This window comes from Heterocephalus glaber, unplaced genomic scaffold, assembly GCF_053883595.1.
Source record: "Heterocephalus glaber isolate CG9 unplaced genomic scaffold, H.glaber_assembly_v1.0 deba00001662, whole genome shotgun sequence".
Taxonomy (NCBI): Eukaryota; Metazoa; Chordata; class Mammalia; order Rodentia; family Bathyergidae; genus Heterocephalus; species Heterocephalus glaber.
Genome location: NW_028258403.1, coordinates 760,389 through 832,477, shown reverse-complemented (window position 1 = coordinate 832,477; position 72,089 = coordinate 760,389). Strand labels below are relative to the sequence as shown.

Below are 72,089 nucleotides of genomic sequence, written 5' to 3'. Positions count from 1 at the left end.
ATAGATGTGTTGCTACTACCACTTTCCAGTAGGGTGCCTTTTTAATTTTTTCTTAATTAATTATTGTAACTAGAATCTCATGCTGAATAAAATGGCATGTAAGTAAGGACCAAGAGGTATAATAGATAATGTGAAATAGGAAGAAAAGGGTCAAAGGGGAAGGGGAAGTGAAAGGGGTAGGAGAAAGGAAAGGAGGGAATGGAATAAATATGAGAAAATGAAAAAATGGAAACAAAGTCTTTTTAAATGGGGAGGGATGGAGGGGTTGAAGGGAGAGCAGAGAAAGGAGGAAAATAAGAACTAAGAGAGATTAGGTAAGGTGCACATTTCCAATGTTGAATGTCATTATATTGTATACCTAAAATGTATCAATAAAATAAAAATTTAAAAAGAAGAAATAGCATGGGTGGTTGTCCTTGTTTTGTTCCAGATGTTTGTGGGGAATCATTCAATTAGTCTTAATTATATATATGTACATACATATACATACATGATGCTAACTTTGACTTTTTATTGCACATATTTAAGGTGTACAGAATGATGTTTTGATATATATATACATAATGAATTGATTTTATCATCAAGACAATTGACATATTCACCATATCAAGTCATTACCATTTCTGTGAAGAGCACCAAGATCTAGTTTCTCAGAAAATGTCCATTACTCATAACAATATTACTAACTAAAGACCTCTTGTTGTACTTTAGATCCCTAGACTTATTCATGTTACAAAACTTCAACTTCTGTGCATTTTGGCCTACATGTCTTCCCTTTTCTTCTCACTTCTAGTAATGATTATTCTAATTTGTTCCTATGTATTTTGTATTTTGTTTTCTTTCCTTTTTAGAGTCCACATATTAACAACACTAAGAAGTATTTTCTGTGTGGATGATTTCTGAGTGTGGATGATTGCAGTTAGCATAATGTTTCTTTTGACTCACCCATGTTGTCACAAATGGCAAAATCTTCTTCACTTTTGACTCTTGCATAGCCTCTTCACCAGACTGGAGGTAATCCTTCCTGTTTCTGAATGTTTGAGTGCTTCTATCATAAAAGAGTTATGAATTTTATGAAAAGATTTTTCTATATCTACCATGAAGATATTTTGGTATTTCATCTTTTATTAACATGGTGAATCTATTAATTGCCTTTCATATATTAAAGTAATCATATCTGAAAAATTTCCCACTTTGAATTACTGCATAATTGTTTTTATATGTGGCTACATCCAACAGCTAGTATTTTGTTGGGTATTTTTGCATTTGTACTCATAAAAATTTCAAAATGTACTTTTCTTTCTATGTGAAGTCTGTCTGGTTTTGGCATAGAGATAATGCCAATCAAATAGAATGAGTTAGCAAGTATTTTATCTTCTCCTTTTGGGGTGATTTTATGAAGTATTGATATTAATTCTTCTCTAAACATTTGGTAGAATTCACAAGGGAACTTATTTGTCCTGGGCTTTTATTTGTGAACTTCATTCAGTGTCCTTTCTATTGATTACTTTTTGTTATTCTATTTATGAGCTTATTTTTCTACTTCCTTAAATTTCTTATAATATTTTTAAAAATGTGAACTTTTAAAACAATATTTGGAAACTTTAGATATTATGTATACCCTTTCCTGTGTTTGTAGTGTTTGGAGTTTTGATCTTATTGTTGCTTATTTTTGTAGTTTCTTTTTGGACTAATTCTGTGTAACTTTGCCTTCTGTAGTTTGGAGTTACCGAGGTCTCTGTTTGATTCATGGTCAACTAATGGTTAAGCAGATATTTACATAAATGGCTTCAAACAGTATAATTCTTTGTGGCCTGTTGAAACATACTTTCAATAAGCATATAGTTTACAGGGCCTAGGTAAACCATAATCAAGAGCCTCTTGTGTGACTCACCTGGTACTGTTCCCTTACAGCTGTCATGTCCAACAATTTTCATAAAAATTTTTTCAAACAGTGCCTGGAGTACAGTACCTTTCTCACTCACATAGGGAGCTCCAGAAAGGTGAAATAATGATAGTCATGTACTGGATGTATTCCAGGGAGATGTAAGAGTGTTAATATAGTACAACACTCAGGAGAAGGGATTTTTTGAGGAATGCCATATGCATACTCTGCTTGCCTCTCTGAAATTCTCTTCATAGTTTTTCAAATCTTTAATTGTTTTTTGACTACTGGTTATTTAGCAATATGATATTTAATTTCCAGATATATGTGAATTTTTGAGTCTTTGTCCTCTTATCAATCCGAAGTTTTGAAGTTTCACATTAGTCTGCTCAGCAATGATACTTGATATGCTTTCAACTTTCATGAATACTTAAGACTTGGTTTGTGTCTTATTTACTTTTCTTGTTGTTCAGAGAGAATACTTGACACCCAAAGTGAAGTGCGGAAAGGTTTATTTTGGATCACACTTTGGAGAGGTTTCAGTCCGTAATCATATGACTCCAGGGCAGGTTGACATGGCAGAGGTGTATTACAGAGCAGGCAGAAGACAGCAAAAGCAGCAAGCAGAGAGTGACACGTAGTGAATCACTTTATGTCCCATATATCCTATCCTGGATGGTGCACACCCATCCCACACCCAGGATGGGGCAGCCTTAATCCTACTATGGGGCCATGAATCAATCTCAGTATCACATCCTTGATCCCACCTTCACACACTCAAGATCCAGCCACCTCAGAAAAGCCCCACCTATGACTGCATGAGGCCTTGGGGGGACATCTAGATACAAGCCATAACAGTTTGTGGCCTAACATACTAACTGTCTTATAGAGTGCTCTGTGTATACCTCAGAAGAATGACTTCCTTTCTTTCTTGTTTCCATTTTGACTTAAAGCCTGTTTTATCTAATACAAGTATTCCCACTGCTGCTATCTTTTGGTTTAGATTTCTATGAATTGTTATTTTTTTCCCTCTTATTTCAACCTATGTGTTTCTTTAAAGCTAATGTGAGTCACTTGAGGACAATGTATCATTGGAGTATTAGTCAGTGCCTACTACAGAAACAGATTTAATACAACATATACAAATATATAAGAATTTGCAAGATTGGCTTACAGTGGCTCTCCACAGAATCAGATGTGGAGGAGTGCAAAAAGTCTATCCGCATACTGGAGATCCAAAGGATTTAGTCAAAAGCCTGGAGCCTACTGTAGTGTTCACGCGATTCCATATCAAGAAGTTGAAGGTCTATCATAGAAAGCTGAAGAATCTGCACTGGAAGACTGAAGATCTATGCTGGAAGCACCGATAAGTCCAAAGTGAAGGTGAAGACCAGAAATCCTCCAAAGAAACAGAAGCAAGGCTTTCTTCTTCATTTTCATTTTCTACCATTCTGGTAACAATTCTTCCTAGGATGAGTCTTCCATACCTTGAATTATGTTGATCCAAATTAGTTGGACATTTCTTACCCAAGTTAACACAATCAGTCAACTATCACAATTAGAGTATGCTTCTTAATACATTTGACGACCTTCCTGTTCAATGACTGGACGTATGACCTGCTCAGACTTTAAACTCTCCTTTTTTTGTACAGTTCTGTACATTTTTGTAGAGGCTCAATGTCTTTTTTGTTCAGTATACCTTGTTTATACTGTACTGTAATTTTTGCTGGTTGTATGGTACAGTACTATAGTTTTATGTTCTGTTATATACATTGCAGTACTGCATGTATGAGTTACCCAAATAAAAGCAAAGTCATCAAGTTGAAGGTTCCTTTGACTATTTCTTTGTTCTTAATATTGTAGTGTACATACTATGGATAATTCCTCACTTAGAGACCAATTCATTTAATGAGTTAGTCACAGGAACATAGCTCAATCATTAACCCATGTATGTCTATATACTCAGCCACTCTCTTTAAATTGTAGAATTTACACCATCATAGTTAAGCAATTATCAATAAACTGAAACTGTATTACCTTTTGATTAAATGATTATTTCGTAAGGTTTTTTGTTGTTCATTTTTTTCCTTTCTGTCTTCCTTTGAGATTTGATTTTTGATTATGATATGTTTAAATTCCTATTTATCTGCTTTTTGTATGTTTACTACACTATACATTTGTATATTTGTAATTGTCATGAGGCATACCTAAAACTCTTATACTTGTAAAAAATCTATTTTAGGGTGGAAACTTTGACTTCATGCTTTCTCCACATGTGCATTTTTGGTGTCATATTTTATTTCATTTTTACTTTGTATACATTAACAAATAATTGTTCTCAATACAAATTAAAAATTATTTCCCACCATTACACTATTGAAGTATTCTGAATTTTACAATATACTTATTATTATCAGGGACGTTTTGATTCTAAGTTTAATTACTCTCCTTAGCTGGACTTCTGATTCCATATACTAAGTATGATACTCTAAATGTGATATAAACAATACAGAGCACAAAAAAAGATAGGAGAATATCTGAGAAAGGAAAGGAGTTTCAATAAGTAGAATTCATGATTAGAAAATAACACGATTATCTTCTGTATTACTTCTGTGGAATTATTAGGAGGGATTTATTTTCCATTTACCAAATATTTATTTTTGATATTATACGAAGAGAAATTTTATGAGGTTAAGAAAATATTTGAAAAATTACTTGTGATTGTCCCATGAAGTCATCTGCATAATTGTATATTTTCAGAGTACACATTTCTTATTGGGAAAGTTAACAGAATTATAAATATTAAAATACATGTACATATATGTGTATATATATTAAGATGTAATTTATATATTTCTGTTAGCTCTAATATATTTTCAGAAATATTCTTCATCTTCACATTCACAAACCATCATACTAACCATTTATATTGATAAACCAATTCATACTCTATTCTATGATCAGGAAATAAGTATTTGGATGTGTTGCACATATCTGAACCATATAGAATTTAAAAAGTCACCACAATAAATCCTGTTCTTCCAATAATCAGCATAGTACTATAATCTGGTAGATACTAAATGCGTAAATTTAGATATCAATTAATACTCTGAGGTAGACTACCATTATGATCTCTATACAACTTCATCTTTTAACCATAAAATTAAGATGTAAAAATTTTGGATTATCCAATTAAGTCCTTTGGTACAGGTTAAGTTTAGCAGGTCCAAGGAATAATTCTCTTGCATTAGTTTCATAGTTCAATTCTTTCTACAACCAACCCTGCTTAATTTCCTCCTATTCCTCAGTATATACCAGTGGATACATAGGGATTTTCTTGATATCAATGGAGTGATAATTATAAACTTAGGCTTGAATTCAGATTTTTTCTGATAGCATAATAAGAGCAGCAATTAGAAACAAATAAAAGCAAAAGTTTGTAGCTTTACAATACAATATAGTACAGCTCTAATGTACAGAACAGTAGGAGAAATAGTAAGGTAAGGAATTAATTATAGTTGGCATTATAGTTGTGCGCCTGAAGGACAATGATGTGGAGAAATTTTCCCATGTTTACAGTACATAGTCATTACATTCACCATGGCATACACATGGCATATTCACCATGGCATTACATTCACCATAACATGCCCCTTACTTCCTTTTACCCTCCTCTCCTCTGGCTTCATTCCATTTAGAGATGTAGATTTACCTTTTAAAGACATACAGAGATATAAAACTAGTCAATTTTTTTAATGGAAATATGCTGCTTAAAACAAAATGATTTCAATGATGTGTTTTTGAATTGTGTGTCATAAGTTTGTACTGAAGCTACAGGCTAAGGTAAAAGCAACTAGCTGATGAGTGGTTCTTTAATAATATCTATGTGCAGTGATGTGTTAGGTTCGCAGTTGACACTGCATGTCATAGTTGTTGGCAATTAACACTGCATGATCAAATCATTGCGATTTCACCATTTCCAACATCCTTTTAAAAATTTTGTTAGATTAATAGAATTGTTCTACAATTTTATGTATGTATGAGTTATTTGTACATAATCTTTATTGGTAAATAAACTGTATATATTAATATAGTTGTATTGTTTCAGGATATTTAATTCACATTTCTGAGGTGGATTTTCTCATTCTCAATTTGTGGATAATAAGTGTATGTAAGTTAATACATATAGGAAGATGCCAGGAATTGGAAAGTAAGGATTATAACTATATAACTACATAAATTCATATTAATCTACCATTTTGCTCCAATATTAAGAGAAATTAAAATGATGCATAAGAAATAATTTTTATATTTTATGATTTTAATTGCTGATTTGGCTACATTTCCAATGCACTCATAATTCTAAAAGAAATAAAATAAACATTATTTATGATTTAAAGAGTTGGGCAATATTTTTAAATTTCAAAAGAGCACACGTAAGTAGGTCAAAACCAATTATGCTATGAATATTTGAACAGAACAATTGAACACTAATGATTCATTAAAATTTATTTGCTCAGTGCATATTTTTTATCTTAACATCTTAACTAGTAGTGTGATCTCTAGAATTCAACAGGAAAGGAATGATTCCTGCCCTAATGAAGATTTCTTTTGTAAATATGTCATATCACTGATAATAAACTAAATACTACATTTTAATGTTTGAGTGTCAAGTGACCAAGGGGACTAGAATTAGCTCACTTGTTCTTAAAATATTTTCAAGTTAGTGAAGTCCACATATGAGTGATTTCCACTATTTTCTATATGTTTTATGTCACCCCTATCTGCTGCTCATTTTTTCTCTTCCTTTATTCCATTCATGATAGCAAAATATTTTAGTTAAGACAAAAAATAAAAATTCAAAAATTTTTATCAAACTAAGTGAAATTTGGGGGAGGGGGGTGTCAATGTTATGAATTTTTTTTTCTGGTACTGGAGATTGAACTCAGGACCTTGCATTTATGAGGTAGGCATGGTGCCACTGAGCTAAATCTCTGGCCCCTTATGATACTTTTTGCAAAATTACATAAGAAAAACTTTAAGAGAAGTTTTTAAAATGAAATCCAACAAGCAGGAATCATGCCTTTGCAAAATATATTGTATATGTTTATTTAACAAGTTAAAAATATAGAACAGTAGAATGAATTAACTCCCCTGAAAGATCAATAATTAGACTGGGAACTAGGAGATATAATACATAGTTTTCTACTTACTGGACCATAACTGCTGAATGTGCCTGTTTCTAATAAACCTATTGCTGTTCTGTGAGACATGAGGCATATGTATTAAGCCAATGATGACTAAACTTTTAGAGCTTTCAATGATAGACTGTGGCAAGTGTGCTATAGGTTCACCACTACTGTATTAAGTGATATGAATTTAAAACTACTTACCAAGTCAACATATTATCAATATGAAGTGTCCATGACATTTCTGGGCATTAACGGTTTCCTTTGGGATGAATATAGTAGTTTCTAAATCTCTGCATAGCACTTTTCATCTCCTTATTTCGCAGGGTATAAATGGCTGGATTTAGGAGAGGAGTAATAACAGAGTAAAAGACAGCAAGAAATTTGTCCAGCCAGGTGATGTTTAGTGGCCACACATAGATGAAGATGCAGGGCACAAAGAAGATCATCACCACTGTGATGTGGGCAGTGCAGGTGGACAGTGCCTTGGAAGCACCTGTTTTGGAGCTTTGGCGGACAGTGAGAAGAATGTATGTGTAGGATATCAGCAAAAGAATAAAGCAGGTTACAGCCACAACTCCATTGTTAGCATTCATTAATGTTCCCAAGTCAGAAGATTCCATGCAGGCTAGCTTGATTACCAGTGGTATATCACAGAAGAAGCTATCCATTTCCCTGGGGCCACAGAATGGCAGTTGCATAATCACAACCATTTGACTCATGCCATGCACAAAGCCAGCTGTCCAGGATGTCAACACTAGTCCAATGCATCTCTTCAAGTTCATAAATGTGGAGTAGTGCAGTGGTTTGCAGATGGCCACATAACGGTCATAGGCCATTGCCACCAGAAGCACCATCTCACTCCCTGCAATGAAATGGGCAAAGAGGATCTGGCACATGCAGCCTCCGAAGGAAATGGTCTTGTTCTCATGGAGAAAGTCTGTGATCATCTTAGGAGTTGTCACTGAGGATAGCCACATGTCAACAAAGGACAAGTTGGCCAAAAAGAAGTACATGGGGGAATGAAGATGAGGGTCGCTGATTATTAAGATCAAGATAACAGTGTTTCCAGATACAATGATCAGGTAAAGCATCAAAAATATCACAAAGAGCAAGACTTGCATATTCCATGAGTGGCAAAGTCCCAGAAGAACAAATTCTGACACTACAGATTGATTTCTTGCCTCCATTCTTTGAAGTATGTGCTTTTAATTAGTCTAGAAATGATAGATTACCAGTTAACGGGATGAGGAAATTATCACATCATGAGTGAGCACTTGCTTTAGTTTCTTTTCAATATTTATACAGATCTAGAATAAGGGTGGAAAGAGAAAAATTTTTCTAAATACATTACTAAGTAACAGATACATTTACTGTCAAAAGAAAAATGTAACATACAAATGAACATATCTTCTATAATAGATGTACTGAATTTCTAAAGAAAAATCCTGTTTTGAGCAATGACAAATATAAATAATCTAGCATTTATCTTTTACCTTAATTTTTTATCAATACAAAATTTTCTACGATAGTGTTTGAAAAGTACTTTGTAGTTTTGATAGAAAAAACCTTGAAAAAGGATATGATCAATGATGATTCTATTGATTCCTGTGGCATAATGTACCAATAAAAATCATACTGTTTTCTAAATGAATTTTGAAATTTTGAATATTTCTTATTAGGATCTAGTTATATTATTCTACTATTATCAATCAATATGAAGAAGAATTTGTAGAATAAAATAATCATAGACTTGTGTTAGTCAGACCTGGTCTGAAATCTAACTATTTCTTTCTGATCAATGAACTTAAACTTAATGATATTCTTTTTTCATTTCCTCATTTTTAAAAAGAATACATTCAGTCTACCTTATGTGTCCTGAAGATAACCTGGAAAATGTAGAAAAACTCTTCAATTTCTTCAGTACTCAGTTAATGTTAATAAATATTACTTGATTTTCATCTCTATTAATTAGGATGAATCTTAAAGCAGTACACTTTCTAGAGTGTGTTGTCAATAATTTCACTGTACATCTTTAATTCTATATTACTTCATGATTCTTTTCATTTAATTATAGATATTTATGGTACTTTCTTTAAGCAAACTATACATGATGACATTTCTTTAAAATACTTCTTACATTTTCTCTATATTCATATCTTTATATTGTCAGCAATCTTATAAGATAAAAAGATAAAATAAATTGTCACACATATTTGTTATATCCAGGGTTTAGTAGTTTTATCTTATGCTTTATCCTTCCTTGAAGGGGTTATTAATACTATAAAAGATCCTGTAAAAGTAAAGGGGGCGTTCTAGTAAAGCACCTTTGGAATTCTCTAAAATCTCCTAAAATAGGTAATGCCAACTCCAGGTCTGGTGAAATTGAAAAATTAGAGAAAATAGCATATTCTGTATTCTCATAGAAGTAGTAAATCACACATTTTCATCCATTTTTTTCTGTGTAATCTTATTCCAAAAAGATAATATGTATGATAATAACCATGTAACTGTGAGATTGTCAGTGTTTATATTTTTACAGGGAGAAAGTTGCAATCAGGCTATTTGACAAATACCTAAGATATACACTAAGGTACAACAGCAGGAAAGTCCCAAGTTAATTCTATTTGCTCCTGCTGATTTTCTGTTTTCTTTAGTTGGGAGTTTTGCTTTTATTTCTGTAGTAATATTATTTCATATTTGATATAAAAACATATTAACTTCTATCTCTTTGCTTAAAACAATCTTACATTTAATACTTATCTCTTATAGAAAAAAAATTCTCCCTGAAACAAGAGAGGCCACGCAAACTAGCATAGCTGGAAGATATTGAGTAGCCATCAAGAAATTGATCTCCCTCTGACAGCAGCCCTGAGTACTTCTGTGAAGCATGGTGCTGTGGTGGTGTGTGCCCTGTGCTGAACAAGACCACAGAAATCCCAGGAGGAATAGGAATAGGATAGAGCAAGAAAATATAAATTGTCTCCTAAAAAGTTTAGAAGTCATTCTCAAGTCAGAGTATAATTGGCCTTCATAAAACATAATTAGAAATATTCTTAGAATGATTGTAAAGAAAATGATAGAGATGAGACGACTTACTAAGCACATTTTTCTCTTACATAAGATTATTTTATAGTCTTCTCTTCTGATGTGCACTTGGAATAATATCCATTGTTGGTGCAGAGAGTGTGTATAGATTCCTATCTCTCAATCTGTCATATATTCATCCCCAGAGAAGGTCCCTTGGGTGGCAGTGCCTATTACATGTTTAGAACTGAATAAGCATCATGGAAATTATTTATTTGTCATATCTGTGGGGAATTCTTCATTATGATTGCTATCAACTATTGCATACTCTATAAATTAGACTAAGAAAAAAGGAACTTCCTATAAATCAGCCCAAGGTTAAATGTTAGTGAATTTTAAAATATTAGAATTATATTTATTTTATCAGACACAGTAAGACAAGTATTACCTCTTGTCTCTCATATGTGGAAGGTAAAAATTTGATTTGAATGTAGGATAGTGATTCAGAAATATCAAAATATGTGTGAGAGTAGATAAAGGAAAATTATATTTCAAGAGTGCAAGCTGTAAGCATTTAGGGAGAGGTGACACTGAACTTTATTAATATATAATATTAATATGTTAATCAAAACTGAAAAAGAAAGAAAATAAAAATTTTCATACAAATGGAGTAATATGGTGCTTTGATATTCATATTTATTAGGTAATGCTTGCAAATCCTCCATCTCTTTGGATTCATTGCTTGCATTATTAATGCTATTTTAAATGAGACAGTTTCTTAATTACTGTAGTGGATAGTTCCTTGATAGTACATAAAAGATAGTACATATTTTATACTTACATTGCATCCTGCAACTTTATTGAATTTATTAGTTCAAATAGACTTTTAGTGCAATATCTAGGGTATTTACGAACTGCATATCTAAAAAGAGGTTAATATCCCAAATAAATAAGGATACTATAAAAATTGATGAGGGATGTATGTAGCTCAGTAGCAGAGTACTTGCCTAACATAAGTAAGATCCTGGGTATGATCCCTAACATCATACACAGAAAATAAAAATTATTGATAAATTTGAAAAAACGTGTCAAAAGAAACATACAAGTGGCGACATTTTTTGAAAAAAATGCTCACTATCACTATCAGTGAAGTTTAAATTAAAACACAATCAAGACATCACCTCGCCCCAATAAGAAAAGCTATTTTCAGTAAAATTACAGATTTCAAGTGTCAGAGAGGATGGAAAAAATGGAACCTCACACCTTGTTAGGGGAACAATATATTAGTGTGGTCATTATAGTAATTGTATTGAGATCCCTCAACAACTCAAAATAGAATTATCATACAATCCAGAAATATCTGGGTATATATCCAAAACAATTCAAATCAGCATATGAATGTAATATCTACTTTCTGATTTTCATTGCATCATTTTTTCATAATAGCCCAATTATGGAATCAACTAAAGTGCTTATGAAAGGATGAATGGATAAAGAAAAACTGGTGTACAGTATGTTAAAAATGGAGTACTACTTATCTCTTAAAATGCAGGAAATACTGTTATCTGCAACAACATGGACTAACTTGAGAGATGTTATGCTAAGTGAAATAAGCAAGGAACAAATTGACAAATGCTGCATCATAAAATGCGACATAATATTTATTATAGGTAAAGTATAAATGAGGTTTTTAGTGAAATAGAGACTGGAGTGGTGGTCTTCAGAGACTGGAGAATTGGATTGTAGAAAAGTGGTATTTGCTGACCAAAGGATGCACTGCCCCTAGCCTAAGGACATGCCAGGCAACAGCTACATAAGGGGATAGACCCAAGCCAGAGACGTGGCTAAATACCATCCCAAGTTGTACAAGTGTGAACAATTGCACTTGGCATAATGTTTCTTTTGACTCACCCATGTTGTCAAAAATGACAAAATCTTCTTCACTTTTGACTCTTGCATAGCCTCTTCACCAGACTGGAGATAATCCTTCCTGTTTCGGAATGTTTGAGTGCTTCTATCATAAAAGAGTTATGAATTTTATGAAAAGATTTTTCTATATCTACCATGAAGATATTTTGGTATTTCATCTTTTATTAACATGGTGAATCTATTAATTACATTTCATATATTAAAGTAATCATATCTGAAAAATTTCCCACTTTGAATTACTGCATAATTGTTTTTATATGTGACTATATCCAACAGCTAGTATTTTGTTGGGTAATTTTGCATTCGTACTCTTAAAAATTTCAAAATATACTTTTCTTTCTATGTGAAGTCTGTCTGGTTTTGGCATAGAGATAATACCATCCAAATAGAAAGAATTAGTAAGTATTTTATCATCTCCTTTTGGGGTGATTTTATTTCATTTTATTTTATTTTATTTTTATTTTTTTCCCATTAAGTTTATTGGTACATTTTAGGTATAAAATACAGTTACATTCATCATTGGGATCGTCCACCTTTACATGAGTGTCTTGCTTCTTTTTTCTTCCCCCTTACCCTGCCCTCCCTTCACCCCCTCCACCCTTCCCTATTTGCAAAGACTTTGTTTCCCTTGTTTTCCTTTTCTCATATTTTTTCTTTTCCCTTTTTTCCTTTCCCCTACCCCTCCCACTTCCCCTGCACCTTTAGACCTTTTCTTCCTGTTACACAATATCAATTATACATTTTTACAATTACAATATCAAGATCTAGGAGACATTACCACAGATTTTACAGAATTTACAAGGATATAGAAAGCATATTTCAAAAATCTGTTTTGAAATAAATTTGACAACTTCTAAGAAGTGCCTTGGCAGACAAATTAATATAACTCACTCTGGAGGAAATATAAAATTGGAATAGCACCTATTAAAGAAAGTATATTCCTAGCTTGAAAACCTACCTATATGACAACAGCAGGCTCATAAACATTTTAACTGATAAATTATATCAAGCAATTAAAGAAGAAAAGAGAAGGAACACTTCTCCCCTCATTTTAGGATCTCAACATTGTGCTAATCCTAAAACTGGGTAAAGATAATAGAAGAAAAAAGTATGAACATAGACAGAAATTTGTTTAACAAAACAAATTCCTAGAAGTCAGATCTGGCAGTATGTAGAAAGTGGTTTTGTTATAGGGATGGCAGTGTTGGTTCAGCATTGGAAGATCCACCCCCCAAAAGTCATCATTTTAACAGAGGAAAGGAAAAAGCCATATGATCCTGTCAGTAGTTAGAGAAAACATATTGGACCAAATTCTACAGCTGTTCATGGTAAAAGCTACCAGGAAACTAGAAGTAGAACGGAAACCTTCTCAACAGATTAAAGACATGCACTGCATACTTCCAGTGAGAACACCTTATATGAATGGAGAAGATACAATGCTTTCTCCTTAAGGTGGAGAACAAGGGAAGATATGCTTACTCTTTATATGTCCATTAAACTTTGAAACCTAGGCCCCACCAAAATAGTCTGGCAATAAAATGACACAATTAGATAGCACTGGCAAGGTAGAAGCAAAATCTTTAGATGTAGATGAAATGATCATCTACAGAGAAAATACTAAGAAATCTCTAGGAGCCCCTAGAACTTGTATTTGAATTTAGCAGGATTAGAAAACACAAGGTATATATAAAAATTCAGGTCTGTGTATACTTGCTATAAATGAAGAAGTGGATATTGAAATTTAAAAGTCATGTAGGAGTACAAAGGACCTAGAAAAACCAAAAACAAAAACAGTGTTGGAAGATGTTTAGAACCTAATTTTAAGACTTCTTCTAAAGCTACAGTAATCAAGGCAGTGTTGGTGTAAGGAAAAATATATAGATCATTGGAATAAAACAGAGAATCTAGAAATGGAACCACACATATATAGTCCACTGAGTTGTGAAAGATTATTTAACATTAGCAATTTATAAAATATAAACTCAATTCAAGAGCCCAGGAAGAGATAGCAAATGGCCCTAAAACACCTGGTATCCATATATAAAAAATTAACCTCTATCCTTTATTTCCATACATGAAAATAACTTGAGGGATCTATGAACCTAAATATGAAAGCCTACAAGTATAAAACTTTAAGAAGAAATTATAAGGGAAAAAGTTTATGAATTCAGGGTAGGCAAGAACTACCTAGGATACAAAAGACATGATGTATAAAAGAAATTTGATAAATGAGATTCCATCAAAATTTAAACTTTAAATGACATCATTAAAATGAAAAGTAGTCCTTAAACAGACCGTATTTACAATGCATATAACCTCTGACCTGAATATATAAAGAATTTTTAGAGCTCCTTAATAGACAACTCAATTAAAAAGTAGACATAAGAACATGATAAATAGCCAGTACAGCACAAGGAATGGTGTGCAACTCTAGAATCAGAAAAATACTAATCAGTACAATAAAAAGATTGAATTATACACTCATTAGGGAGATAAAGTTAAAAGTTTTAAAAGCCTTGTCATGACTTTTTCTTTTTGTTGCATTCTTCCCCTTTGCGTTTAATTTGTCATGCCCAATGGATTCATTCTGCTAGGTTTCCTGGGGTTGTGATCCTCATTGTCTTTTCCTAGGGTATTGTCTAAAATTTTTTGGAGTGCCAGTTTGATATTCATGAAGTTCCTGATGTGCTCTTTATCATGAAAGCATCTTATTTCTCCATCAATGTTGAAAGATAGTTTTGCAGGGTACATCAATCTGGGTTGGAGGCTGTTTTCCTTTAGGGCTTGAAATACATCACTCCAAGCTCTTCTTGCCTTGAGGGTTTGCATTGAGAAGTCTGCTGTGATTCTGATGGGCTTTCCTTTGTATGTGATTTGTTTCTTTTCTCTCATTGCTTGTAGAATTTTGTTCTTCTGTTGGATTTCTGGAATCCTAACTATTATATGTCTATGTGTACTTTTTTTTGTGTGTTTGATCAAGGCTTGCTGGAGTCCTATATGCCTCACTTATCTGTGTGTCAAGTTCTTTGCCCCTCCTTGGGAAGTTTTCTGTCATCACTTCTCTGAAGAATTTTTTTCTGTCATCTGCACTCTCTCCTCTTTCTTCATTGACTCCAATCAGTGTTATGTTATTCTTCTTTGCATCGTCTAGCAGCTTCTGGATTGATTTCTCATGTTCTTTTACAATTTTAAAGCAATTTTTCTTTTCCTCCTCACTAATTGCAATCTTTTCTTCTATATCTGAAATTTTATCCTCACATTGGTTCATTCTGCTGCGCAGACTTTCGATGGAGTTTTTAATCTTCTGGAAATCTGTTTGTATGTGTTTTATGGATTCCATTTGTTTCCTATGTTGGGATTCCATCATGTTCCTCAGATCCTCTATTTTTTTTTTATCTGTGTCCTCTCTAGATTTATTAGTGATGTCTTGCACCATGAGCAAAATCTTTCCTGTTATCTGAGTAATTATTTCTGATTTCATTTTTTCCAGATCCTCTTTTGTTGCCAGTTCAGAGAGTCCAGGTGTTTGAGTATCAGAGTGTTCCATTTTGTTTCCCTTTGGGGTTGCTGTAGGTGATCCAGAAGTCTGTTCTTGAGGCTTGTTTTCATGTCTGCTCATTTCCACAGGCGGCTGGGGGGGTTGCTTCTGACGCCCACACTGCTCACTTTCTCTGCCCTGGGAGCTTGAGATGGCGGCGGGGGAGCTTCCTTTGGGTTTCTGGGACCAGCTCACCTTCCCCACCCTAGGAGCTTGGAATGGCGGCAGGGGAGCTTCCTTCTGGGTTCTGGGACCAGCTCACCTTCTCCCCCCTGGGAGCTTGGGATGGTGGCAGGGGAGCTTCCTTCCGGATTCTGGGACCAGCTCACCTTCTCTGCCCTAGGAGCTTGGGATGGCAGTGGGGAAGCTTCCTTCCGGGTCTCAGTCGAACTCTTGAACAAATGAACTGAACAGATGTTTACAGAGTGTTCCACCCAGCTTTAGGATAGAGGCATGCATCCATATCTGGTGCACACACTATGGGAACGGTGCAGTTTTGATTGTGGGAAGCACACTCATAGCAAGTCAGGCTGAAACCTGTGCAACACAGAGCAGCGAGGACGAGCAGGAGCCTGAGCAGGGTGATGCCTCCTTGACTTCTCATTGTGATATCCACAGAGTCTGGGAGTGCCTTGGTCTGCTCCAGCCCGGCCTGCTTCTGCTTAGGCCTGATGTTCTCTTGGGGTAATTTTACGAAGCATTGATATTAATTCTTCTCTAAACATTTGGTAGAATTCACAAGGGAATTTATTTGTCCTGGGCTTTTATTTGTGGACTTCATTAGGAGTCCTTTCTATTGATTACTTTCTGTTATTCTATTTATGAGGTTATTTTTCTACTTCCTTGAATTTCTTGTAATAGTTTTTAAAATGTGAACTTTTAAAACAATATTTGGAAACTTTAGATATTATGTATACCCTTTCCTGTGTTTGTAGTGTTTGGAGTTTTGATCTTATTGTTCCTTATTTTTGTAGTTTCTTTTTGGACTAATTCTGTGTAACTTTACCTTCTGTAGTTTGGAGTCACAGAAGTCTCTTCAATTCATGGTCAACTAATGATTAAGCAGATATCTACATAAATGGCTTCAAACAGTATATTTCTTTGTGGGCTGTTGAAACATACTTTCAATGGGCAGATAGTTTACAGGGCCTAGGTAAACCATAGTCAAGAGCCTCTTGTGTTACTGATCTTGTAATGTACCCTTACAGCTGTCATGTCCAACAATTTTCACAAAAATTTTTTTAAAGTGCCTGGAATACAGTATCTTTCTCACCCACCTAGGGAGCTCCAGACAGGTGAAATGATAGTCATGTACTAGATGTCTCCCAGGGAGATGTAAGAGTGTTAATATAGTTCAACACTCAGGAGAAGGGATTTTTTGAGGAATGCTATACGCATACTCTGCATGCCTCTCTGAAATTCTCTTCATAGTTTTTCAAATTTTTAATTCTTTTTTAACTACTGGTTATTTAGCAATATGGTATTTAATTTCCAGACATATGTGAATTTTTGAGCCTTTGTCCTCTTATCAATCTGAAATTTTGAAGTTTCATATTAGTCTGCTCAGCAATGATACTTGATATGCTTTCAACTTTCATGAATACTTAAAACTTGGTTTGTGTCTTAATTACTTTTCTTGTTGTTGAGACACAATATCTGACACCCAAAGTGAAATGCGGAAAGGTTTATTTTGGCTTACAGTTTGGAGAGGTTTCAGTCCACAATTATTTGGCTCCAAGGTAAGGCATGAGGAACACGTAAAACCCTTACATTTGTAAAAAATCTATTTTAAGGTGGAAACTTTGAAACCATGCTTTCTCCAAATATACGTTCTTGGTGTCATATTTTATTTCAATTTTACTTTGTACACATTAACAAGTGATTGTTCCAAGTATGAATTAAAACTGATTTATTGTCCACCATTATAGAGTATTGTGAATTATACAATATACATATTATTAGTAGTGAAGATTTGATTCTAAGTTCAATTCCTCTTCCTTTGCTGGACTTCAGATGCCATTTACTAAGTATGATGCTCTAAATGTGATATAAAGAATACAGATTCCCTCAAACGATGGGGGCTATTGAGAAAGGAAAGAAGAAGTTTCAATAAACATAGAATTCATGATGTAGAAAATAATAACACAATTTACCTTCTACATTTCTTCTGGGGAATTAATTAGGAGAGATTTATTTTTTATATTATACGTAGAGAAGTTTTATGAAATTAAGATAATAATTTGAAAAATTACTTGTGATTGTCTAATGAAGTCATCTGCATACTTTTATATTTTCAGAGTACACATATCTTATTGAGAAAGTTAACAGAATTATAAACATCAAAATACGTGTACATATGTGTGCATATATAACTGATGTAATTTATGTATCATAATATATTTCTGTTTATTATAATGTATTTTCAGAACTATTTATCATCTTGATAAACCATCTTCATAAACCATCATATTGACCATTTTTATTGATAAACCAATTCTTATTGTATCCAATGATCAGGAAATAAGTATTTGGATGTGTTGCACATATATGAACCATGGAGGGTGTAAAACGCCACCTCAATAACTTCTCTTCTTCCAATAATCAGCATAGTACTAGTATGTGGTAGATACTAAATGCATAAACTTAGTCATCCATTAATTGTTTGAGGTAGGCTACCATTATGATCTCTATACAATCTCATTTTTTAACCAGAAAACAAAGATGCAAAACCAATATTGTATTATTGTTAAATTATTTGGTACAGGTTAAATTTAGCAAGCCCAAGGAATAAGTCTCTTCATTAGTTTTATGGTTCAACTCTTTCTACAAACAACCCTGCTTAATTTCTTCCTATTCCTCAATATATACCAATGGATACATAATGACTTTCTTGATATCATTGGAGTGCTCATTATAAACTTAGGCTCGAATGCAGATTTTTTTCTGATAGCATAATAAGATCAGCAATTAGAAGCAAATAGAAGCAAAAGTTTGTAGCTTTACAGCACAATATAGTACAGCTCTAATGTACAGAACAGTAGGAGAAATAGTAAGGTAAGGAATTAATTACAGTTGGCATTATAGTTGTGTGCCTGAGGGACAGTGATGTGGAGAAATTTTCCCATATTTACAGTACATAATCACTGCATTCACCATGGTGAGTTGGTACATGTACATAACATGCCCCTTACTTCCCTTTACCCTCCTCTCCTCTGGCTTCACTCCATTTAGAGATGTAGATTTACCTTTTAAAGACATACAGAGTTATAAAACTAGTCAATTTCTTGAATGGAAATATATTGCTTAAAACAAAATGATTGCAATGATGTGCTTTTTTGTGTCCATAAGGTTGTACTGAAGCTACAGGGTAAGGTAGACAAAAGCAACTAGCTGATGAGTGGTTCTTTTAATAATATCCATGTGCTGTGATGTGTTAGTTTCACAGTTGACACTGCATGTCATAGTTGTTGACAGTTAACATTGCATGATCAAATCATTGCAATTTCACCATTTCCAGCATCCTTTTAAAATTTTTGTTAGATTAATAGAATTGTTCTACAATTTTAGCTATGCATGAGTTATCTGTACGCTATCTTTGTTGGTAAATCAATTTTGTATATTGCTTTGTACAGTATCATTCAATAAAATTTGCAGTTGCATTATTTCAGGAAATTTAATTCTCATTTCTGAGGTGGATTTTCTGATCTCAATTTGGGGATGATAAGAGTATGTAAGTTTATATATATAGTGTAATGCCCAGAATTGCCAAGTAAGGATTATATCTACATAATATTATTCTACTATTTTTGTATTTTTCCATATAAAAAGAAATAAAATTAATGCATGTGAAATGTTTATTTTTGTTGTATGACTGTAACTGTTGATTTAGCTGCATTTCCACTGCACTCATAATTCTGGAAGAAATAAAATGAACATTATTTATGATTTAAAGAGCTGGACAATATTTTTAAATTTCAAAAGAGTACGCTTAAGTATGTCAAAAACAATAATCCTATCAATATTTGAATGGAGCATTTGAACACTAATGATTCATTAAAATTTATTTGCTCAGTGTGTATTTTATCTTGACATCTGAAGTGGTGGTGTGATCTCAAGAATTAAACAGCTAAGGAATGATTCCTGCCCTAATGGAGATTTCTTTTGCAAATATTTCATAATCACCGATAATAAATTAAATACTAAATTTTAATCTGAGAATGAAACGACTCAGGGGAATAGCATTAGTTTCCTTTTCTTTTCTTTTTTAATGTTTTCAAGTTAATGGTGTCCACAAAGGAATGATTTACGTTTTTGTTTCATTGTTTATCAGTACAATTTAAGTATAAAATATGATGGCATTCATTGTTGAGTGTTTGTTCACTTTTATTTGCTGTTCTTTTTCTTTTCTTCCTTTATTCCTTTCATTTTACTTGTGAAATATTTTACTTAAGACAAAAATAATAATTCAAAAATTTTCCAAAAAATGAGTGATATTTTGGAGGGGAAGTGTCAATGTTATGAAATACTTTTTCCAAAATTACTTAAGAAAATCTTTAAGAGAAGTTTTTAAAATGCAATCCACCAAGCAGGAAGCATACCTTTACAAAACACACTGTACATACTTTTTTAAAGGGTTAAAAGTATAGAATAATAGAATTAATAAACTCCCATTAATTAAAATCAATAATTAGATTTGAAATTTAGACATGTGATACATAGTTTTCGACTTACTGGATCATAACTGCTGAATGTGCCTGCTTCTAATAAACCTATTGCTGTTCCATGAGACATGAGGCATATGTATTAAGCCAATGATGACTAAACTTTTAGAGCTTTCAATGATAGACTGTGGCAAGTGTGCTATAGGTTCACCACCACTGAATTAAGTGATATGATTTTAAAACTACTTGCAAAGTCAATGTATTATCAATCTGAAGTGTCCATGACTTTTCTGGGCATTAATGGTTCCCTTTGGGATGCATATAGTAGTTTCTAAATCTCTGCATAGCACTTTTCATCTCCTTATTTCGCAGGGTATAAATGGCTGGATTTAGGAGAGGAGTAATAACAGAGTAAAAGACAGCAAGAAATTTGTCCAGCCAGGTGATGTTTAGTGGCCACACATAGATGAAGATGCAGGGCACAAAGAAAATCACCACCACTGTGATGTGGGCAGTGCAGGTGGACAGTGCCTTGGAAGCACCTGTTTTGGAGCTTTGGCGGACAGTGAGAAGAATGTATGTGTAGGATATCAGCAAAAGAATAAAGGAGGTTACAGCCACAACTCCAGTGTCAGCATTCATTAATGTTCCCAAGTCAGAAGATTCCATGCAGGCTAGCTTGATTATCAGTGGTATATCACAAAAGAAGCTATCCATTTCCCTGGGGCCACAGAATGGCAGCTGCATAATCACAACCATTTGACTCATGGCATGCACAAAGCCAGCTGTCCAGGATGTCAACACTAGTCCAATGCATCTCTTCAAGTTCATAAAGATGGAGTAGTGCAATGGTTTGCAGATGGCCACATAGCGGTCATAGGCCATTGCCACCAGAAGCACCATCTCACTCCCTGCGATGAAATGGACAAAGAGGATCTGGCACATGCAGCCCCCGAAGGAAATGGTCTTGTTCTCATGGAGAAAGTCTGTGATCATCTTAGGAGTTGTCACTGAGGAAAGCCACATGTCAACAAAGGACAAGTTGGCCAAAAAGAAGTACATGGGGGAATGAAGATGAGGGTCGCTGATTATTAAGATCAAGATAACAGTGTTTCCAGATACAATGATCAGGTAAAGCATCAAAAATATCACAAAGAGCAAGACTTGAATATCCCATGAGTGGCAAAGTCCCAGAAGCACAAATTCTGATACTACAGATTGATTTCCTGAATCCATTCTTTGAAGTATGTGCTTTTAATTAGTCTAGAAGTGATAGATTACCAGTTAACGGGATGAGAAAAGGAACTTAAATTTTGGAATTTGATATTCACATTGATATTCAGCATCAATATTTGTAATTGAAAAGCAAATTTTGACATGAATTATTAGTCAAATGTACATGGGATTGTGCCCAAATTAGAAGATAAAGGTTTTCTAAAAATGACTTTTTCTGGAAGAAGTCTGAGATGCAATTCTAATCCAAAGGATTTAGTGAGTGTTCTCACAAGAAGAAAATCGAGAAGCAGGACAGATAAAAGACTAAGAGGATGATTGTGATTCTGTCCAGTATTCCAATAGAAGTAACACTAATTAGGCCAAATATTTAGGAGTATGGTGGTTTAGTGATATTCAAATGCAGTACCACTGACATGATGCAACATAAGTTTCTCTGTATTATATGTAATGACTCCTTCAAACTTTGATTGAACTTTTCAAACTAGAAATCCTATTTTACTTTAATATTATCCTTTTCAAACATACCCATACATTGAGGAAACCTTTGAAAGAAGCTACACAAATCAATATATACTAGTCATAGTGGTATAACTGTTTGGATGCAAAGCTAGTACATAATTTATCATTAAGTGAAGCTTAAACTCTAATGGCATTCATTTAGCAGGGTATTTGGACCAAAAACACATTGAAGTACAGAAAATGTAGAAAGAGATTAGCCAAAGCTGTGTGTGATTGTGTCTCAGACTCTGACTTCTTTAACTCTGAATGCAAGTTTATTAATTAAAGCTTCTCAATAATTAATATTTACCTTCAATTTTACAACTAGATTTTAGGAATCTATTGGCTTTGGAATATTGCAATCCTCAGGTAATCAGAGATGAAAATGTTTTCACCTATTTATTCTATTTTTGCAAGTAAAAAATTACATATACCTGTAAGGTATGTCTTTGATTATTAGAACTAAGGGAAGGTGAAGTTCAATGTACAGTGAATTTCTAAATATATTAGTGATATTGATTACCTTGATTTCTAAGTAAATACTGAAGGAAATTAAAAAATTAAGAATTAAGAAATCCTTGATTTCTAAGGAAATACTTAAGAAATTCCTAAGTATATACTGGAAGTAAAATAGTCTCTTTCTTTCCCTTGGGTATTTTTTTATGCTGAGCATTGAATCATTTTTTCTATATTTCTTGGTTGTGTTTCATTTTTCTTTTCTTTACTTTCTTTTTTTGGACAGTTTTGTATATTATTTGGAATTCATGTGTGTACCCAAGAAAGTAGATGAAAATGCAAATTGCTACATTATGGTGAGAATTGGATTTAGTTTCCTTTCAATATTTATAGAGCTATAGAGTAATGATGGAAAGAGAAAATTTTCCTAAATACATTACTAAATAGCACATACATTTACTATGAAAAGGGAAACATACCATACAAATGAACATATCTTCTATGATAGATTTACTCAATTTCTAATGAAAAATTCTGGTTTTGAGCACTGACAAATTTGAATAATCTAGCATTTATCTTTAACCTTAATTTCTTATCAATACAAAATTTTCTAGAATAATGTTTGAAAAGTACTTCTGTATTTTTGGTACAAAAAGCATTGAGAAATGATATGATCAATGATAATTGTATAGACTTTTATGGCATAATGTACCGATAAAAATCATAATACCAAATAATTTCCCTGGTGTGAAAAACTTAAAGTACAAATAAGGATCAAAATGTATAATTGATATTGTGAAATAGAAAGAAAATGTCTAAAGGAGTAGAGAAATGGGAGGGGTAAGGGAAAGGAAAGAAGGGAAAAGAAAAAATATGAGAAAAGGAAAAAAAAAATGGAAACAACACCTTTGTAAATAGGGAAGGGTGGAGGGTGTGAAGGGAGGGCAGGGGAATGGGGAAAAAATAAGAGCCAAGATACAACGGTAAAGATACAAGATCTTAATGATAAATGTAACTATAATGTTTACCTACAAATGTACCAAGAAATTTAATGGAAAAAAATCATACTGCTTTCTAAATGAGTTTTGAAATTTTGAATATTTCATATTAGGAACTAATTATACTATTCCATTATTATTAATCAATCTTAAGATGAATTTGTGGAATAAAATAATCATAGACTTGTTTTAGTCAGACCTGGTCTGAAATCTATATCTTTCTGACCAATGAATTTAAACTTAATGAAGTTCTTTTTTCATTTCCTCATTTTTAAAAAGAATACATTTAGTCTACCTTATGTCTCCTGAAGAAAACTTGGAAAATGGAGAAAAACTCTTCAATTTCTTCAGTACTCAGTTAATGTTAATAAATATTACTTGATTTTCATCTCTATTCATTAGGGTAAATATTAAAGCAGTACATTTTCCAGAGCCTGTTGTGAATAATATCACTGTATATCTTTAATTCTTTATTACTTCATTATTCTTTTTATTTAATTATGGATATTTATGGTACTTTCTTTAAGCAAAATATACATGACGACATTTCTTTAAAATACTTCTTACATTTTCTCTATATTCATATCTTTATATTGTCAGCAATCTTATAAGATAAAAAGATAAAATAAATTATCACACATATTTGTTATATCCAGGGTTTAGTAGTTTTATCTTATGCTTTACCCTTCCTTGGAAAGGTTATTAATACTATAAGAAATTCTGTAAAAGTAAAGGGGGTGTTCTAGTAAAACACCTTTGGAATTCTTACCTGTGACAAAATATAAAATCTCCTAAAATAGGTAATGCTAACTCTGGGATTGGTGAAATTGAAAAATTAGGAGAAGTAGCATATTCTGCATTCTCATAGAAGTAGTAAATCACACATTTTCATCCATTTTTTTCTGTGTAATCTTATTCCAAAAAAGATAATATATACGATAATAACCATGTAACTGTGAGATTGTCAGTATTTATATTTTTACAGGGAGAAAGTTGGAGTCAGGCTATTTAACAAATACCTAAGATATACACTAAGGTACACCAGCAGGAAAGTCCAAAGTTATTTCTATTTGCTCCTGATAATTTTCTGTTTTCTTCAGTTGTGAGTTTTAATTTATTATCTGTAGTAATATTATTTCATACTTGATATAAAAACATATTAACTTCTATCTCTTTGCTGAAAAACATCTTACATTTAATGCTTATCTCATAAGAAAATAAAATTCTCCCTAAAACTGGAGAGGCCACTCAAAGATGATCATATGAGTAGCCATCAAGAAACTGACCTCCCTCTGCAGCCCTGTGTACTTCTGTGAAGCATGGTGCTATGGTGGTGTGTGCCCTGTACTTAGCAAGACCACAGAAATCCCAGTAAGAATAGGAATAGGATAGAGCAAGAAAATATAAATTGTCTCCTAAAAATGTTAGAAGCCATTCTCAAGTCAGAGTATAATTGACCTCCATAAAACATAATTAGAAATATTCTTTGAATGATTGTAAAGAAAATGATAGAGATGAGACGACTTACTAAGCACATTTTTTCTCTTACATAAGATTATTTTATAGTCTTCTCTTCTGATGTGCACTTGGAATAATATCCATTGTTGGTGCAGAGAGTGTGTATGGATTCCTATCCCTCAATCTGTCATATATTCATCCCCAGAGAAGATCCCTTGGGTGGCAGTGCCTATTACATGTTTAGAACTGAATAAGCATCATGGAAATTATTTATTTGGAATATCTGTGGGGAATTCTTCATCATGATTGCTATCAACTATTGCATACTCTATAAATTAGACTAAGAAAAAAGGAACTTCCTATAAATCAGCCCAAGGTTAAATGAGAGTGAATTTTTAAAAATTTGAATTATATTTATTTTATCAGACACAGTAAGACAAGTATTACCTCTTGTCTCTCATATGTGGAAGGTAAAAATTTGATTTGAATGTAGGATAGTGATTCAGAAATATCAAAATATGTGTGAGAGTAGATAAAGGAAAATTATATTTCAAGAGTGCAAGCTGTAAGCATTTAGGGAGAGGCTACACTGAACTTTATTAATATATAATATTAATATGTTAATCAAAACTGAAAAAGAAAGAAAATAAAAATTTTCATACAAATGGAGTAATATGGTGCTTTGATATTCATATTTATTAGGTAATGCTTGCAAATCCTCCATCTCTTTGGATTCATTGCTTGCATTATTAATGCTATTTTAAATGAGACAGTTTCTTAATTACTGTAGTGGATAGTTCCTTGATAGTACATAAAAGATAGTACATATTTTATACTTACATTGCATCCTGCAACTTTATTGAATTTATTAGTTCAAATAGACTTTTAGTGCAATATCTAGGGTATTTACGAACTGCATATCTAAAAAGAGGTTAATATCCCAAATAAATAAGGATACTATAAAAATTGATGAGGGATGTATGTAGCTCAGTAGCAGAGTACTTGCCTAACATAAGTAAGATCCTGGGTATGATCCCTAACATCATACACAGAAAATAAAAATTATTGATAAATTTGAACAGATGTGTCAAAAGAAACATACAAGCGGTGAAATTTTTTGAAAAAAATGCTCACTATCACTATCAGTGAAGTTTAAATTAAAACACAATCAAGACTTCACCTTGCCCCAATAAGAACAGCTATTTTCAGTAAAATTATAGATTTCAAGTGTCAGAGAGGATGGAAAAAATGGAACCTCACACCTTGTTAGGGGAACAATATATTAGTGTGGTCATTATAGTAATTGTATTGAGATCCCTCAACAACTCAAAATAGAATTATCATACAATCCAGAAATATCTGGGTATATATCCAAAACAATTCAAATCAGCATATGAATGTAATATCTACATTCTGATTTTCATTGCATCATTTTTTCATAATAGCCCAATTATGGAATCAACTAAAGTGCTTATGAAAGGATGAATGGATAAAGAAAAACTGGTGTACAGTATGTTAAAAATGGAGTACTACTTATCTCTTAAAAAGCAGGAAAAACTGTTATCTGCAACAACATGGACTAACTTGAGAGATGTTATGCTAAGTGAAATAAGCAAGGAACAAATTGACAAATGCTGCATCATAAAATGCGACATAATATTTATTATAGGTAAAGTATAAATGAGGATTTTAGTGAAATAGAGACTGGAGTGGTGGTCTTCAGAAACTGGAGAATTGGATTGTAGAAAAGTGGTATTTGCTGACCAAAGGATGCACTGCCCCTAGCCTAAGGACATGCCAGGCAACAGCTACATAAGGAGGTAGACTCAAGCCAGAGACGTGGCTAAATACCATCCCAAGTTGTACAAGTGTGAACAATTGCACTTGGCATAATGTTTCTTTTGACTCACCCATGTTGTCAAAAATGACAAAATCTTCTTCACTTTTGACTCTTGCATAGCCTCTTCACCAGACTGGAGATAATCCTTCCTGTTTCGGAATGTTTGAGTGCTTCTATCATAAAAGAGTTATGAATTTTATGAAAAGATTTTTCTATATCTACCATGAAGATATTTTGGTATTTCATCTTTTATCAACATGGGGAATCTATTAATTACATTTCATATATTAAAGTAATCATATCTGAAAAATTTCCCACTTTGAATTACTGCATAATTGTTTTTATATGTGACTATATCCAACAGCTAGTATTTTGTTGGGTAATTTTGCATTCGTACTCTTAAAAATTTCAAAATATACTTTTCTTTCTATGTGAAGTCTGTCTGGTTTTGGCATAGAGATAATACCATCCAAATAGAATGAATTAGTAAGTATTTTATCTTCTCCTTTTGGGGTGATTTTATTTCATTTTATTTTACTTTTTATTTTTTTCCCATTGAGTTTATTGGTACATTTTAGGTATAAAATACAGTTACATGCATCATGGGGATCTTCCACCTTTACATGAGTGTCTTGCTTCTTTTTTCTTCCCCCTTACCCTGCCCTCGCTTCACCCCCTCCACCCTTCCCTATTTGCAAAGACTTTGTTTCCCTTGTTTTCCTTTTCTCATATTTTTTCTTTTCCCTTTTTTCCTTTCCCCTACCCCTCCCACTTCCCCTGCACCTTTAGACCTTTTCTTCCTGTTACACAATATCAATTATACATTTTTACAATTACAATATCAAGATCTAGGAGACATTACCACAGATTTTACAGAATTTACAAGGATATAGAAAGCATATTTCAAAAATCTGTTTTGAAATAAATTTGACAACTTCTAAGAAGTGCCTTGGCAGACAAATTAATATAACTAACTCTGGAGGAAATATAAAATTGGAATAGCACCTATTAAAGAAAGTATATTCCTAGCTTGAAAACCTACCTATATGACAACAGCAGGCTCATAAACATTTTAACTGATAAATTATATCAAGCAATTAAAGAAGAAAAGAGAAGGAACACTTCTCCCCTCATTTTAGGATCTCAACATTGTGCTAATCCTAAAACTGGGTAAAGATAATAGAAGAAAAAAGTATGAACATAGACAGAAATTTGTTTAACAAAACAAATTCCTAGAAGTCAGATCTGGCAGTATGTGGAAAGTGGTTTTGTTATAGGGATGGCAGTGTTGGTTCAGCATTGGAAGATCCACCCCCAGAAGTCATCATTTTAACAGAGGAAAGGAAAATGCCATATGATCCTGTCACTAGTTGGAGAAAAAGTATTGGACCAAATTCTACAGCTGTTCATGGTAAAAGCTATCAGGAGACTAGAAGTAAAACAGAACCTTCTCAACAGATTAAAGACATTCACTGCATACTTCCAGCAAGAACACCTTATATGAGTGGAGAAAATACAATGCTTTCTCCCTAAGGTGGAGAACAAGGGAAGATATGCTTACTCTTTATATGTCCATTAAACTTTGAAACCTAGGCCCCACCAAAGTAGTCTGGCAATAAAATGACACAATTAGATAGCACTGGCAATGTAGAAGCAAACTCTTTATATGTAGATGAAATGATCTACAGAGAAAATACTAAGAAATCTCTAGGAGCCCCTAGAACTTGTATTTGAATTTAGCAGGATTAGAAAACACAAGGTATATATACAAATTCAGGTCTGTGTATACTTGCTATAAATGAAGAACTGGATATTGAAATTTAAAAGTTATGTAGGAGTACAAAGGACCTAGAAAAACCAAAAACAAAAACAGTGTTGGAAGATGTTTAGTACCTAATTTTAAGACTTCTTCGAATGCTACAGTAATCAAGGCAGTGTTGGTGTAAGGAAAGACATATAGATCATTAGAATAAAACAGAGAATCTAGAAAGAGAACCACACATATATGGTCCCCTGAGTTTTGAAAGATTATTTAACATTAGCATTTTATAGAATATAAACTCAATTCAAGAACCCAGGAAGAGATAGCAAATGGCCCTAGAATAGCTGGTATCCATATATAAAAAATTAACCTCTATCCTTTATTTCCATACATGAAAATAACTTGAGGGATCTATGAACCTAAATATGAAAGCCTAAAAGTATAAAACTTTAAGAAGAAGTTATAAGGGAAAATGTTTATGAATTCAGGGTAGGCAAGAACTACCTAGGATACAAAAGACATGATGTATAAAAGAAAAAATTGATAAATGAGATTCCATCAAAATTTAAACTTTAAATGACATCATTAAAATGAAAAGTAGTCCTTAAACAGACCGTATTTACAATGCATATAACCTCTGATCTGAATATATAAAGAATTCTTAGAGCTCCTTAATAGACAACTCAATTAAAAAGTAGACATAAGAAGATGATAAATAGCCAGTACAGCACAAGGAAATGTGTGTAACTCTAGAATCAGATAAATACTAATCAGTACAATAAAAAGATTGAATTATACACTCATTAGGGAGATGAAGTTAAAGTTTTAAAAGCCTTGTCATGACTTTTTCTTTTTGTTGCATTCTTCCCCTTTGCGTTTAATTTGTCATGCCCAATGGATTCATTCTGCTAGGTTTCCTGGGGTTGTGATCCTCATTGTCTTTTCCTAGGGTATTGTCTAAAATTTTTTGGAGTGCCAGTTTGATATTCATGAAGTTCCTGATGTGCTCTTTATCATGAAAGCATCTTATTTCTCCATCAATGTTGAAAGATAGTTTTGCAGGGTACATCAATCTGGGTTGGAGGCTGTTTTCCTTTAGGGCTTGAAATACATCACTCCAAGCTCTTCTTGCCTTGAGGGTTTGCATTGAGAAGTCTGCTGTGATTCTGATGGGCTTTCCTTTGTATGTGATTTGTTTCTTTTCTCTCACTGCTTGTAGAATTTTGTTCTTCTGTTGGATTTCTGGAATCCTAACTATTATATGTCTATGTGTATTTTTGTTTGTTTGTTTGATCAAGGCTTGCTGGAGTCCTATATGCCTCAGTTATCTGTGTGTCAAGTTTTTTTCCCCTCCTTGGGAAGTTTTCTGTCATCACTTCTCTGAAGAATTTTTTTCTGTCATCTGCACTCTCTCCTCTTTCTTCATTGACTCCAATCAGTGTTATGTTATTCTTCTTTGCATCGTCTAGCAGCTTCTGGATTGATTTCTCATGTTCTTTTACAATTTTAAAGCAATTTTTCTTTTCCTCCTCACTAATTGCAATCTTTTCTTCTATATCTGAAATTTTATCCTCACATTGGTTCATTCTGCTGCGCAGACTTTCAATGGAGTTTTTAATCTCCTGGAAATCTGTTTGTATGTGTTTTATGGATTCCATTTGTTTCCTATGTTGGGATTCCATCATGTTCCTCAGATTCTCTATTTTTTTTATCTGTGTCCTCTCTAGATTTATTAGTGATGTCTTGCACCATGAGCAAAATCTTTCCTGTTATCTGAGTAATTATTTCTGATTTCATTTTTTCCAGATCCTCTTTTGTTGCCAGTTCAGAGAGTCCAGGTGTTTGAGTATCAGAGTGTTCCATTTTGTTTCCCTTTGGGGTTGCTGTAGGTGATCCAGAAGTCTGTTCTTGAGGCTTGTTTTCATGTCTGCTCATTTCCACAGGCGGCTGGGGGGGTTGCTTCTGACGCCCACACTGCTCACTTTCTCTGCCCTGGGAGCTTGAGATGGCGGTGGGGGAGCTTCCTTTGGGTTTCTGGGACCAGCTCACCTTCCCCACCCTAGGAGCTTGGAATGGCGGCAGGGGAGCTTCCTTCTGGGATCTGGGACCAGCTCACCTTCTGCCCCCTGGGAGCTTGGGATGGTGGCAGGGGAGCTTCCTTCCGGATTCTGGGACCAGCTCACCTTCTCTGCCCTAGGAGCTTGGGATGGCAGTGGGGGAGCTTCCTTCCGGGTCTCAGTCAAACTCTTGAACAAATGAACTGAACAGATGTTTACAGAGTGTTCCACCCAGCTTTAGGATAGAGGCATGCATCCATATCTGGTGCACACACTATGGGAACGGTGCAGTTTTGATTGTGGGAAGCACACTCATAGCAAGTCAGGCTGAAACCTGTGCAACACAGAGCAGCGAGGACGAGCAGGAGCCTGAGCAGGGTGATGCCTCCTTGACTTCTCATTGTGATATCCACAGAGTCTGGGAGTGCCTTGGTCTGCTCCAGCCCGGCCTGCTTCTGCTTAGGCCTGATGTTCTCTTGGGGTAATTTTACGAAGCATTGATATTAATTCTTCTCTAAACATTTGGTAGAATTCACAAGGGAATTTATTTGTCCTGGGCTTTTATTTGTGGACTTCATTAGGAGTCCTTTCTATTGATTACTTTCTGTTATTCTATTTATGAGGTTATTTTTCTACTTCCTTGAATTTCTTGTAATAGTTTTTAAAATGTGAACTTTTAAAACAATATTTGGAAACTTTAGATATTATGTATACCCTTTCCTGTGTTTGTAGTGTTTGGAGTTTTGATCTTATTGTTCCTTATTTTTGTAGTTTCTTTTTGGACTAATTCTGTGTAACTTTGCCTTCTGTAGTTTGGAGTCACAGAAGTCTCTTCAATTCATGGTCAACCAATGATTAAGCAGATATCTACATAAATGGCTTCAAACAGTATATTTCTTTGTGGGCTGTTGAAACATACTTTCAATGGGCAGATAGTTTACAGGGCCTAGGTAAACCATAGTCAAGAGCCTCTTGTGTTACTGATCTTGTAATGTACCCTTACAGCTGTCATGTCCAACAATTTTCACAAAATTTTTTTTAAAGTGCCTGGAATACAGTATCTTTCTCACCCACCTAGGGAGCTCCAGACAGGTGAAATGATAGTCATGTACTAGATGTCTCCCAGGGAGATGTAAGAGTGTTAATATAGTTCAACACTCAGGAGAAGGGATTTTTTGAGGAATGCTATACGCATACTCTGCATGCCTCTCTGAAATTCTCTTCATAGTTTTTCAAATTTTTAATTCTTTTTAAACTACTGGTTATTTAGCAATATGGTATTTAATTTCCAGACATATGTGAATTTTTGAGCCTTTGTCCTCTTATCAATCTGAAATTTTGAAGTTTCATATTAGTCTGCTCAGCAATGATACTTGATATGCTTTCAACTTTCATGAATACTTAAGACTTGATTTGTGTCTTAATTACTTTTCTTGTTGTTGAGACACAATATCTGACACCCAAAGTGAAATGCGGAAAGGTTTATTTTGGCTTACAGTTTGGAGAGGTTTCAGTCCACAATTATTTGGCTCCAAGGTAAGGCATGAGGAATACTTAAAACCCTTACATTTGTAAAAAATCTATTTTAAGGTGGAAACTTTGACACCATGCTTTCTCCAAATATACATTTTTGGTGTCATATTTTATTTCATTTTTACTTTGTACACATTAACAAGTGATTGTTCCAAGTATGAATTAAAACTGATTTATTGTCCACCATTATAGAGTATTGTGAATTATACAATATACATATTATTAGTAGTGAAGATTTGATTCTAAGCTTAATTCCTCTTCCTTTGCTGGACTTCAGATGCCATTTACTAAGTATGATGCTCTAAATGTGATATAAAGAATACAGAGTCCCTCAAAAGATGGGGGCTATTGAGAAAGGAAAGAAGAAGTTTCAATAAACATAGAATTCATGATGTAGAAAATAATAACATAATTTACCTTCTACATTTCTTCTGGGGAATTAATTAGGAGAGATTTATTTTTTATATTATACGTAGAGAAGTTTTATGAAATTAAGATAATAATAATTTGAAAAATTACTTGTGATTGTCTAATGAAGTCATCTGCATACCTTTATATTTTCAGAGTACACATATCTTATTGAGAAAGTTAACAGAATTATAAACATCAAAATATGTGTACATATGTGTGCATATATAACTGATGTAATTTATGTATCATAATATATTTCTGTTTATTATAATGTATTTTCAGAACTATTTATCATCTTGATAAACCATCTTCATAAACCATCATATTGACCATTTTTATTGATAAACCAATTCTTATTGTATCCAATGATCAGGAAATAAGTATTTGGATGTGTTGCACATATATGAACCATGGAGGGTGTAAAACGCCACCTCAATTACTTCTCTTCTTCCAATAATCAGCATAGTACTAGTATGTGGTAGATACTAAATGCATAAACTTAGTCATCCATTAATTGTTTGAGGTAGGCTACCATTATGATCTCTATACAATCTCATTTTTTAACCAGAAAACAAAGATGCAAAACCAATATTGTATTATTGTTAAATTATTTGGTACAGGTTAAATTTAGCAAGCCCAAGGAATAAGTCTCTTCATTAGTTTTATGGTTCAACTCTTTCTACAAACAACCCTGCTTAATTTCTTCCTATTCCTCAATATATACCAATGGATATATAACGACTTTCTTGATATCATTGGAGTGCTCATTATAAACTTAGGCTCGAATGCAGATTTTTTTCTGATAGCATAATAAAATCAGCAATTAGAAGCAAATAGAAGCAAAAGTTTGTAGCTTTACAGCACAATATAGTACAGCTCTAATGTACAGAACAGTAGGAGAAATAGTAAGGTAAGGAATTAATTACAGTTGGCACTATAGTTGTGTGCCTGAGGGACAGTGATGTGGAGAAATTTTCCCATATTTACAGTACATAATCATTGCATTCACCATGGCAAGTTGGTACATGTACATAACATGCCCCTTACTTCCCTTTACCCTCCTCTCCTCTAGCTTCACTCCATTTAGAGATGTAGATTTACCTTTTAAAGACATACAGAGTTATAAAACTAGTCAATTTCTTGAATGGAAATATATTGCTTAAAACAAAATGATTGCAATGATGTGTTTCTGTGTGTCCATAAGGTTGTACTGAAGCTACAGGCTAAGGTAGACAAAAGCAACTAGCTGATGAGTGGTTCTTTAATAATATCCATGTGCTGTGATGTGTTAGTTTCACAGTTGACACTGCATGTCATAGTTGTTGACAGTTAACATTGCATGATCAAACCATTGCAATTTCACCATTTCCAGCATCCTTTTAAAATTTTTATTAGATTAATAGACTTGTTCTACAATTTTCGCTGTGCATGAGTTATCTGTATGCTATCTTTGTTGGTAAATCAATTTTGTATATTGCTTTGTACAGTATCATTTAATAAAATTTGCAGTTGTATTATTTCAGGAAATTTAATTCACATTTCTGAGGTGGATTTTCTCATTCTCAATTTGGGGATAATAAGAGTATGTAAGTTAATACATATAGTGTAATGCCCAGAATTGCCAAGTAAGGATTATATCTACATAATATTATTCTACTATTTTTGTATTTTTCCATATGAAAAGAAATAAAATTAATGCATGTGAAATGTTTATTTTTGTTGTATGACTGTAACTGTTGATTTAGCTGCATTTCCACTGCACTCATAATTCTGGAAGAAATAAAATGAATATTATTTATGATTTAATGAGTTGGACAATATATTTAAATTTCAAAAGGGTATGCTTAAGTATGTCAAAATCAATAATCCTATCAATATTTGAATGGAGCATTTGAACACTAATGATTCATTAAAATTTATTTGCTCAGTGTGTATTTTATCTTGACATCTGAAGTGGTGGTGTGATCTCAAGAATTAAACAGGTAAGGAATAATTCCTGCCCTAATGGAGATATCTTTTACAAATATTTCATAATCATCGATAATAAATTAAATACTAAATTTTAATCTGAGAATGAAACGGCCCAGGGGAATAGCATTAGTTTCCTTTTCTTTTCTTTTTTAATGTTTTCAAGTTAATGGTGTCCACAAAGGAATGATTTACATTTTTGTTTCATTGTTTATCAGTACAATTTAAGTATAAAATATGATGGCATTCATTGTTGAGTATTTGTTCACTCTTATCTGCTCTTCTTTTTTTTTTCTTCCTTTATTCCATTCATTTTACTTGTGAAATATTTTACTTAAGACAAAAATAATAATTCAAAAATTTTCCAAAAAATGAGTGATATTTTGGAGTGGAAGTGTCAATGTTATGAAAAACTTTTTCCAAAATTACTTAAGAAAAACTTTAAGAGAATTTTTAAAAATGCAATCCACCAAGCAGAAGGATGCCTTTACAAAACACACTGTACATATTTATTTAAAGGGTTAAAAGTATAGAATAATAGAATTAATAAACTCCCATTAATTAAAATCAATAATTAGATTTGAAATTTAGAGATATAATACATAGTTTTCTACTTACTGGATCATAACTGCTGAATGTGCCTGTTTCTAATAAAACTATTGCTGTTCCATGAGATATGAGACATATGTATTAAACCAATGATGGCTAAATTTTTAGAGCTTTCAGTAATAGACTGTGGCAAGTGTGCTATAGGTTCACCACCACTGAATTAAGTGATATGAATTTAAAACTACTTGCAAAGTCAATGTATTATTAATTTGAAGTGTCCATGACATTTCTGGGCCTTAATGGTTCCCTTTGGGATGCATATAGTTGTTTCTAAATCTCTGCATAGCACTTTTCATCTCCTTATTTCGCAGGGTATAAATGGCTGGATTTAGGAGAGGAGTAATAACAGAGTAAAAGACAGCAAGAAATTTGTCCAGCCAGGTGATGTTTAGTGGCCACACATAGATGAAGATGGAGGGCACAAAGAAGATCATCACAACTGCGATGTGGGCAGTGCAGGTGGACAGTGCCTTGGAAGCACCTGTTTTGGAGCTTTGGCGGACAGTGAGAAGAATGTATGTGTAGGATATCAGCAAAAGAATAAAGCAGGTTACAATCACAATTCCACTGTCAGCATTCATTAATGTTCCCAAGTCAGAAGATTCCATGCAGGCTAGCTTGATTATCAGTGGTACATCACAGAAGAAGCTATCCATTTCCCTGGGGCCACAGAATGGCAGTTGCATAATCACAACCATTTGACTCATGCCATGCACAAAGCCAGCTGTCCAGGATGTCAACACTAGCCCAATGCACCTCTTCAGGTTCATAAAGGCGGCGTAGTGCAGTGGTTTGCAGATGGCCACATAACGGTCATAGGCCATTGCCACCAGAAGCACTATCTCACTCCCTGCAATGAAATGGACAAAGAGGATCTGGCACATGCAGCTTCCGAAGGAAATGGTCTTGTTCTCATGGAGAAAGTCTGTGATCATCTTAGGAGTTGTCACTGAGGAAAGCCACATGTCAACAAAGGACAAGTTGGCCAAAAAGAAGTACATGGGGGAATGAAGATGAGGGTCGCTGATTATTAAGATCAAGATAACGGTGTTTCCAGATACAATGATCAGGTAAAGCATCAAAAATATCACAAAGAGCAAGACTTGCATATTCCATGAGTGGCAAAGTCCCAGAAGAACAAATTCTGACACTACAGATTGATTTCCTGCCTCCATTCTTTGAAGTATGTGCTTTTAATTAGTCTAGAAATGATACATTACCAGGTAACGGGATGAGGAAATTAGCACATCATGAGTGAGCACTTGTTTTAGTTTCTTTTCAATATTTATACAGATCTAGAATAAGGGTGGAAAGAGAAAAATTTTTCTAAATACATTACTAAGTAACAGATACATTTACTGTCAAAAGAAAAATGTAACATACAAATGAACATATCTTCTATAATAGATGTACTGAATTTCAAAGAAAAATCCTGTTTTGAGCAATGACAAATATAAATAATCTGGCATTTATCTTTTACCTTAATTTTTTATCAATACAAAATTTTCTACAGTAGTGTTTGAAAAGTGCTTTGTAGTTTTGGTAGAAAAAGCCTTCAAAAAGGATATGATCAACGATGATTGTATTGACTCCTGTGGCATAATGTACCAATAAAAATCATACTGCTTTCTAAATGAATTTTGAAATTTTGAATATTTCTTATTAGGATCTAGTTATATTATTCTACTATTATCAATCAATATGAAGAAGAATTTGTAGAATAAAATAATCATAGACTTGTTTTAGTCAGACCTGGTCTGAAATCTAACTATTTCTTTCTGATCAATGAACTTAAACTTAATGATATTCTTTTTTCATTTCCTCATTTTTAAACAGAATGCATTCAGTCTACCTTATGTGTCCTGAAGATAACCTGGAAAATGTAGAAAAACTCTTCAATTTCTTCAGTACTCAGTTAATGTTAATAAATATTACTTGATTTTCATCTCTATTAATTAGGATGAATCTTAAAGCAGTACATTTTCTAGAGCGTGTTGTCAATAATTTCACTGTACATCTTTAATTCTATATTACTTCATGATTCTTTTCATTTAATTATAGATATTTATGGTACTTTCTTTAAGCAAACTATACATGATGACATTTCTTTAAAATACTTCTTACATTTTCTCTATATTCATATCTTTATATTGTCAGCAATCTTATAAGATAAAAAGATAAAAACATTGTCACACATATTTGTAATATCCAGGGTTTAGTAGTTTTATCTTATGCTTTATCCTTCCTTGAAGGGGTTATTAATACTATAAAAGATCCTGTAAAAGTAAAGGGGGCGTTCTAGTAAAGCACCTTTGGAATTCTCTAAAATCTCATAAAATATGTAATGCTAACTCCAGGATTGGTGAAATTGAAAAATTAGAGAAAATAGCATTTTTTGTATTCTCATAGAAGTAGTAAATCACACATTTTCATCCATTTTTTTTCTGTGTAATTTTATTCCCAAAAGATAATATATATGATAATAACCATGTAACTGTGAGATTGTCAGTGTTTATATTTTTACAGGGAGAAAGTTGCAGTCAGGCTATTTGACAAATACCTAAGATATACACGAAGGTACAACAGCAGGAAAGTCCCAAGTTAATTCTATTTGCTCCTGCTGATTTTCTGTTTTCTTTAGTTGGGAGTTTTGCTTTTATTTATGTAGTAATATTATTTCATATTTGATATAAAAACATATTAACTTCTATCTCTTTGCTTAAAACAATCTTACATTTAATACTTACCTCTTATAAAAAAAAATTCTCCCTGAAAGAAGAGAGGCCACTCAAACTAGCATAGCTGGAAGATATTGAGTAGCCTTCAAGAAACTGATCTCCCTCTGACAGCAGCCCTGAGTACTTCTGTGAAGCATGGTGCTGTGGTGGTGTGTGCCCTGTGCTTAACAAGACCACAGAAATCCCAGGAGGAATAGGAGTAGGATAGAGCAAGAAAATATAAATTGTCTCCTAAAAGTTTAGAAGCCATTCTCAAGTCAGAGTATAATTGACCTCCATAAAACATAAGTAGAAATATTCTTTGAATGATTGTAAAGAAAATGATAGAGATGAGATGACTTACTAAGCACATTTTTTCTCTTACATAAGATTATTTTATAGTCTTCTCTTCTGATGTGCACTTGGAATAATATCCATTGTTGGTGCAGAGAGTGTGTATAGATTCCTATCTCTCAATCTGTCATATATTCACCCCCAGAGAAGATCCCTTGGGTGGCAGTGCCTATTACATGTTTAGAACTGAATAAGCATCATGGAAATTATTTATTTGGAATATCTGTGGGGAATTCTTCATCATGATTGCTATCAACTATTGCATACTCTATAAATTAGACTAAGAAAAAAGGAACTTCCTATAAATCAGCCCAAGGTTAAATGTTAGTGAATTTTTAAAAATTTGAATTATATTTATTTTATCAGACACAGTAAGACAAGTATTACCTCTTGTCTCTCATATGCGGAAGGTAAAAATTTGATTTGAATGTAGGATAGTGATTCAGAAATATCAAAATATGTGTGAGAGTAGATAAAGGAAAATTATATTTCAAGAGTGCAAGCTGTAAGCATTTAGGGAGAGGCTACACTGAACTTTATTAATATGTAATATTAATATGTTAATCAAAACTGAAAAAGAAAGAAAATAAAAATTTTCATACAAATGGAGTAATATGGTGCTTTGATATTCATATTTATTAGGTAATGCTTGCAAATCCTTCATCTCTTTGGATTCATTGTTTGCATTATTAATGCTATTTTAAATGAGACTGTTTCTTAATTACTGTAGTGGATAGTTCCTTGATAGTACATAAAAGATAGTACATATTTTATACTTACATTGCATCCTGCAACTTTATTGAATTTATTAGTTCAAATAGACTTTTAGTGCAATATCTAGGGTATTTACGAACTGCATATCTAAAAAGAGGTTAATATCCCAAATAAATAAGGATACTATAAAAATTGATGAGGGACGTATCTAGCTCAGTAGCAGAGTACTTGCCTAACATAAGTAAGATCCTGGGTATGATCCCTAACATCATACACAGAAAATAAAAATTATTGATAAATTTGAACAGATGTGTCAAAAGAAACATACAAGCGGTGAAATTTTTTGAAAAAAATGCTCACTATCACTATCAGTGAAGTTTAAATTAAAACACAATCAAGACATCACCTCACCCCAATAAGAACAGCTATTTTCAGTAAAATTACAGATTTCAAGTGTCAGAGAGGATGGAAAAAATGGAACCTCACACCTTGTTAGGGGAACAATATATTAGTGTGGTCATTATAGTAATTGTATTGAGATCCCTCAACAACTCAAAATAGAATTATCATACAATCCAGAAATATCTGGGTATATATCCAAAACAATTCAAATCAGCATATGAATGTAATATCTACATTCTGATTTTCATTGCATCATTTTTTCATAATAGCCCAATTATGGAATCAACTAAAGTACTTATGAAAGGATGAATGGATAAAGAAAAACTGGTGTACAGTATGTTAAAAATGGAGTACTACTTATCTCTTAAAAAGCAAGAAACTCTGTTATCTGCAACAACATGGACTAACTTGAGAGATGTTATGCTAAGTGAAATAAGCAAGGAACAAATTGACAAATGCTGCATCATAAAATGCGACATAATATTTATTATAGGTAAAGTATAAATGAGGTTTATAGTGAAATAGAGGCTGGAGTGGTGGTCTTCAGAAACTGGAGAATAAGACTGTAGAAAAGTGGTATTTGCTGACCAAAGGATGCACTGCCCCTAGCCTAAGGACATGCCAGGCAACAGCTACATAAGGGGATAGACCCAAGCCAGAGGCGTGGCTAAATACCATCCCAAGTTGTACAAGTGTGACCAATTGCACTTGGCATAATGTTTCTTTTGACTCACCCATGTTGTCAAAAATGACAAAATCTTCTTCACTTTTGACTCTTGCATAGCCTCTTCACCAGACTGGAGATAATCCTTCCTGTTTCGGAATGTTTGAGTGCTTCTATCATAAAAGAGTTATGAATTTTATGAAAAGATTTTTCTATATCTACCATGAAGATATTTTGGTATTTCATCTTTTATTAACATGGTGAATCTATTAATTACATTTCATATATTAAAGTAATCATATCTGAAAAATTTCCCACTTTGAATTACTGCATAATTGTTTTTATATGTGACTATATCCAACAGCTAGTATTTTGTTGGGTAATTTTGCATTCGTACTCTTAAAAATTTCAAAATATACTTTTCTTTCTATGTGAAGTCTGTCTGGTTTTGGCATAGAGATAATACCATCCAAATAGAAAGAATTAGTAAGTATTTTATCTTCTCCTTTTAGGGTGATTTTATTTCATTTTATTTTACTTTTTATTTTTTTCCCATTGAGTTTATTGGTACATTTTAGGTATAAAATACAGTTACATTCATCATTGGGATCTTCCACCTTTACATGAGTGTCTTGCTTCTTTTTTCTTCCCCCTTACCCTGCCCTCGCTTCACCCCCTCCACCCTTCCCTATTTGCAAAGACTTTGTTTCCATTGTTTTCCTTTTCTCATATTTTTTCTTTCCCCTTTTTTCCTTTCCCCTACCCCTCCCACTTCCCCTGCACCTTTAGACCTTTTCTTCCTGTTACACAATATCAATTATACATTTTTATAATTACAATATCAAGATCTAGGAAACATTACCACAGATTTTACAGAATTTACAAGGATATAAAAAGCGTATTTCAAAAATCTGTTTTGAAATAAATTTGACAACTTCTAAGAAGTATCTTGGAAGACAAATTAATGTAACTAACTCTGGAGGAAATACAAAATTGGAATAGCACCTATTAAAGAAAGTATATTCCTAGCTTGAAAACCTACCTATATGACAACAGCAGGCTCATAAACATTTTAACTGATAAGTTATATCAAACAATTAAAGAAGAAAAAAGAAGGAACACTTCTCCCCTCATTTTAGGATATCAACATTGTGCTAATCCTAAAACTGGGTAAAGATAATAGAAGAAAAAAGTATGAACATAGATAGAAATTTGTTTAACAAAACAAACTCTTAGAAGTCAGATTTGGCAGGATGTAGAACGTGGTTTTGTTATAGGGATGGCAGTGTTGGTTCAGCATTGGAAGATCCACCCCCAAAAGTCATCATTTTAACAGAGGAAAGGATAAAGCCATATGATCCTGTCAGTAGTTAGAGAAAACATATTGGACCAAATTCTACAGCTGTTCATGGTAAAAGCTACCAGGAAACTAGAAGTAGAACGGAAACCTTCTCAACAGATTAAAGACATGCACTGCATACTTCCAGTGAGAACACCTTATATGAATGGAGAAGATACAATGCTTTCTCCTTAAGGTGGAGAACAAGGGAAGATATGCTTACTCTTTATATGTCCATTAAACTTTGAAACCTAGGCCCCACCAAAATAGTCTGGCAATAAAATGACACAATTAGATAGCACTGGCAAGGTAGAAGCAAAATCTTTAGATGTAGATGAAATGATCTACAGAGAAAATACTAAGAAATCTCTAGGAGCCCCTAGAACTTGTATTTGAATTTAGCAGGATTAGAAAACACAAGGTATATATAAAAATTCAGGTCTGTGTATACTTGCTATAAATGAAGAATTGGGTATTTAAATTTAAAAGTTATGTAGGAGTACAAAGGACCTAGAAAAACCAAAACCAAAAAAAGTGTTGGAAGATGTTTAGAACCTAATTTTAAGACTTCTTTGAAAGCTGCAGTAATCAAGGCAGTGTTGGTGTAAGGAAAGACATGTAGATCATTAGAATAAAACAGAGAATCTAGAAATGGAACCACACATATATGGTCCACTGAGTTTTGAAAGATTATTTAACATTAGCATTTTACAAAATATAAACTCAATTCAAGAGCCCAGGAAGAGATAGCAAATGGCCCTAGAACACCTGGTATCCATATATAAAAAATTAACCTCTATCCTTTATTTCCATACATGAAAATAACTTGAGGGATCTATGAACCTAAATATGAAAGCCTAAAAGTATAAAACTTTAAGAAGAAATTATAAGGGAAAATGTTTATGAATTCAGGGTAGGCAATAACTACCTAGGATACAAAAGACATGATGTATAAAAGAAAAAAATTGATAAATGAGATTCCATCAATATTTAAAGTTTGAATGACATCATTGTAATGAAAAGTAGTCCTTAAACAGACCATATTTACAATGCATATAACCTCTGACCTGAATATGTAAAGAATTCTTAGAGCTCCTTAATAGACAACTCAATTAAAAAGTAGACATAAGATGATGATAAATAGCCAGTATAGCACAAGGAAAGGTGTGGAACTCTAGAATCAGATAAATACTAATCAGTACAATAACAAGATTGAATTATACACTCATTAGGGAGATGAAGTTAAAGTTTTAAAAGCCTTGTCATGACTTTTTCTTTTTGTTGCATTCTTCCCCTTTGCCTTTAATTTGTCATGCCCAATGGATTCATTCTGCTAGGTTTCCTGGGGTTGTGATCCTCAGTGTCTTTTCCTAGGGTATTGTCTAAAATTTTTTGGAGTGCCAGTTTGATATTCATGAAGTTTCTGATGTGCTCTTTATCATGAAAGTATCTTATTTCTCCATCAATGTTGAAAGATAGTTTTGCAGGGTACATCAATCTGGGTTGGAGGCTGTTTTCCTTTAGGGCTTGAAATACATCACTCCAAGCTCTTCTTGCCTTGAGGGTTTGCATTGAGAAGTCTGTTGTGATTCTGATGGGCTTTCCTTTGTTTGTGATTTGTTTCTTTTCTCTCACTGCTTGTAGAATTTTGTTCTTCTGTTGGGTTTCTGGAATCCTAACTATTATATGTCTATGTGTATTTTTTTTTGATCAAGGCTAGCTGGAATCCTATAGGCCTCACTTATCTGTGTGTCAAGTTCTTTACCCCTCCTTGGGAAGTTTTCTGTCATCACTTCTCTGAAGAATTTTGTTCTGTCATCTGCACTCTCTCCTCTTTCTTGATTGACTCCAATCAGTGTTATGTTATTCTTCTTTGCATTGTCTAGCAGCTTCTGGATTGATTTCTCATGTTTTATTTACAGTTTTAAAGCAATATTTTCTTTCCTCCTCACTAATTGCAATCTTTTCTTCTATATCTGAAATTTTGTCCTCACATTGGTTCATTCTTCTGGGCAGACTTTCGATGGAGTTTTTAATCTCCTGGAAATCTGTTTGTATCTGTTTTATGGATTCCATTTGTTTCCTGTGTTGGGATTCCATCATTGTGCTCAGATCCTCTATTTGTTTTTATCTGTGTCCTCTCTAGATTAATCATGTCTTGCACCATGAACACAATCTTTCCTGTTATCTGAGTAATTATTTCTGATTTCATTTTTCCCGATCCTCTTTTGTTGCCAGTTCAGAGAGTCCAGGTGTTTGAGTATCAGAGTGTTCCATCTTGTTTCCCTTTGGGGTTGCTGTAGGTGATCCAGAAGTCTGTTCTTGAGGCTTGTTTTCATGTCTGCTCATTTCCACAGGCGGCTGAGGGGGTTTCTTCTGGCACCCACAAGGCTCACCTTCTCTGCCCTGGGAGCTTGGGATGGCGGTGGAGGGGCTTTCTTTGGGTTTCTGGGACCAGCTCAACTTCTCCACACCTAGGAGCTTGGAATCGCTGCAGGGGAGCTTCCTTCCGGGTTCTGGGACCAGCTCACCTTCTCTGCCCTAGGAGCTTGGGATGGCAGTGGGGGAGCTTCCTTCCGGTTCTCAATCAAACTCTTATGTTTACAGATTTTTACAGAGTGTTCCACACAGCTTTAGGATAGAGGCATGCATCCATATCTGGTGCACACACTATGGGAACAGTGCGGTTTTGATTGTGGGAAGCACATTCGTAGCAAGTCAGGCTGAAACCTGTGCAACACAGAGCAGCCAGGACGAGCAGGAACCTGAGCAGGGTGACACCTCCTTGACTTCTCATTGTGATATCCACAGAGTCTGGGAGTGCCTGGTTCTGCTCCAGCCTGGCCTGCTTCTGCTTAGGCCTGGTGCTCTCTTGGGGTAATTTTATGAAGCATTGATATTAATTCTTCTCTAAACATTTGGTAGAATTCACAAGGGAATTTATTTGTCCTGGGCGTTTATTTGTGGACTTCATTAGGAGTCCTTTCTATTGATTACTTTCTGTTATTCTATTTATGAGGTTATTTTTCTACTTCCTTGAATTTCTTGTAATATTTTTTACAATGTGAACTTTTAAAGCAATATTTGGAAACTTTAGATATTATGTATACCCCTTCCTGTGTTTGTTGTGTTTGGAGTTTTGATCTTATTGTTGCTTATTTTTGTAGTTTCTTTTTGGACTAATTCTGTGTAACTTTGCCTTCTGTAGTTTGGAGTCACAGAAGTCTCTTCAATTCATGGTCAACTAATGATTAAGCAGATATTTACATAAATGGCTTCAAACAGCATATTTCTTTGTGGGCTGTTGAAACATACTTTCAATGGGCAGATAGTTTGCAGGGCCTAGGTAAACCATAGTCAAGAGCCTCTTGTGTTACTGATCTTGTAATGTACCCTTACAGCTGTCATGTCCAACAATTTTCACAAAATTTTTTTTAAACAGTGCCTGGAATACAGTATCTTTCTCACCCACCTAGGGAGCTCCAGACAGGTGAAATGATAGTCATGTACTAGATGTCTCCCAGGGAGATGTAAGAGTGTTAATATAGTACAACACTCAGGAGAAGGGATTTTTTGAGGACTGCTGTACGCATACTCTGCATGCCTCTCTGAAATTCTTCTCATAGTTTTCAAATTTTTAATTGTTTTTTGACTACTGGTTATTTAGCAATATGATATTTAATTTCCAGACATATGTGAATTTTTGAGTCTTTGTCCTCTTATCAGTCTGAAATTTTGAAGTTTCATATTAGTCTGCTCAGCAATGATACTTGATATGCTTTCAACTTTCATGAATACTTAAAACTTGATTTGTGTCTTAATTACTTTTCTTGTTGTTGAGACACAATATCTGACACCCAAAGTGAAATGTGGAAAGGATTATTTTGGCTCACAGTTTGGAGAGGTTTCAGTCCACAATTATTTGGCTCCAAGGTAAGGCATGAGGAATACCTGAAACTGTTACATTTGTAAAAAATCTATTTTAAGGTGGAAACTTTGACACCATGCTTCCTCCAAATGTACATTTTTGGTGTCATATTTTATTTCATTTTTACTTTGTACACATTAACAAATGATTGTTCCAAGTATGAATTAAAACTGATTTATTGTCCACCATTATAGAGTATTGTGAATTATACAATATACATATTATTAGTAGTGAAGATTTGATTCTAAGCTTAATTCCTCTTCCTTTGCTGGACTTCAGATGCCATTTACTAAGTATGATGCTCTAAATGTGATATAAACAATACAGATTCCCTCAAACGATGGGGGCTATTGAGAAAGGAAAGAAGAAGTTTCAATAAACATAGAATTCATGATTTAGAAAATAATAACACAATTTACCTTCTAAAATTTCTTCTGGGGAATTAATTAGGAGAGATTTATTTTTTATATTATATGTAGAGCAGTTTTATGAAATTAAGATAATAATAATTTGAAAAATTACTTGTGATTGTCTAATGAAGTCATCTGCATACTTTTATATTTTCAGAGTACACATATCTTATTGAGAAAGTTAACAGAATTATAAACATCAAAATATGTGTACATATGTGTGCATATATAACTGATGTAATTTATGTATCATAATATATTTCTGTTTATTATAATGTATTTTCAGAACTATTTATCATCTTGATAAACCATCTTCATAAACCATCATATTGATCATTTTTATTGATAAACCAATTCTTATTGTATCCAATGATCAGGAAATAAGTATTTGGATGTGTTGCACATATATGAACCATGCAGGGTGTAAAACGCCACCTCAATAACTTCTCTTCTTCCAATAATCAGCATAGTACTAGTATGTGGTAGATACTAAATGCATAAACTTAGTCATCCATTAATTGTTTGAGGTAGGCTACCATTATGATCTCTATACAATCTCATTTTTTAACCAGAAAACAAAGATGCAAAAACAATATTGTATTATTGTTAAATTATTTGGTACAGGTTAAATTTAGCAAGTTCAAGGAATAAGTCTCTTCATTAATTTTATGGTTCAACTCTTTCTACAAACAACCCTGCTTAATTTCTTCCTATTCCTCAATATATACCAATGGATACATAACGACTTTCTTGATATCATTGGAGTGATCATTATAAATTTAGGCTCGAATGCTGATTTTTTTCTGATAGCATAATAAGATCAGCAATTAGAAGCAAATAGAAGGAAAAGTTTGTAGCTTTAATCATTGCATTCCCCATGGTGAGTTGGTACATGTACATTACATGCCCCTTACTTCCCTTTACCCTCCTCTCCTCTGGCTTCACTCCATTTAGAGATGTAGATTTACCTTTTGAAGACATACAGAGTTATAAAACTAGTCAATTTCTTGAATGGAAATATATTGCTTAAAACAAAATGATTGCAATGATGTGCTTTTTTGTGTCCATAAGGTTGTACTGAAGCTACAGGCTAAGGTAGACAAAAGCAACTAGCTGATGAGTGGTTCTTTAATAATATCTTTGTGCTGTGATGTGTTAGTTTCACAGTTGACACTGCATGTCATAGTTGTTGACAGTTAACATTGCATGATCAAATCATTGCAATTTCACCATTTCCAGCATCCTTTCAAAATTTTTGTTAGATTAATAGAGTTGTTCTACAATTTTAGCTGTGCATGAGTTATCTGTATGCTATCTTTGTTGGTAAATCAATTTTGTATATTGCTTTGTACAGTATCATTTAATAAAATTTGCAGTTGTATTATTTCAGGAAATTTAATTCACATTTCTGAGGTGGATTTTCTCATTCTCAATTTGGGGATAATAAGAGTATGTAAGTTAATACATATAGTGTAATGCCCAGAATTGCCAAGTAAGGATTATATCTACATAATATTATTCTACTATTTTTGTATTTTTCCATATGAAAAGAAATAAAATTAATGCATGTGAAATGTTTATTTTTGTTGTATGACTGTAACTGTTGATTTAGCTGCATTTCCAATACACTCATAATTCTGGAAGAAATAAAATGAACATTATTTATGATTTAATGAGTTGGACAATATTTTTAAATTTCAGAAGAGTACGCTTAAGTATGTCAAAAACAATAATCCTATCAATATATAAATGGAGCATTTGAACACTAATGATTCATTAAAATTTATTTGCTCAGTGTGTATTTTATCTTGACATCTGAAGTGGTGGTGTGATCTCAAGAGTTAAACAGGTAAGGAATGATTCCTGCCCTAATGGAGATTTCTTTTGCAAATATTTCATAATCACCGATAATAAATTAAATATTAAATTTTAATCTGAGAATGAAATGGCCCAGGGGAATAGCATTAGTTTCCTTTTCTTTTCTTTTTTAATGTTTTCAAGTTAATGGTGTCCACAAAGGAATGATTTACGTTTTTGTTTCATTGTTTATCAGTACAATTTAAGTATAAAATATGATGGCATTCATTGTTGAGTATTTGTTCACTCTTATCTGCTGTTCTTTTTTTTTCTTCCTTTATTCCATTCATTTTACTTGTGAAATATTTTACTTAAGACAAAAATAATAATTCAAAAATTTTCCAAAAAATGAGTGATATTTTGGAGGGGAAGTGTCAGTGTTATGAAATACTTTTTCCAAAATTACTTAAGAAAAACTTTAAGAGAAGTTTTTAAAATGCAATCCACCAAGCAGGAAGCATACCTTTACAAAACACACTGTACATATTTATTTAAAGTGTTAAAAGTATAGAATAATAGAATTAATAAACTCCCATTAATTAAAATCAATAATTAGATTTGAAATTTAGAGATATAATACATAGTTTTCTACTTACTGGATCATAACTGCTGAATGTGCCTGTTTCTAATAAACCTATTGCTGTTCCATGAGATATGAGACATATGTTTGAAACCAATGATGGCTAAATTTTTAGAGCTTTCAGTAATAGACTGTGGCAAGTGTGCTATAGGTTCACCACCACTGAATTAAGTGATATGAATTTAAAAGTACTTGCAAAGTCAATGTATTATCAATCTGAACTGTCCAAGACGTTGCTGGGCATTAATGGTTCCCTTTGGGATGCATATAGTTGTTTCTAAATCTCTGCATAGCACTTTTCATCTCCTTATTTCGCAGGGTATAAATGGCTGGATTTAGGAGAGGAGTAATAACAGAGTAAAAGACAGCAAGAAATTTGTCCAGCCAGGTGATGTTTAGTGGCCACACATAGATGAAGATGCAGGGCACAAAGAAGATCATCACCACTGTGATGTGGGCAGTGCAGGTGGACAGTGCCTTGGAAGCACCTGTTTTGGAGCTTTGGCGGACAGTGAGAAGAATGTATGTGTAGGATATCAGCAAAAGAATAAAGCAGGTTACAATCACAATTCCACTGTCAGCATTCATTAATGTTCCCAAGTCAGAAGATTCCATGCAGGCTAGCTTGATTATCAGTGGTATATCACAGAAGAAGCTATCCATTTCCCTGGGGCCACAGAATGGCAGCTGCATAATCACAACCGTTTGACTCATGCCATGCACAAAGCCAGCTGTCCAGGATGTCAACACTAGTCCAATGCACCTCTTCAAGTTCATAATGGTGGAGTAGTGCAGTGGTTTGCAGATGGCCACATAGCGGTCATAGGCCATTGCCACCAGAAGCACCATCTCACTCCCTGCGATGAAATGGACAAAGAGGATCTGGCACATGCAGCCCCCGAAGGAAATGGTCTTGTTCTCATGGAGAAAGTCTGTGATCATCTTAGGAGTTGTCACTGAGGATAGCCACATGTCAACAAAGGACAAGTTGGCCAAAAAGAAGTACATGGGGGAATGAAGATGAGGGTCGCTGATTATTAAGATCAAGATAACAGTGTTTCCAGATACAATGACCAGGTAAAGCATCAAAAATATCACAAAGAGCAAGACTTGAATATCCCATGAGTGGCAAAGTCCCAGAAGCACAAATTCTGATACTACAGATTGATTTCCTGCCTCCATTCTTTGAAGTATGTGCTTTTAATTAGTCTAGAAGTGATAGATTACCAGTTAACGGGATGAGAAAAGGAACTTAAATTTTGGAATTTGATATTCACGTTGATATTCAGCATCAATATTTGTAATTGAAAAGCAAATTTTGACGTGAATTATTAGTCAAATGTACATGGGGTTGTGCCCAAATTAGAAGGTAAAGGTTTTCTAAAAATGACTTTTTCTGGAAGAAGTCTGAGATGCAATTCTAATCCAAAGGATTTAGTGAGTGTTCTCACAAGAAGAGAATCGAGAAGCAGGACAGATAAAAGTCTAAGAGGATGATTGTGAATCTGTCCAGTATTCCAATAGAAGTAACCCTAATTAGGCCAAATATTTAGGAGTATGATGGTTTAGTGATATTCAAATGCAGTACCACTGACATGATATAACATAAGTTTCTCTGTATTATATGTAATGACTCCTTCAAACTTTGATTGAACTTTTTAAACTAGAAATCCTATTTTACTTTAATATTATCCTTTTCAAACATACCCATACATTGAGGAAACCTTTGAAAGAAGCTACACAAATCAATATATACTAGTCATAGTGGTATAACTGTTTGGATGCAAAGCTAGTACATAATTTATCATTAAGTGAAGCTTAAAATCTAATGGCATTCATTTAGCAGGGTATTTGGACTAAAAACACATGGCAGTACAGTAAATGTAGAAAGGGATTAGCCAAAGCTGTGTGTGATTGTGTCTCCGACTCTGACTTCTTTAACTCTGAATGCAAGTTTATTAATTAAAGCTTTTCAATAATTAATATTTACCTTCAATTTTACAACTAGATTTTAGGAAATTATTGGCTTTGGAATATTGCAATCCTCAGATCATCAGAGATGAAAATGTTTTGTACCTATTTATTCTATTTTTGCAAGTAAAAAATTACATACACCTGTAAGGTATGTCTTTGATTGTTAGAACTAAGTGAAGGTGAAGTTCAATGTACAGTGAATTTCTAAATATATTAGTGATATTGATTACCTTGATTTCTAAGTAAATACTTAAGGAAATTAAGAAATTAAGAATTAAGAAATCCTTGATTTCTAAGGAAATACCTAAGAAATTCCTAAGTATATACTGGAAGTAAAATAGTCTCTTTCTTTCCCTTGGCTATTTTTTTATGCTCAGCATTGAATCATTTTTTCTGTATTTCTTGGTTGTGTTTCACTTTTCTTTTCTTTACTTTCTTTTTTTGGACAGTTTTGTATATTATTTGGAATTCATGTGTGTACCCAAGAAAGTAGATGAAAATGCAAATTGCTACATCATGGTGAGAATTGGATTTAGTTTCCTTTCAATATTTATAGAGCTATAGAGTAATGATGGAAAGAGAAAATTTTCCTAAATACATTACTAAATAGCACATACATTTAATGAAAAGGGAAACATACCATACAAATGAACATATCTTCTATGATAGATTTACTCAATTTCTAATGAAAAATTCTGGTTTTGAGCACTGACAAATTTGAATAATCTAGCATTTACCTTTAACCTTAATTTCTTATCAATACAAAATTTTCTAGAAAAATGTTTGAAGAGTACTTCTGTACTTTTGGTACAAAAAGCATTGAGAAATGGTATGATCAATGGTAATTGTATCGACTTTTATGGCATAAAGTACCGATAAAAATCATAATACCAAATAATTTCTCTGGTGTGAAAAACTTAAAGTACAAATAAGGATCAAAATGTATAATTGATATTGTGAAATAGAAAGAAAATGTCTAAAGGAGTAGAGAAATGGGAGGAGTAAGGGAAAGGAAAGAAGGGAAAAGAAAAAATATAAGAAAAGGAAAAAAAATGGAAGAAACACCTTTGTAAATAGGGAAGGGTGGAGGGTGTGAAGGGAGGGCAGGGCAATGGGGAAAAAATAAGAGCCAAGATACAACAGGTAAAGATACAAGATCTTAATGATAAATGTAACTATAATGTATACCTACAAATGTACCAAGAAATTTAATGGAAAAAAATCATACTGCTTTCTAAATGAGTTTTGAAATTTTGAATATTTCAAATTAGAAACTAATTATACTATTCCATTATTATTAATCAATCTTTAGAAGAATTTGTAGAATAAAATAATCATAGACTTGTTTTAGTCAGACCTGGTCTGAAATCTATATCTTTCTGACCAATGAATTTAAACTTAATGAAGTTCTTTTTTCATTTCCTCATTTTTGAAAAGAATGCATTTAGTCTACCTTATGTGTCCTGAAGAAAACTTGGAAGTGGAGAAAAATTCTTCAATTTCTTCAGTACTCAGTTAATGTTAATAAATATTACTTGATTTTTATCTCTATTCATTAGGGTGAATCTTAAAGCAGTACATTTTCCAGAGCCTGTTGTGAATAATATCACTGTATATCTTTAATTCTTTATTACTTCATTATTATTTTTATTTAATTATGGATATTTATGGTACTTTCTTTAAGCAAAATATACATGATGACATTTCTTTAAAATACTTCTTACATTTTCTCTATATTCATATCTTTATATTGTCAGCAATCTTATAAGATAAAAAGATAAAATAAATTGTCACACACATTTGTTATATCCAGGGTTTAGTAGTTTTATCTTATGCTTTACCCTTCCTTGGAAAGGTTATTAATACTATAAGAGATTCTGTAAAAATAAAAGGGGTGTTCTAGTAAAACACCTTTGGAATTCTTACCTGTGACAAAATAAAAAGTCTCCTAAAGTAGGTAATGCTAACTCTGGGATTGGTGAAATTGAAAAATTAGGAGAAGTAGCATATTCTGCATTCTCATAGAAGTAGTAAATCACACATTTTCATCCATTTTTTTCTGTGTAATCTTATTCCAAAAAAGATAATATATATGATAATAACCATGTAACTGTGAGATTGTCAGTATTTATATTTTTACAGGGAGAAAGTTGGAGTCAGGCTATTTAACAAATACCTAAGATATACACTAAGGTACAGCAGCAGGAAAGTCCAAAGTTATTTCTATTTGCTCCTGATAATTTTCTGTTTTCTTCAGTTGTGAGTTTTAATTTTATACCTGTAGTAATATTATTTCATACTTGATATAAAAACATATTAACTTCTATCTCTTTGCTGAAAAGCATCTTACCTTTAATGCTTATCTCATAGGAAAATAAAATTCTCCCTAAAACTGGAGAGGCCACTCAAAGATGATCATATGAGTAGCCATCAAGAAACTGACCTCCCTCTGCAGCCCTGTGTACTTCTGTGAAGCATGGTGCTATGGTGGCATGTGCCCTGTACTTAACAAGACCACAGAAATCCCAGTAAGAATAGGAATAGGGTAGAGCAAGAAAATATAAATTGTCTCCTAAAAATGTTAGAAGCCATTCTCAAGTCAGAGTATAATTGACCTCCATAAAACATAATTAGAAATATTCTTTGAATAATTGTAAAGAAAATGATAGAGATGAGATGACTTACTAAGCACATTTTTTCTCTTACATAAGATTATTTTATAGTCTTCTCTTCTGATGTGCACTTGGAATAATATCCATTGTTGGTGCAGAGAGTGTGTATAGATTCCTATCTCTCAATCTGTCATATATTCACCCCCAGAGAAGATCCCTTGGGTGGCAGTGCCTATTACATGTTTAGAACTGAATAAGCATCATGGAAATTATTTATTTGGAATATCTGTGGGGAATTCTTCATTATGATTGCTATCAACTATTGCATACTCTATAAATTAGACTAAGAAAAAAGGAACTTCCTATAAATCAGCCCAAGGTTAAATGTTAGTGAATTTTTAAAAATTTGAATTATATTTATTTTATCAGACACGGTAAGACAAGTATTACCTCTTGTCTCTCATATGTGGAAGGTAAAAATTTGATTTGAATGTAGGATAGTGACTCATAGAAGTATCAAAAGATGTGTGAGTGTAGATAAAGGAAAATTGTATTTCAAGAGTGCAAGCTGCAAGCATGTAGGGAGAGGCTACACTGAACCTTCTTAATATGTTGTTGTTGTTTTTTTTGGTACCAGGAGTAGAACTCAGAACCTTGTACTTTTGAGGCAGGTGTGGCACCACTGAGAGAAATCTAATATAATATTGGATTTATATTAATATGTGTTAATATATATTAATATATTATATATTAATATGCATTATATTGGTATATATTAATATGTGTTAATTGAAACTAAATAATAAAAATTTTTATACTAATGGAGTAACATGGTATTTTAATACCCAGATTTATTATATAATGTTTGTGAATCCTCCATCTCTTTGGTTACATTACTTGTATCATTAATGCTATTTTAAATGAGTTTGTTTCTTAATTACATTTATGGATAGTTCCTGGATAGTACATAAAATGGTATTTTTGTGTGCTTATAATGTACCCTACAACTTTATTGAATTTATTAGTTCTAACAGACTTTTAGTGCAACATCTTCGGTATTTACAAACTGTATACCTGAAAAGGGGTTAATATCCCAAATACATAAGGATATTTTAAAAATTGATAAACGAGGTTAGGGATGTATATAGCTCAGTAGCAGAGTACTTTCCTAACACGGATAAGATCCTGGGTATGATCCTTAACACCATACACAGAAAATAAAAATTATTGAAGAATTTGAACAGACATTTGTCCAAATAAACATACAAATGGCCACATTTTTTGAAAAAAGTGCTCACTATCAATGATTATCTTTGAAGTTTAAATTAAAATACAATCAAGGCATCACCTCACCCCAATAAGAACAGCTATTTTCAGTAAAATTACAGATTTCAAATGTTAGAGAGGATGGAAAAAATGGAACCTCACACCCTGTTAGGGGAACAATATATTAGTATGGTCATAATAGTAACTGTATGGAGATTCCTCAACAACTCAAAATAGAATTATCATACAATTTAGAAATATCTAGGTATATATCCAAAACAAGTCAAATCAGCATATGAAATTAATATCTACATTCTGATTTTCATTGCATCATTATTCATAATAGCCCAATTATGGAATCAACTAAAGTGCTTATGAAAGGATGAATGGATAAAGAAAAACTGGTGTCCAGTATGTCAAAAACGGAGTACTACTTATCTCTTAAAAACCAGGAAATACTGTTTGCATCAACAAGGACTAACTTGAGAGATGTTAAGTGAAATAAGCAAGGAATAAATTGACTAATACTGTATAATACTTATTATAGGTGAAATCTAAAGAAGTTTTTTAGTGAAGTAGTGACTGGAGTGGTGGTTTTCAGAGACTGGGGTATGGGATTGTAGAAAAGTGGTATTTGTTGACCAAAGGATACAAAGTTTCAATTAGTGAAGACAACCAAGTAAATCTTTTTCAGTTTCTACTTGTTTATGAGTACAGGTTTGCATTCCATAATGAGGAGGCGGTACATGGACATAACATAAATTAAGACTTTAACATCTATTTTTCATAGGAAGGTAGCCATAGTTAATAATTTATTGTATATTTTAAAATTGCAAGAAGACTTTAAATATTCTCACTTTAAATAAAAGATTATTAACTATGTGAAGTGATAGATATGTAAATGTCCTTATATAATCATTTCAAAATGTGCATCTATGAAAAACTTTATAATGTATCCCATAAATATATACAATTATTTTCAGCTAAAAGGAAGAAATGAAAACCTAGAGTGGTGATCTCCCCCTGATGCTAGCACGCAGGCCCTCTTGGGGCAAACAGCAATGCTCCCCTGACTTAAGTGAGCAGAGCTGTGTTGAATGAATGTCCCTCAATCCCCACATGACCAAGTGAGCCAGTGCTGGATTAGCAGAATACCTCTCCCAATATGAGCAAGCAGGCCTACACCCCCAATGCAATGATGAGAAGACCATCCACCAACTCCAAAGCTGGATCTACATTATTGCTTCCCCTTTGTGTCAGGTAGTAGATGTATAAACTAACCAACCACCTGATCCTGGACAAGGACAATGAAGGGTGAAAGAAAGGAGCAACCAGACATGGTAACCATCCATGTTAGGTCTACCTGTCCACTTGAAGCTTTGCATATATCCAGTTAACACTAGAGGGTTGGTTGCATTTACTATGTGATATCTACCAATGGGAGCAAGGACATGCCTTGGCTTGGCTGGTAATCACAGTCCTCAGTGAATGGAAAGAGAAGCTGCTGGTTCTGGGAGGGAACTGCACAAACCCATAGCCCTAAATCTAGGTGGAGAAAATTGAGACTGGCTTGATCCCAATATTTCAGATCGTGGAAGGAAACCATTGCAAAATACAGGAAATTTTCTTTGATAATTTTTTTAATTACCATTTTTTATTATTTTTATCCTTCATTCATTGTTTTTTTTTTAAAAAGGATTTAGGGTTTTTGACTCTTTTCCTCTTTTGGTTTCTTTTCTCTCCTTTTTTCTTTTCCCCTTTGAACTCATCTTTCTTTTCCTCAATTTTATTTTACTTTCTGTATTTTGCTCTCTGTTTATCTTTTTTTTTTGTTTATTTTTCCCCTGCAACTGTTCTCTCACATTATTAATTCCCTTTTACTCCTCAAAAGGATCCCCTATACCTATCTCAGTTTTATATCCTCTTATATCATTAATCCATTTTTCAAATTGTTTTTTTCATTCTACAGTTCTTCAATCCTTCTAACTTCATTAGTCTAAGTGTAAGCTGTAAGTTTCTATAGCACTTTAAATTTTAAGATAAACATAAATTAAGAATAAAAGATGACAAAGAGAAAAGCCTAATAACTGACATCAGTATATTAGTAGTTTATATTGGTTCTCTGTCCATGATGAACATCGGTCTGTATTTTTCTTTTTTGTGATACCTTTGTCTGACTTGGTAACAAAGTAAAATGGCCCTTATAGAATGATTGATAAATGTTCCCTACTGGGCAGTTTTCTTCAAGAGTTTATCCAGATTTGATATTGTGCCAGTAAGGGTAAAGTGTCAATTTGATTGGCCTTGGGATCTACCAGAGGGATTGGTGGAACACATTTCTAGGTATGTGTGACTATGGAGTCTATCTGTGCCCCCTTGGCCCTTCCCCTCTGGCATTGTTAACTACTCTTACTTCTCAGCCACCATGAACTAAGCAGCATTGGTCCATACCACCTTTTTGAAAAGATGTTTCTTCCTTGGAGTTAGCTGACTATGGAATGAATCCCCTTAAAATGTGAGCCAAAGTATACTTCTTGCTTAAGGTATGGGTGTCAAGTATTGTGTCCAGCAATAGAAAAATTGACTCATATAATATTATGTATTTTTAAATATATGTGTCTATTTTTTAACAATATCATTCTTTGTTTTGATTGTCATAGATTTACTGCAGACTGAAATCAGGAAGTGTGGTATTTCCATCTTTATTCAACATGCTCAATATTGCTTTGTCTAACCAGGGTCTTTTGTACTCCTATAAAATTAAAGGCTTTTTTCTAATTTTCATTTAAAACCTGTATTGGAATTATATTACAAATTGTTTGGAATCTGAGGATTTCTTTGCACAATCTGGACATTTTAGTAAAACATGCTCTTACAATTCATAAATATTTTATTTGTGTCTTTAATTTTTTCAACAACTATATTTCAGCTCTTCAGCTAAATTTCTAAGAATTTTATTTTTGAACTAGTATTGCTTCTTGAATTGTTTAGATTGTGTATTGTTAATAAATAGAAACACCACTGCTTTTGTAACTCTCCTATGTTTGACTTTGTATACTGCAATTTTATTAAATTTATTTATTGGATCTAACAATTTTCAGAATGTATACATGCATTTTCATCACATGTAACCACACAGAATTTAACGTCTTTCTTCCCAACATCTTTTTTTCTTACTCTAGCCTTACTACTCACTCTGGGACTTCTGTGTAAAGTGGTAAGATTGAGCATTCTGGTCTTGTTCTTTATTTTAGAGAAAAGGTTTGTAACATTTCACCATTGTGTATAATGATAGGTATGGCCTTGAAATATGTGGTCTATTTTGCTGAGTTTTTATAATGCAAGAGTGTTAATTTTGTTTTATTCTTTTTCATTATGTATTGATATGATAATTCTGTGCTTCTTTGTGTCACTGTGCTGTACCAATTTATAGAACTGTATATGTTGAACTATCCTTTCATCTATGAGAATGAATCACACCTGTCTTTGGTGAATGCTTGCTGTGATATTGAATTCAGTTTGCCAGCATTTCACTGTATTTTTTGTATCTATGTTCATCAGAAATACTGACCTGTGAATTTCTTTTCTTTTCATGTTCTAGTTTGAGTTCGGTAACAGGGTAACACTACGGTCAAAAGTCAGCTTTCATTTAAAAACTGTTTTTTGAAAAGTTGGGGAATTGCAAATGTTTTTATAAAGTATTCAGCCACGTAACCCTCTGGCCCAGGGGTTTTGTTTGTTTGTTTGTTTTGATTAAAGACCTACTGATATGGATCCAATCTCTTTATTCATGTTTCATCTGGTAAAATTTTCTATTCAAGATTCATTCTAAGTAGGGTATTTGTTTGTAGGAATTTATTCATTTATCAGGATATCTAATTTGGTAGTAAATAATTATGTATGGTAGTTTCTTATGGTCTTCTTAAGTAATTTCTTATTGTATTTATGTGCTATTAATTGAATATCTCCTCCTTCATTTCCTATTTCACATGCATATTCTCATTATTTTCCCTTTTTTTTTTCCTTTGGTAATTTTATCTTTAAACATGGCATGCTATCTTTCTTATGTTTTTCTGGTCTCTATTTCATATTTTTTTTGCTTTGATCTTCATCAGTTCTCTTTCTTCAGCTGGCCTTGTAATTAATTTATTCTTCCTTTTCAATTCCTTTCAGTATTACATTAGGTTGTGTGAGATTTTTTGTTACAAATCTCTATCTTTGAATTAAATTTTCTGTATCTCAATGATTTTAATTTTTATTTGTAGATATCTTTAAATATATTTTAAAATTTTCTTTTAAATTTTTTTCCCTTCATCCCCTTGGTGTTTAGGAGCATGTTATTTAATTGCAACCCAACTGTAAATTATCTAAAATTCCACTTGTTACTTATTTCTACTTTTCTGATATTGCAGTCACAATAGATACCTGAAGTCATTTAAACCTTAAATTTTATATGACTCCTTGTGTGGTCTATTATAGAAAATATTGCATAGGCACTTGACTGTGTGTTTTGTTGCTGTTGAATGAAATGTTCTGTATTATTTTTCAGGTCCATTTGCGATCTACAGTGTATTTTAAATTGGATGATTTCTTATTGATTTTCTGTATGAGTGATATAGTGATTGATGAAAGTGCAGTACTGAATTCTCCTGTATTTATTGAAGTATGTACTATAATATATTCTTCAATTATTATTCCACATACTAAAATACATTCTTCAACATTGAGTTCATACAGATTTACAATAGTCATCCTGTCATTGTGAACTGAACTCTTATCATTATATAATGACTTTCTCTGTTTCTTTTTAGATATTTTGAATTAGAGAGACAGACTGTGAATATATGACAGATGTTTTGAGCATTCAGTTTTTTCTCCTTAATTCCAGAGCCATTTTAATATCATGTCAAAATTTACCAAACTTTTGTGAAGATCAAATGAGTCTTTGATAGACAACATCATTTTAAAAATCAATAACAATTTATCTATTACATTTATGTTGGTAAAAATGTTCAAAATATTCTAGCTTAAATGACTAATACTCTTTCTTTTTAAACTTGCCTTCTTATATATGATTTCAGTAATCTGTATTAAACAGATTCTTTAAAGATCTGAAAAATACTCTGTGCACCTGCAATTATATTTTTAACCTAAGTATCTGTTGTAGTCAGGATTTTTGAGGGAATAGATTTAATACAGGACACATAATTTATAGTTATTTTATAATATTCACCCAAAAAGTCAAATGGAGAGAAGTGAAGAGATCTTTCCACACACTAGAGACCCCAAGGATCCAGCCAAGGGCTTGGATCCCCAAGCAATGTCCTGCACAAGTCCAGCTAAAGGCCTAGAGCCCAAGGCAATGTCCTACATGAGTCTAGCCAGAGGCCTAGAACCCATGGCAATGTCTCATGCTTGTCTGTATTGAGGATCAGCGGTGGAAAGGTCCAAAGGCCAATGGTGGAAGCTAGAAAGCCTGTGCTGATGGGCTGAAAGATTTGTTCCACCAGGCTGAGGGATCTACACTGGAGCCAGGATCAATGCTCAAGGTGAAGATCAGAGCTCCCCTAATGAGAACAGGAGTCATTTCTAGCAACAGTGAGGACCTGAGCTCCTTCTCCAATGGAAAAAGCCAAGCCAAATTGCTCTCATTCTCAAAACACTTTACATTTTTAATAAAAAGAATCCACAGAACTTGCATATTCTAATGTATTCTGTTTTATAAAATTTTGTAATTTAATTTGCTCCCTTTATATCATGAATATTTGTTATAAAGCTCTATATTCAAAAGCTATAAGATCTTTTTCAACCAACATATAGACTAGCCTTTCTGTCTAGAATTTTCCTACCCTTCTCACATGTCCAATATTGTAGATTTTTCCTGCGCTTTTGCCTTGATTCAAATGTTTATTCCTTTCACTGATTTTCTGAGTTCACTATGACTGATACAGCTTCTTCCCCTATGTCAAATTTATTCTCCCTGGTAGAAGGGCCAGAAGTACCACTAACCTATCTTGTGACTTGGGAAAGTGTGTGATACTTACTAAATGTCAAACAAAATTTCTTGAATGACTGTATTTTCTTTCAAGGAGCACTGACCAACCCCCATTTGGTATAAGAAGACAGATGAACAGAAATGCTATTTTCATTTTGTAAAATTTCAGTTGATTTGAAATTTTAGAAAACTATTTGAGTACTCAAGGAAATATTTAAAATGTTTATTTTAAAATTTTTTATACCGATTAGGTAGGTTTAACTTACTGAGACCACATTGTTCAAGCATGTTCCATAAAACCTAATTCCATTTCCATTACTTCTGAGAAGACTCGTAAGAGATCCAAAGTGATGTTTTTAACATGTATTGGTTTTTAAAACATTATTTTAGAAATAATAATTTATAATGAAAACCACAGTATGAATTATTAAAGTTTGATATTTTTACATATTAACTCAGAAGATTTAAAAATTATAAAGATACATTATAATTATACTTACATATTTTAAATAGTCTGAGATAAAAGGAAGATGATGAACCCTTGATTTATCCAGGAATTATAGCTGTGTTTTAAATATTTTCCATTATAATGCTTAGAATAATACTATATTAATTCCATTTGGAGGAAATGTATGATATTATTTAATGTGTTCACTTTAGTGATTCTAATAAATATTCAAAACTCACAACCTTCAAACTGCAAAAGTCATGAAAAAGTCAGATATTGCAAACAAAATTAAGAGCCCAGGCAGGAACCAATGTGTTGGCTCCTCAGTCTCTTCATGGCAGCCTTCATTTCCTGATTCCTCAAAGTGTAAATAATTGGATTAAGGAAAGGTGTGATTATGGAATAAAACACAGAAAGAAACTTGTCTACAGAATAACTGTTGAATGGAAAACCATAAATGAAGATAGCTGGACCAAAGAAGAGAGTAACTACAGTGATGTGAGCAGTCAGTGTGGACAGGGCCTTGGAGGACGCGCTGAAGGAGTGGTGCCACAGGGTGACCAACATGATGGTGTAGGATATGAGCAAGAGAATGAAGCAGACCAGGGACAGGAGCCCACTATCTGCAATCACCAAGAGCTCCAGGACGTAGGTGTCAGTGCAGGCAAGCTTGATGACCAGGGGGAGGTCACAGAAAATGCTGTCTACAACATTGGGACCACAGAAAGGCAAGCCCACTGTGAAAGCCATCTGGCTTGTGGTATGTATGAGGCCAACTGCCCATGAAAGCAGGAGGAACACAGTGAGCATCCTGTGGGTCATGATGGTTTTGTAGTGCAAGGGCTTGCAAATGGCAACATACCTGTCGATGGCCATGGCTATCAGGAGAGACATCTCACCACCCCCAAAGAAGTGCATAAAAAACATCTGGACCATGCAGCCCCACAGTGAGATGGTCTTGCGTTTTCTAAGGAAATCTGAAATCACCTTGGGGGTGGCCACAGAGGAAAGACATAAGTCAAAAAATGATAAATTCGCCAGAAGGAAATACATGGGGGAGTGAAGGTGATGATCAAACATCACAGAGACCACAATGAGGAGGTTTCCCACTATGATAGCGGCATAGACGAGAATCAGGGTAACAAAAAAACATATCTGGATTTCTCGAGAACTTGAAAGTCCCAGCAGAATGAACTCAGAGATATTTGAGTTTTTATTTAGGATATCCATTTAACAATTTGCCTGGATTGCCTGAAAGAGGAAGACACAGGAAATCACAGATAATAATTAGTTAATTTAGATATCATTTCTGCATTTTATTACTTATTTGGGGCTTCAAACCTTTTGGAAATATGAAAGCTTTTTAGCTATTTCTTTTTATTTTTTAGATCATGATATTTTTCAATACATAAACACGGAAGAAATTGTGTAGGGCATAGAGCTAATGACATAAAATTTGCCTCTTGGTTTGTACATGGCAATGTCAGTAGGACATTTGATCAGTCTTAGTCTGATGTCTTTTTTTAGCTACAGATTAGAATGTGCATGATCAGTTTATTAAAATGGCGAGTCAGCAACTACTTAGCTTTTCATATTTTATATGTCACAGGAAAAACATTAACAGACAGATTTTTCTCATGTCCTGGATATTCGCTAAAACTTCTAAATACTTTCTCATATTTAAAAAATGCTTAAGTAAAATGTCCGCTATACAACACTAAGGAGAAAGTGTTCCTGTACTGTTGATAAAATATTGAATGCTGATGCATTTATATTGTTAATTGAAATAAACCAATTTTTTAGAAAAGATTCAGGCTTTAGACTTGAATGATTCTTATTTACTCTTAAAACTGTAGATGTTCATCCTACATATGAAATCTTTTAGTGGAGACAACAAAATAAATGTGTCTTATCTTTCCCTTTTATGAAACTTTTAAAATATTGGATCAAAATATTCACTTGTATGTGACATTCTTCTTAAATGTATTCATTTTCAAATGAAATTTATGCATAAAAATTATAGAACCATCATTAAGATTATAATAAAGTTGACGACTATTGTGTAATTCAAAAAATTTTCCTGGGAAGGGATATATAAAATGAAGGGAATCACTAGCCTTTGTCTACTTAAAGTAAAAAGAAAAAGAAAAGTTAACAAAAAATGTAGATATAATATGTGAATAGTATCTTTATGCAATGAACTTGTCTCCTTTGGATCTTTGTTTCTTTGAAATTGTCTCTAAGGTTATTTTAAAATTATGTTTCTTTCAGGATGAATATAAATCTAAAATATTTCTTCACTGGCTAATGTGGACTCAGCTAAGCTAAGTGAAATTTTAAAAGAATACACTTACTTTTAATGAGTTCAGGACATGACCTGCATTAAACCATTAAGTTCAGTTCCTCCCTTTTGTTCGATGTAGATCTGCTAACCAATACTTACCGCAAGCTTGTTGTTCATCTCCAAAAGTGTCTTGTTTTTATAAGTCCTTGAACTAGACCTAATACACATTATAGAGGAAGAAAATTCATATTGTGTAATCATTCTTTTGACATTTTGACTTGCTAATAGTAGTTTAAAAATGTAAAAGTACAGTTTCTGCATCTATACACAATCACCTAAGTATATACCCTCTTCTGTACATTACTGCTACCACTAAATATACTAATATAATAATATACTAATTATACTAATATACTAATATGCTAATATAATAATATAATAATATACTATTATATACTAGTATATATACTATATACTAATATAATACTAAATATACTAATATAATATACTAAGGTAAATATTTTATCATTATGTTTGACTCCATCTTTTAGAATAACATGAAAACTCATTTTACAAGATTATAGAATTTCAAAATGGAAATGTTTGATTCTTCATAAGTGTGACTCCTTATTCATTATTTGCACACTTAAAATAAGACCATCTTGTCAGCTATTATTCTCGATTCTCTGTGTTTCTACAAAACATATAAATAAATGGATTTTAAGGAGCACATGAATATGTAATCATAGTGTACTAAATTATTGATTTATTTCCAACTGAATGAATGTTTAAGTATTTAGCAATTTTAAATTGTTTTTATTTTATTATTAAATGTTCTCAAACATTCTTCTTGATTTGTAATAAGAAAAATGATACCATCAGTATTTTATGAAGTAGTTTCTTTTATTTTCTAGCTATGAATGAGGCATTTATTACTGTTGCAGTGTTATTATTTATCTACCTTTAAAAATAATTGCATCCCGAAAAGCAAGGAAAGATATTTCTCTGTATTATGCATTAATTTAAAAAATAAAAATTTTCAATCTGTTAAATATAGCCAAATAATTTAAATATATTTTCTTTCTTGTCCCTATGAGTTGTTCAGTTTGTATTGCTACAGCATTTTCTTAACTCTAGTTATAAAACACAGTCATTAATTTTTCAAATTATAACAAAATCTAATTCATTCCAATTTAATTTGTTTTTTCCAGCCTTCTCTTGTGTTATTAATTTGTCATTTGTCTTTTGTTACTCTTGTACACATTCAATATTGCAAATGCAAATAATGTGATTGATTGCAATATATTCATAGGGTTATATAAAATTTTAATTTAAGTAGTCTCATCACAAAAAGATAATTACAGAAGCAATGCATTTGTTAATTAGAATTTCACAATGTATACCTGTCTAAATGGCATACAAATATCATGCTGTGCACCATAAATACATACATTTTGTCACACAAATAAAAACAATATTTGGAATATATATTAATTCCTTGCCATGACACCTACCAGTTTACACTTGGACTCTGGAAGTAACACCGTTATGAAGTCCTGGATGCTTAATGTTTCAATGATGCTATGCTCTTGTCTGGAGTCAAGAGACAACAAAATTTAAATGTATCCCTTCATAAAGAGCATAGAGGAGAAAATTAATTCAATTGTTATTAGACTCCTCAGAGACTGGTAGTAAAGAAGCAATGAGGATTGTTAAAATAGCCTTTCTGCCACTACAGACAATGAGACATCATTTTTCACTTTTCAAATTGGTGAGATTTTAAAGACAATAATTAGTATTCAAGAGGGTATAGAAAGTTAGAACTAGAGGTAAACTATGGGATTTTGTGTGATATATTTTTCTATGATTATACTGTATAGGAAACATTGATAATTGTCTCACTCAGGCAAAATACAAGTATATTTTGTAAATATTGTTTTTATTTTTTGTGACAGAATGCATTTATATTATACAACATGATAATTTGATATAGGTATATATTGTGAAATGGCTATATCAAGCTAATTAACAAAAGCATTGTTTTCAAAATTACTTTTTTATTAGAATACTTAAAATGTACTTTGTAGAGTTTTTCAAGACTATAATATATAAGGCCGGGGATTTAGCTCAGTGGTTTCACTGCCTGCTGTGTAAGTGCAAGGACCCAAGTTCGATCCCTGGTACCAAAAAAAAAGACTATAATATATAGCTTTAACACTAGTCACCATAATATATATTTGATTTCTTTAACTTATTCCCTTAGATAAAAAATTGTGTCTTTTGACAAAGCTGTCACCAACACTAGCTTCTTATAACCATAACTCTACTTCTATAAGTTTATTTTTTTTACATTTTGTTTGGAAGTATGACCATGTGGCCTGTTTCACTTAATACTGTATGTCCTTCATGTTCATCCATGTTGTAACAGATGACAGGCTTTCCTTCTTTTGAATCCCGAATAATATTCCACTGTGCATATATGTCACATTTTCTTTATCTGTTCATTTGTTGGTCAACAGTTAGTTTGATCTGTATCTTAACAATTGTGAATAGTGCTGCATAAACATAGAATGGCAAATATGTTTTCAATATGTGCTTTCACTACCTTTGGATATATAACCAGTATCTGAATAATTGTATTACATGGCTGTTCTAGTTTTAATTTTTGAGAAACCTCCATGCTCTTTTCCCTAATGGCTGAATTAATTTATATTCCTATTATGATTGTACAAAGGCACACCTTTCTCTACATCTTTGCCATACTTGTCACTTTCATCTTCTTGATAACCATCCTAACAAGTCTAAGGCGATATCACGTTGAGGTTTTTATTGTCATTTCCCTGATGATCAATAATGTGGAAAATTTTCCATATATCTCTTGACTATTTTATGTCCTGACTTGAGAAATGGCCAGTCAAGACTGCTGCCAACTTTTAAAGAGTTATTTTTCTTCTTACTATTGAGTTCCTTGAAATATTTACATATTTTGGATATTAACTCCCTATCAAATATATGCTTTGTGGATGTCTTCCTCCCCTCTGTTGAGTGTTTCTTCACTTTGTCCTTTCTTTGTGGTGCAGATTTCTTTTTTACTTTGATCCAATCTAATTATCTAAACTTGGCTTTGTTTCTGGAGCGTTTAGTGTTATTTCGAAGAAATTCTCCAGGTCAATGTTATGGAAGTTTTTTCTATGACTTATTCTATTAGTTTTACAGTTTAAATATTTAATCTCTTTTGAACTGCTTTTTGTTTGTTTCCCTACTAATCTATGTAGTCATAAAGATTTCTTAATACCATTGTTAAAAAGACTATTCTTCCCCACTGTGTATTCTTGATGCCTTTGTCAAAACTCACTTGACTGGAAATGCTTGGATTTATTTCTGTGTTCCTTGTTATGTTCCAATAGCCTGTTTATTTTCAAGCCAGAACTGTTCTGAATTTATTACTGTACCTGTGTATTATGTTTTAAAATTAGCTAGTTTGTTGTCTCTACTTTTGTTCTTTTTGCTCAAGATTGCTTTGATCATCAAGGGTCTTTTGTGGTTTAATGTGACTTTTATGATTTTTTCCTATACCAAAGGAAAATGTCATTATAATTTTCATAAGGATTGCATTGAATCTGTGGCACTTGCTATATGGCATTGACACTAACAATATAAATTCTTCCAATCCACAAACACTTGATATCTTTCCATGTATTTATATCTTTTTCTCAATTTTGTTAATAAATGGTTGCACTGGTTAGTATACAGATCTTTAACTCCTTGGTTAAATTTATTCCTAAGTATTTTAGTCATTTTGATGGTCTAAATAGGATAGTTTTCTTGATTCCTTTAACTTTAAATATTTTATTTTAGTGTAATACAAGTAGATATTAATAAAGAAAATATAAAAGCTGTTTATGAAATGATAATTTTTAATCTTTTAAAGACAGTTCATTAACATATAAAAACCTACAGATATTTATCTTTTGATTTTCTTTAATGAATTTATTAGTGTTAATAATTTTCTGGAGTAGTTAGGGCTATATATAATACACAAACATATGTATACATATATATGTACAAATGTATGTATATACACATCTGCATCATCATTTTTCTGAAAAAGAATCAATTCTTAATTTGGCTAAGTACTATACCTAAATTAGTGCATGCAAAGGAATTTATAGCATTAAATTCATACATTAAAATAAAGTATGCAAATTATCAAGCTAGAAACTACCTTATAATTGAAAAGAAAATTCAATTTATAACAAGCAGAATTAAAGAAATTCAAAAATAAAATATGTGAGAAAATTTCAAACAAAAATGGAAAAAATTGAAATTAGTAGCTTTTTAGTAGAGTGTGCAAAAATATGCAAAGAAAGGGAAAAAGAAAGAGAGAGAATGTAGTAAACTATAAGAATCAAGAATGAAAAAATGGAGGGCAGGGGGATGGGGAAAAATAAGAACCAAGATACATCATGTAATGATGCACGATCCCAATGATGAATGTAACTGTATGTCTAAAATGTACCAATAAACTTAATAAAAAAAAGAATGAAAAGGGGGATATTACTAACAACATAATAATTATGAAAAGGGTAATATGGGATTATTTTGAAAACATCTGTATAAAGGCAACAGTTTTGTTAAAACAATAATTTCTTGAAATACAAGTGCTTCCAAAACTTACTATGGAGAAATACATAACCTGCATATATTATATTTTTAAATATATTAAATTCAGAGTTACAAAACTTTCATCAAGGCAAATGAGTACAATGAGATCATTTGCCATTCTCCAAAACACTAAGGGAAGACAAAAAAACACCAATTTACACAATCTTCCAGAAAGTAGGAAATTTAGGGTTCATCAAATTCAAGATTGTTTTTCTTTTGTTTTCTTTTGTTATTTTGTTTTATTTCTTTTGTGGTTTTCTCTTTTAATCATTATGGAATTGTGGGGGGCCTTGCCCCCCCGCTAGAACTCTTGAGTGCCTTTTACGGACATATCCGGGCCTGCTGCAAATCTACCCGGCAACAAGGAAGTAGCCCCAGTACCCTCCTCTTGCTCCTCCCCTCTAGCCCTACGGTATATATGTTGTAACAGCTTCTGCAATAAACGAGACTTGATCAGAAACCTGTCTTGTCTCCATCTCTCGTGTCCCCTGTCCCCTCTCATCCTCGCTCCCCCTCTAGGGTCTCCGTTGACTTACCCGCAGGCCGGGACAAGTGGCGCCCAACGTGGGGCCAGAGAACGGGGGATCCAGTGAAGGACGCTGCTCAGGGGCCCTAAGATTAAGATTGAGGAACAAAGAGCACACTCGACACGGGAGAGGCTTGCAATTGACGTGGACCTGCCGTCTTTTTGCACCTCGGTAAGTTGAGCAGCGATTATGGGACAGGGCATTAGTCAGCACGAATTGTTTGTGCAAGGTCTCAAGAAGACATTACAGGCACGAGGGGTAAAGGTTACAGTCAAACAGTTGTTAAGATTTTTTGATTATATTAAAGATCTCTGTCCCTGGTTCCCTGCTGAGGGAACCATTGACGAACAGAGATGGAAAAAGGTGGGGGAAGCTCTCCAGGATTATTATGCCACTTGCGGACCCGGGAAGGTCCCTATTGCGGCGTTCTCATATTGGAATTTGATTAATGATATTATTTCTCATAAAGCGAGGGATCCACTGGTGGCGCAGGCTATACAGGCTGGGGAGGTAGCTCTCTGAGATGGTAAGGGGCTGACACCCGCCAGTGATTCTGACGCAGTCTCCCGGGCCAATATGGCGCCGGGGCCCAGGCCCGTTGAGACCACGACTTCTTTGTCAGACAAAGAAGAGGACTTGATGTCCTTTGACAGTGACGACGATCCCGCCCCCGACGGACATGACGTCCCTTCGGACCAACCCCAAACGGCCACGAACCCTGCCAAGCCCTGTAGGGCAGGGCCTCGCCGAACCCCTGCTTCCTTGCTTTCCGCCACCGCCTCTAGGACAGCCCCACCCTCGTGGAAGGTTCCGCCCCTATATCCCTCCCTTCAAGCCTATCGTGGCCCGCCTCCGCCCCCAGATCCGCCCCAAGAGGGCTCCGGGTCGGAGGAGCCCGCGGGGGGAGCATTGTGGGGCGACTCCGGATATCCCCCTCCTTATATCTCTTCAGGCCCCGACACTCCCACTCTGGCATGTCCTGTTGTTGATCCCCAAAAGGAACTCCGGGACAAAATAGAATTTCTAAAAGAACAGATAAGGTTAGAAAAGGAACACCAAGAACTTATTACCCAGCTTGAAGGCTTAAGAACAGGCAAAGCCCATAAAAATGTCCGTAGAGAAGACAAACTTAAGCCACGACCCCCCGTTAGAGGGGCGGCCCCTAGGGTGCCATCCGGGTCGGGAGTATCCCTGAAACTTAAAAATGCGGAAGCCTTTCCCGTAACTAAAACTACTGACGCACAGAGACAGGCGTGAAGACACCACAGTGGTTTTGATTTTAAGGTCATTAAAAAATTTAAAACGGCTGCAGCTCAATATGGGGCCACTGCACCTTACACCATGGCTATTTTAGAATCGGTGGCAGAAAATTGGCTCACCCCAATTGATTGGCAGAGTCTGGCCCGCGCCACCCTTACAGGAGGTGATTATTTATTATGGAAATCTAAATATGTTAAAAATTGCCGAGAAACTGCTAGGCGCAATGCTCAGGCGGGGAATGGATGGGTGCTTGACATGCTCCTTGGGGAGGGGGCCTACGCCGCCAACGACCAACAAATACAATTTGATGCGGGGTTATATGCCCAGATTCAGACCGCCGCCACTAGGGCCTGGAAAAAGCTCCCCTCCAAAGGAGACGTGAGTGCCTCCCTCACTAACATTCGGCAGGGCCCAGACGAGCCATTTGCGGACTTTGTCCACCGCCTTCTCACGGCGGCAGGCCGGATTTTTGGGAGCGCGGAGACAGGGACAGATTTTGTTAAACAGCTTGCTTTTGAGAACGCCAATGCCGCCTGTCAGGCCGCTATCCGCCCCTATAAAAAGAAAACTGACCTTTCCGGCTACATTCGCCTTTGTTCTGAGATTGGGGCCGCCTACCAACAGGGCCTTGCCATGGCGGCCGCCATGCAAGGCTTCACAGTCAAACAATTTTTGCAACGCCACGTCGGCAATAAGTGTTTCCGGTGTGGGGCCACCGGCCATTTTGCTAGAGAATGCCCGACCACTAAAATGCAGGGCCCCAATGCTCCGCCCCCCGGGCCCTGCCCCCGATGTAATCGGGGGAGGCATTGGGCGAGTGAGTGCCGATCCAAAACTGATGCCCAGGGCCGACCCCTTCCCCCTCTTAAGGATTCGAATTCGGGAAACGGGAAAGGGGGCCAGCCCCAGGCCCCCAACTCCAAACAAATTTACGGGGCGCTCAATTTTGCTCCAATAAACAGCAATCCATTTCAGACCTCATCAGAGCCACAAAAGGAAGTGCCTGATTGGACCTCAGTGCCACCACCCACACAGTATTGACCCCAGAAATGGGAGTCCAGGCCCTCGCCACAGGAGTCTTTGGACCCTTACCTAGAGAGACTTTTGGCCTCGTAATAGGCCGAAGCAGTAGTACCATAAATGGGCTGTTGGTTTACCCAGGAGTGATAGATAATGACTACTCTGGGGAAATTAAAGTTATGGTTTCTTCTCCCAAAGTTATTAATACCATTCAATCAGGCCAAAGATTTGCTCAATTGCTACTCCTTCCCCTTCTCTCTACCTCTAATAAGGCTCTAAACAACGCCCGAGGCAGCCAGGGATTCGGCTCATCTGATGTTTACTGGTCAGAGATACTTTCAGCACAAAAGCCTCTCGTGACCTTGTGGTTAGATGGGAGACAATTTTCTGGGCTGGTTGACACTGGTGCCGATGTAACTATCATAAAGGGAGAGGATTGGCCTCAGGCATGGCCATTAAAAGACACCCTCACCCATCTCGGGGGTATAGGTCAGAGTGAAAATCCTAAACAAAGTGCCAAAGATCTGACCTGGAGAGACCAAGATGGTAATCAGGGCACCATTCAACCTTATATCATTTCAGGGTTACCTATTAATCTATGGGGAAGAGACTTACTATCACAAATGGGGATAATTATTTCCAGCCCCAATGAAATTGTCACTATGCAGATGTTTAAAAATGGGTACATTCCAGGAACGGGACTGGGGAAACACCCTACAAACCTTACTCACCCCATTGAGCCTGTCCCTCGGCCCCCTCGGGCAGGGCTAGGCCATTTTCCATAGGGGCCATTGACACTCCTGCGGCCCATGCTGAAAAGATTACCTGGCTCTCAGATGATCCAGTGTGGGTCGATCAGTGGCCCCTCTCTAAGGAGAAATTGTCAGCAGCTCAACAGTTGGTGCAGGAACAGCTTCATGCTGGCCATATTATTCCTAGCCACTCCCCTTGGAATACTCCCATTTTTGTCATTAAAAAACGGTCGGAAAAATGGAGACTCTTACAAGATCTTAGAGCAGTTAATAAAACCATGGTACTCATGGGAGCTTTACAACCTGGTCTCCCTTCGCCGGTAGCCATTCCCCTTGGGTATTACAAGATTATTATTGATTTAAAGGATTGCTTTTTCACCATTCCCTTACATCCTGCTGATCAAAAACGCTTCGCATTTAGCCTTCCAGCGACCAATTTCTGTACCCCAATGCAGCGCTTTCAGTGGCTGGTTCTGCCCCAAGGCATGGCCAATAGTCCCACCCTGTGCCAGTCATTTGTAGCCGCGGCACTCCAATCCACCCGAGACAATTGGCCTCAAGTGTATATTATCCATTACATGGATGATATCCTTGTAGCGGGGCAATTAGGAAGTGAGGTTTTAGCTTGTTATGCTGACCTTCGACGGGCACTTGAATCTCATGGCCTCCAGATTGCCCCTGATAAGGTTCAACTAAAAGACCCTTATAACTACCTTGGATTTCAGATGAAGGGACGTCACATTTCCTCCCAAAAGCTTACCTTGCGGCTGGACGGTCTTAAGACTTTAAATGACTTCCAAAAATTGCTAGGAGACATTAATTGGCTTATGCCCTATTTAAAGCTCACTAAACATGACCTGAAGCCTCTCTATGATACCCTACAAGGTGATAACCACCCTACTTCACCTCGACAGCTCACTGCCGAGGGGCGCAAAGCCATCAGTACAGTGGAACAAGCCATTCAAAATCAAACAATTAATTTTATGGATTATAACTCTCCTTTACAGTATATCATCTGCAAAACCTCCCTCTCTCCCACTGCTGTCTTTTGGCAAACCGCTCCCCTTTTGTGGGTTCATCTCCCAGTTTCCCCTAAGCGGGTCTTTTACCCCTATTATGTTGCAGTTGCAGACCTAGTTATCTTGGGCAGAGACCATGGAAAGATGTACTTTGGAAAAGAACCTGATGTCATTATCCAACCCTACCCTAAGGACCAGGTCAATTGGCTTATACAAACCACCGATTCCTGCCCAATTGCTCTTGCTT

At 33.9% G+C, this 72,089-nt stretch overlaps 5 protein-coding genes across 5 annotated transcripts; all 5 read right to left on the bottom strand.

The window, feature by feature from the left end:
• Positions 1–1,410: 1,410 nt before the first annotated feature.
• LOC147822308 (olfactory receptor 4K14-like) lies at positions 1,411–8,267 on the bottom strand. The gene is made up of 2 exons (XM_087197045.1): positions 7,346–8,267; positions 1,411–1,466 (listed from the first exon to the last, which is right to left on the bottom strand). Exons 1-2 carry the CDS (start codon positions 8,262–8,264, stop codon positions 1,411–1,413), a joined length of 975 nt encoding a protein of 324 aa, XP_087053171.1. The 5' UTR covers positions 8,265–8,267.
• A 12,259-nt stretch (positions 8,268–20,526) lies between these two features.
• Positions 20,527–21,468, bottom strand: LOC101702859 (olfactory receptor 4K14-like). The gene has a single exon (XM_004865105.3). It carries the CDS (start codon positions 21,463–21,465, stop codon positions 20,527–20,529), a length of 939 nt encoding a protein of 312 aa, XP_004865162.2. The 5' UTR covers positions 21,466–21,468.
• A 13,823-nt stretch (positions 21,469–35,291) lies between these two features.
• On the bottom strand, positions 35,292–36,233 carry LOC147822307 (olfactory receptor 4K14-like). Its single transcript, XM_087197275.1, has one exon. It carries the CDS (start codon positions 36,228–36,230, stop codon positions 35,292–35,294), a length of 939 nt encoding a protein of 312 aa, XP_087053401.1. The 5' UTR covers positions 36,231–36,233.
• A 12,030-nt stretch (positions 36,234–48,263) lies between these two features.
• Positions 48,264–49,205, bottom strand: LOC101702509 (olfactory receptor 4K14-like). The gene has a single exon (XM_004865104.3). The coding sequence runs from the start codon at positions 49,200–49,202 to the stop codon at positions 48,264–48,266; it is 939 nt and encodes a 312-aa protein (XP_004865161.2). The 5' UTR covers positions 49,203–49,205.
• An 11,398-nt stretch (positions 49,206–60,603) lies between these two features.
• LOC101702161 (olfactory receptor 4K13-like) lies at positions 60,604–61,545 on the bottom strand. Its single transcript, XM_004865103.3, has one exon. The coding sequence runs from the start codon at positions 61,543–61,545 to the stop codon at positions 60,604–60,606; it is 942 nt and encodes a 313-aa protein (XP_004865160.2).
• Positions 61,546–72,089: the final 10,544 nt, after the last annotated feature.

What these genes read in the sequence shown, in the direction of transcription:
- LOC147822308 (XM_087197045.1), bottom strand. Translation starts at nt 8,264, where the DNA reads ATGGAGGCAAGAAATCAATCTGTAGTGTCAGAATTTGTTCTTCTGGGA. An exon ending in ATTTAGAAACTACTATATTC is followed by an intron (nt 1,467 to 7,345) that starts ATCCCAAAGGAA and finishes TCACAAATAAAA; the next exon opens with GCCCAGGACAAATAAGTTCC.
- LOC101702859 (XM_004865105.3), bottom strand. Translation starts at nt 21,465, where the DNA reads ATGGATTCAGGAAATCAATCTGTAGTATCAGAATTTGTGCTTCTGGGA.
- LOC147822307 (XM_087197275.1), bottom strand. Translation starts at nt 36,230, where the DNA reads ATGGAGGCAGGAAATCAATCTGTAGTGTCAGAATTTGTTCTTCTGGGA.
- LOC101702509 (XM_004865104.3), bottom strand. Translation starts at nt 49,202, where the DNA reads ATGGAGGCAGGAAATCAATCTGTAGTATCAGAATTTGTGCTTCTGGGA.
- LOC101702161 (XM_004865103.3), bottom strand. Translation starts at nt 61,545, where the DNA reads ATGGATATCCTAAATAAAAACTCAAATATCTCTGAGTTCATTCTGCTG.